We start from the raw sequence: 56,896 nt of genomic DNA on the forward strand, positions 1-56,896 counted from the left end.
GCTATTTGTCTGATTTAAAGGCTTATTCTGTACAGAACACCTGTTGTGTGGCTGATAGTTACGTTTAGAAGTCAGAGACACTAAATCTGTTCAGATTACAGATCATCTACAGTCTGTTAATTAAAATCAGCACCAGATCACATGTAGAGCATGTTGACAGCTACTCTGTCATAACTAAAACAGCTGGAGACGGTGTACAGGCTGATATTTGGGTCTGATAACATGTTATTAAATCAGAATCGGACCACAGTGTTTCTGTGACTTCCTGTTCAGCCTGAAGGCTGCTGGAATCAGCTGGAAACTGTCTGACTTGACAGCTGATTTTTTTCACCGCCCCCGGCTGCTGCCGCCTGCTCTCGTCTACTTTACAGGTGAGGAGCAGTTCATCTCCAGCGAGCCTAATGTCGTCTCCCTGCCCAGCGTACAGTCCCATGAAGAAGGAAATGTAACTGTCATTTAAATAAAAGAAGTTCTCTGCTTCCTACATGGAGTCTAACTCTCCCGTATTTATTCATTGGGACACATTTAAAGCTGTCCAAACTAAATATATTGAATATAAAGTTCTATACCATGGTCTGGGTGAATACTCGATTCTGATTGGCTGCAGGGTGTCCATAAAAAGTGTTGTAGGACACCTAGTAAAGGAGTTCTGGTGAAACTGACTGGCTTTGAAACTGGATGGCTGTTAGTCTAAATCTAACCACTGTATGATAGAGAAAGGTGAGTATGCTTTAGTTCTATAGCCACAGGTTACGTTGGAAGAGGAAGGGGGGGTGAGCTGCGGGGGGGATATATTCTGAAGATCCCCACCCTGGATTCTGCATTTCTGCCAACTAAGGGCAGGATTTCCTGAGGAGGGATTACGAGGATCTGCACACACAAGAATAAAAAAATAAAGACGTTACACTCTTTCCAAGACTCCTTTTTATTTTTATATTCTATATTGTTTTCACACTTCACTGGGAAACTGCTGCAAATGACGTTTTCTTATCAGCAAGGTGAGAGGGCATGAGACGGGAGGCTCCAGGTTGCAGCCTTAGAATGAATGGATTTTTAGTTTGTCTATAGTCTGCATTCATTTTATAGACAAACATATATTTTTAAGTATTTTATTCATTAGCATGATAGTCTGCATTTATCTTATAGTAATCTTAAGTGCTTTTGCTGTCTCCATTGAGGAGGTGGGTCTTAACTTGTGCCTCCTGTCTGCAGGTTACTAATTAGAGTAACTCAGCTCAGCTGGGTCTGGTGTGCTGAGGCCACTTAAGCTGCAGTATCCTCTGTCTCTGGTCTCTGCTCTGGCTGTCCTCACAGGCACACCACGGTTGGGTTATGTTTGGTTATGATGGCCTAGGTTTGCTTTTTGCTGAGTTTACACTTTATAACACCAACACACACACACACACACACACCACTGATTTCAACATCCCATTCTGTATATAGTTAATTTGGTTCAGTTTGGTTTAATAAAGTATTGTTTAAACATTTAACGTGGGGTCTCCCTCTTTGTTATGACCACCTGAGCCAGGTCGTGACAGACGGGAGGCTCCAGGCTGCAGCCATACAGTCTTGGAACCCGGAGTGAGTCAGTAGTCCCAGTGGAGAGCTGCTGGATTTCAGAGACCAGGACCAGAACAAGAGCGGAATGGAGGAGGAGCAGCAGAAGCCGGAGCAGCGGAGCAACAAGGTCCCCAGAAGAGCAGCAGCAGGCTCGGCCTCTGATAGCAGCGGTGTTCAGGTCAGTGTTAGGACACAACAAGCACACTAAAGACACAAGATGGCCGACTCTCATGGAAACATGTGGCTCTGTGTGCATTAGCACACATGCTTCTCTCCGTGTAAAAAGGGGCCATAGGCGTAAAAAGAGGTTTTTAAAAGTCTCGGTGTGTTCAGCTCTCAGTCCGTTTGTAGCTTCTAACTGAATCTCTGTGGTTAGTTTAGTTTCTAGTTGATATCTGCTTTGGTTTACATTTCGGCTCCGTTTATAGGAGTCTTGTTAAGTTACTGCTGATGAAGAGCAACATTTCCTTATGTTTCCTCTTCAAAATAAAAGCATGTAACAAAATAACCAGGGAGCTTTTATTGTGAAGAATGTATAGGAAGTTAAACCGTTGACTAATAAATACCAAAGTAGTCATCATAAGAGCAGGAATGTCTGTAGTAGTGTTGTACATATTGATCGGTAGAAGAGTAGTAATTTCCATTTTTTTTTTAACCTTTTTTTTTCTTTAATCATCCATCATAAACATCATTCATCAAAATGCCTTTAACAAGGATTATAACATTACAAGTAAAAGACTGAGTAAAGTAAAATCTACAATGTAAGAAAAATATTAAAGGGGTGGCGAGATGCATCAATGTATATATTATTATAATAATAATAATAATAATAATAATAATAATCTAAAACGTGTAGTAAATTGTAGCGTAAGTGTGTTTTATCAGATATCATTTTTGGAAGTAGATCCTCCAATCGGTGGGGCAGCACTTTAGTCAGGATCTTAGCATCTACGTTCAAGAGATATTGGACGGTAGGATCCGCAGTTGGTAGGGTCTTTATCTTTCTGGAGAAGAAGTGAGATGGGATGATTGAGAGAAACTGGAGGGGGGTGTGTAAGGGGCCACTGTCTAGTGAGTCAGTAAAAACTTTCAAGAGGAGAGGTGTAATCTGGTCTCTATATAGGGTATCCATCTATGCCTGGAGTTTTGCTGTTTTCCATAATGGCTTCAAGAACCGCTCCTATTTTGTAACGATGGTAAAGCATCAGGGACAAGTTGAATTTTTTTTTTTTTATTTGGAAAATAAATCAAAACATTGTCTTCAGGCTTTGGTGTACACATTTACAGCATGAGATCAAAAGTATACAGCTTCTCTGCTAATTACTCTTTCAGTAATAGAAAATGCATACAAAATTATCTGAATCGTAACTTTAACTTCTCATAGAACGGCATAACTGCAGCCGAAGTGCATGAAGTTACAGTACTTCATTAAAACCTAATTACATTATGGAGCCACATACTGTACCTTTTGGAAAATAAATCAAAACATTGTCTTCAGGCTTTGGTGTACACATGTACAGCATCTGCACAGGCAAAATATAAATGCATTGTGTTACATAGGCTACATGTACTACATCAATATCCCATTGTACACTATCAGTGCTTGATAGCAAGTGAGGAACGCCAGAAAGAATGTTAACGCACATGGAACGACAACTAATTAATGTTCAGGAATACTCAACATACGCTGTGGTCTCATACATATACCAAAACTATACTGAGATTAAACGTGCGCACATGATAGACACAGAGTAATATTACTTCCAACGTCTGGACGTGACTAGCGGCGTTTACGGCTAGCCACGTTAGCCTCAGTATGCCGAAACTCACGGTCAAAAGGAAACCTTAAACTTTCTGTCAAAACATGCAAAATGCAGTACGACCGTTACAGTGCATGGGAATAATATAACACATTAGATACATCGAAGTTATCAACCTAAACATCAATTTACTTTTAGAAAACTGATGTACTGGGTGAAGTACTTTGTACACTGAACCTACCTGATCAAAAGTATACAGCGTCTCGTGTAGGGAGGTAATGCGAGACTACACGCAGCAGATCTGCAGTACAACATATGGCCAAGGGTGGCTCCATTCATAACTATTAAACAAGGATGTTCATGTTTGGTGTAAATAGTATATAACAATATACTACATTTTTAACTCTGTTACAGATGCAACAGTTTTGGTCAAAAGAAGGGGCTTCCATGTTCAAAAAGACAATAATTGAAGAGGTGTCTGTAGGGAGGTGTAAAGTGAAATGGGAGACAAAAATATGAATGTGTTTAGGGTCTGAAATTAAGTTGCCTTGTTCATCTGCTACTTGAGGGATAAGACGGTATTCGGCCTGGTGTTTTAGTTGGTGAGCAAGTAGACTTCTTTGTAGCTGCTGAATAGGGGAATAACTTGCCAGACGCCCTTATTGATCACGGATCCAAATAGATTTATTTACATTTGAAAATGGGGGGGGGGGGAACTAAATCCAGTTGCATGATAAAACCTCATTAAGGAGCATTAGAAAGTGTGAAACAGCGGTCAGCAAAATATGAGACTTCCCCCTTTCACCCCCTCTCTGTCACACAACCAGAACAGGTGGACAGATATTACTTTGCTTCCTCCGCCCCCACCAGGTGCCTTAATTACCGTCAATGACCTTTCAAAATAATAAAACTACACCTGGCTCTTACAACTGGATTCTGAAACGCACACCACAATTATATTAAGCAATATTGACTTCTTTTTCATTAAAAGTTCATCTTAAAGCCGAAGGAATATAAATTAGCAACCTCCTCCTCATAGCTTTGGTCCTCCTCAGTAGCGATAACGTTACTCCAAGCTTCCATCAACCAGCAGGCTGGCTAACGTTAGCTAGCCTAGTTTAACGGCGGTGCTAGCTTGTACCCTCAGCGGGCGGAACTTCATCATAAAGCTAGCAATACCAAACCCCGCCCATTTAGAGTCAAGATTTGATTGGTCCATTTGAAATAACTCCATCTGTAGATGTATAGTTGGACCACCAATCACAGAGCTGAAAGCAGAACATCTTCCTAGCAACAGCTGAGGCAGCAAAAGGTGGACAATTCATTAACCCTTTACATTCCAACACAAACTGACCAGGCAGCTTTGAAGGGTTTATTTCCTCAACACTTTTTTTTTTTTTTTTTTAAGATGTTTGTCAAATAATACACTGACACAATATTATTATAATTGACTTTTTAAATGTTTTTTTTTTTTAGAATATCAACAAGTTGTTGTTGTAAAGGTGCATACGCTTACATATGTTAGCAAGTAAGCATGTGTTAGCATGGAATGGCATGTTAGCATATATAAACATCTTAGCATATGTAAGTATGTTTGCATGTGTATCGCGCCACCATTGCATCCAACTCTGTCTGTTTTTATAGAAACGAAGAGGCGGACTTGGACATCACAGCTGTCAGCACTGTGGCAAGTCCTTCACAACATCTGGAAGTTTAAAGATTCATCAGAGAGTTCACACTGGAGAGAGACCATACAACTGTGGACAATGTGGGGCAGCTTTCACACAGTCAAGTGTGCTCAAACGTCATCAACTCATTCACTCTGGAGAGAAGCCGTACAGCTGTGAACAATGTGGGGCAGCATTCACACAATTGCATAGCTTAAAATCCCACCGACGTGTTCACACTGGAGAGAAGCCGTTCTGGTGTGAGCAATGTGGGAAAACTTTTTCTCAGAGTGCTCACCTTAAATCTCACCAACGCATTCACACTGGAGATAAACTGTACAGCTGTGAACAATGTGGGGCAGCATTCACACAATTGCATAGCTTAAAATCCCACCAACGTGTTCACACTGGAGAGAAGCCGTTCTGGTGTGAACAATGTGGGAAAACTTTTTCTGAGAGTAGTAACCTTAAAAAACACCAACTCATTCACTCTGGAGAGAAACCGTACAGCTGTGAACAATGCAGGGCAGCTTTCTCAGAGTCATCTAACTTAAAATCCCACCAACGTGTTCACACTGGAGAGAAGCCGTTCTGGTGTGAACAATGTGGGAAAATGTTTTCTCACAGTGGTAGCCTTAAAAGACACCAACTCATTCACACTGCCTCCTCTTGAACATTTTCTAAAGCCAAGCTGTTGTTAGAGTGGAGAGAGGGAACAAATAGCGTGAGTCAAGACGCTGTTTACTACCCAGATAACAAAAGAGAGCAGTCAGAGCCCAAAGTAGCCGAGGTCCAGGACCACTGCAGGCACTAACCTGCATGATAAATATGGAAGAACAACAAAGTGTGGAATATGTCAGAGCACATAACATTTGGTAAAAATAAATGTGAAAATCAGTGCAGTTTATATACAACTGTTATTTATATTTGACTTCATGTGTTTTATTGAAGAATATTGTGAGTTGGGTTTATTCTTTTTTCCTCTTATTTTGTTGAAGCTGGTCATGTTGGTTCATACGTGTGTCACTTAAAGTAGTAATGTAGACTCACTGTAATCTGAACACTTGATATTACCCCGCAAACTATGAATAAATACTTTTTCGACATACTATGACTTTTTTTTTTTAGTTCAGGGGAGGCTTGGACCCCATCATAACTGCTGGCAGTTGTAGTTGTTTAAAACACGGTTTGATATGTTCAAGTAATCTATGAAGATGCTATTGTTAATCCCCAAGGGGAAATAACACACTCACTATCATTAAAGCTGTGATACCATGCTTTCATTATATCTAAAGTAATTTATGATTTTTATATTCACTCAGTTAAAGGAGAATTCCGGTCAACTCCAACACGTAGCTGTGTTTGTAAATTTGGAGTGAGAAAAACAAATGATCAGTGTTTCCTACACCTCCTGTATACCTCTGGGGGGGGGAAGCATATGCTTATTATTATTATCCTTTTATTCTTTTCTAAAATATCTTTGTTTTATCTCTTTTTGGTGTTGTAGTTTGTAAACGGTCCCGAAGCACTCATTGCAGTATCAACACCGGAACTAAACACAGCTGAATTTTCACGACGTTGTTGCATTTCTTTCACATCTACTACTGCAGTCAGATTCACTGTTCACGCGAAGGAATCACTTCACATGGGTAGGCACTTGTAATGACATTTTGAACATGTTAAGAGGCTAAAAGCACGTTTAAAACGTGTCCCGTTTCAGCCTCCTGGGTGCTAACGCTAGCAGGAGGATAACACGGTGTAGGCAACACCAATTTTCGTTTTTTCTCCCTACTGACAGCACTCCAAATTTACAAACAGAGCTACGTGTTGAAATTGACCAGAATTCTCCTTTTTTAAAGGTAATATATTTACTCTATTTAATCCAAAAATGACTACAATATGTCGTCAGATATTAAGGAAATATGCTAAGCTGAAATACTATGTTTTCTCTTTTTGAAATGTCCGTTACGTGACGACATTTGTGTTTTGGCCTGTGTTTGTATCGACTGCCCATTCTGACAGCTGGGCCGGGTTGCCAGTTATACCTGTAAAAACACAAACCCAGCACGCTACAGCTGTAACGTTAGTACAGCCATGAAAGCAACAAACGGGATAAAAGGAGAGAGATTCTACCTGACCTAAAAAACCTTGGCATGTTTCTAACAGTTGCATGACCAGAGACGTAACAAAACCCTGAGTAAATATTGGAGATGTATACATCACAAATGGACAACATTCTGACTGGTCCTGGCTAACACCGCCATGCTAACACGCCATAACTGCTAACGTTACCGGAGGACCAGGCAAGCGGGCCATGGCTGTTTATAACGTGTAGCCTGTTCAGCGGCCGTAGCAGACAAATGGTGAGTCATTTTAAGCCGAGATAAGGTGGTTGTCAGTCGGGTACAGAGCTCCGCGTGAGCGCGGTCTTTTATGACTGTCAACATAACCAGCATCCATGCTGTGGAGTAATGTCTGGCTATGTGAGAGAAGCGTCGACGACTCACTCCAATATTTAGAATTTGGACTGCAGGAACTAATTTAAATGCTAGCTGTCAATATAATATATTAGACCTTTAAACTTTTTTGAGTTTTCATAATTTACTAGGAATTTTTCATTCTTATCCTCTTGTGTTGTGTAACTGAATGTTAACATAGGATACATCAAGAGACTGAATAGTTGTTGGATATAGGACTGTTTTCATTTATATTTGACTTTATTACTTAATGTATTCATGTGTTTTGTTGAATATAGTGAGTTGGGTTTCTTTTATTTTTCTCTTATGTTGAAGTTGGTCATGTTGGTTCATACGTGTGTGTGTGTGTGGGATGTATAAATATTTCTGTAATCTAGATGTGATATTCTCAGTAGTAAAAGTTCATATTATATTGTGTTGCTCATTGCTGTGAGTTGTGTGTAGTCATGAGACGTGGGGGAGGACACATTTGTTTAACCTGTACAATGAATAGGCTCAGACGCACAGATGGTTTAGCTTGAGTTTTGATTATAGTTTATCATTTAGGAATATGATTGTATGTTAGAAACTGTTTTGTACCAGTCAGAGAATGTGTGTGTGTGTGTGATAATTTGTCAGAGACTTTGCTGACCTGAGCTCCGTACCCCTCTGTCTGAAGCTAGGGAAACTTATGTCATTTTAGGAACCCACATATGTGTTGTAAGACTTAACTGTTGGACTTAGTAAACTTCACTTGACCTGAATCTATCATCTCTGATCTTTGAGTTCTGGTATTAAAAGTCTCATCAACAGACGCACGGGAATTAGAGTAATTGGAGTCCGATCTTTCCAGCAGTGGTCAGTTGAAGAGCAGTAACAGACTCCCTGAATTTTGATATGAGCCACCTGTTTAAATGATGTTAAGGCTTAAAGCTGCGTACTGTTACCATCTACACAAGATAAGGTAGAAGACCTAAGAGCTCATTGTGGACTTAAGGAAGTCTAAAACTGGCACCCGCACCCCCCCATCCTCATCAACGGGACTGAGGTTGAGCGTGTCACCAGCTTCAAGTTTCTGGGGGTCCACATCTCTGAGGACCTCTCTTGGACCCTCAACACCTCTACGCTGATCAAGAAGGCCCACCAGGGTCTCTTCTTTCTGAGGAGACTCAAGAAGGTCCCCCTGTCTCCTCAGATCCTGGTGAACTTCTACCGCTGCACCATCCAGAGCATCCTCACCAACTGTGTCACAGTTTGGTATGGCAACTGCTCTGCCTATGACCGAAAAGCACTGCAGAGGGTGGTGAAAACTGCCCAACTCCCCCGCTCCGCCCTCCCTGCCTGTGCCAACCCCCTATCCCACCCATAGTGTTCTATTTATTTACAAATGTACATACTGTAACTACACTTATACATAACTATATTATATTAATCTTCATACGATTCATCCTGCACATACACTTATTCTTAATTCACTAACTTGTACTACTCTTATGTTACTGTTTCTGCACTACAATGGTACTGTTACCACACTGCACATACCTGTACATATTTGTCTATATGGTTCATACTGAATGTGCATATTGTTTTTCATATAATATATTCTGCTAATACACTGCATATAGACTTAGACTTCTCTTTATTGATCCTTTTGGGATGACTCCCGCAAGGAAATTAGATTTCCAGCAGCAGATTTTAGCAGCAAACAAACACTCTTTAAATAAAGAGGTATAAAAAAAGAAAGTATAGAAAAAAATACAGTATAAGAATAACTGACAAACTTTTAGCTAAATATTTTTTACAAAAAGTAAACAACAAACTACAGATAAAGATAAATATATAGCTATATAGGACTGTGGTATTTTGTTATTGTACAGTTAAATAAATGACATCTGACATTCTGTCCTCTTTATTCTATTTCCTCCTCCCCCCGAGTGAGGAGTTGTAGAGTATGATGGCATGAGGGACAGAGGAGTTCTTGAGTCTGTTGGTCCTACACTTGGGAAGGAGCTGCCTTCCACTGAACAGGCTCCTCTGGTTGCTGATGACGGTGTGCAGGGGGTGGCTGGCATTGTCAGTAATGTCCAGCAGTTTGTCCAGTGTCGTCCTCTCTGCCACCGTCACCAGTGAGTCCAACTTCATGCCGACCACAGAGCTGGCCCGCCTGATCAGTTTATCCAGTTTGGAGGTGTCCTTGGATATGCTGCCCCCCCAGCACACCACTGTAGAAGAGGACGCTTGTAACCACAGACTGGTAAAACATCAACAGCAGTTTGCTGCAGATGTTGAAAGACCGCAGTCTCCTCAGGAAGTATAACCTGCTGGGTGTCTTTCTGTACAGGTGGCTGGTGTGTGTTGTCCAGTCCAGTTTATTATCCAGCCACAACCTGAGGTATTTGTATGATTGCACAGCCTCCACCTCAGCTCCCTCTAGCAGGACTGGTCGCTGTCTTGGTCTGGACCTCCCAAAGTCAATGACCAGCTCCTTCGTCTTAGAGGTGTTGAGCTGTAGAGAGTTAGTGCGACACCAGAGAGCAAAATCCCCCACCAGACTCCGATACTCCTCCTCTCTGTCACCCCTGATACACCCAACGATGGCTGTGTCATCGGCGTACTTCTGTATGTGACACAGCTCAGAGTTGTAACAGAAGTCCGAGGCGTACAGGGTGAAGAGAAGAGGAGCCAGCACTGTGCCCTGGGGGGCTCCAGTGCTGCTTACCACAGTGTCAGACGTGGTGTCCTTCAGCCTGACGTACTGTGGCCTGTCAGTAAGGTAATCCTTGATCCAGTCTACCAGATAGGGGTCCACTCCCATCCTGTTCAGTTTGTCCTGAAGTATAGGGGGCCGGATGGTATTGAAGGCACTGGAGAAGTCCAAGAAAAGGATCCTCACTGTGCCGCTTCCCTTATCCAGATGGGAGTGGACTCGGTGTAGCATGTAGAGGATGGCATCCTCCACACCAACATTTGGCTGGTATACAAACTGTAGCCGGTCCTGGGTGTGTTGTACCTGAGGTCTGAGGAGGCTGAGGAAGAGCCGCTCCAACGTCTTCATCAGGTGTGAAGTGAGTGCCACCGGTCGGAAGTCGTTCAGCTCGCTGGTCCTGTTCTTCTTGGGAACTGGAACGATGCAGGATGTCTTCCAGAGGGTGGGCACTCTCCCTAGCTGTAGGCTAAGGTTGAAGATCCGTTGTAGTGGTTCCCCCAGTTCTGCAGCGCAGGTCTTTAGTAGTCTCGGACACACTTTATCCGGGCCTGCTGCTTTCCTGGGCCAGAGCTTCCTCAGCTGTCCTCTGACCTGGTCTGTGGTGATGTGAGGCGGGGATTGTGTTGAGGTGGGGGGTAAGGAGGTGTCAGGGGGGAGGTGTGTAGAGGGAAGAAGGAGAGATGGCTGGGGTGGGGGTGGGGGGTTCAAGGACAAGGGCTGGTTAAACCTGTTGAAGAAGTCATTCAGCTCATTCGTCCTCTCCATTGTCCCCCCTGTAGCTGTGGTCTTTGTGTTGTGACCTGTGATGGTCCTCACACCTTCCCAGACCTCCCTCATGTTATTCTCCCTCAGCTTCTGCTCCACCTTTCTCCTGTAGCTGTCCTTAGCTTCCCTCACACAGTGTTTCACCTCCTGCTGTGCTGCTTTCATGGCCTCCCTGTCCCTGCTCCTGAAGGCAGCCTTCTTGTTGAGGACAGCCTTGACTACCCGCGTTACCCATGGCTTGTTATTAGGGTAACAGCGGACAGTCTTGATGGGGGAGACCACGTCTGCGCAGAAGTTCCGGTAGTCCGTCAGATAATGTGTTATCCCCTATGTCCTCACCATGCGGGTTGATCAGCACATCCCAGACTGTGGTGTTATAACAGTCTCTCAGGGCACTTTCCATCTCAGGGAACCATCTCCTGATGGTGCGAGTTGTCACCGGCTGTTGTTGGACCAGGGGAGTGTACAGTGGCTGTAGGTGAACCAGGTTGTAATTAGCCTTCCCCAGTGGGGGGAGGGGAGTCGCTCTGTATGCATCCCTCACATTAGTATACAGGAGATCAATTGTCCTGTTGTTTCTCGTAAGACAGTCTACAACCTGGTGAAAAACAGCCAAAGTAGAATCCAAAGTTGCATGATTAAAGTCCCCAGAGATGATCATAAAAGCCTCCAGGTGCTGTGTCTGCAGCCTTGCTGTGACGGTGTGGATCTTCTCACAGCAAGGCTGCGTCTGCTCTCAGAGGGATGTAAACACAGACAGTAATTACGTGACTGAACTCCCTCGGCAGATAATATGGCCGCAGGCTAACAGCTAACAGCTTGAGGTCCTGGCAACATGAGGCTGTCTTTACGGAGATATGTCCTGAGTTACACCAGCAGTTGTTGACATACATGATGAGTCCCCCACCTTTGCTTTTTCCGCTCGCTTTTGTGTCTCTGTCGGCTGTCATGGCAGTGAATCCCAGCAGGTCAACGTTAGCATCCGGTACAAGGTGGTTTAGCCATGTCTCCGTAAAGATGAACAAGCTGCTCTCACGGTAGAGCCGCTGGTTGTTCAGCTCATTGATCTTGTTCGGCAGCGAGTTCACATTCCCCATGATTACAGATGGAATCGATGGCTTGTAGCGCCTCCGATTCTCTGCTAGCTTGGCCTTTAGCTTAGCCCCAGCCTTGCAGCCCCTGGGTCTCCTCCTCAGCTCCGTCGGGATAGGGTGCCGTATCCCGGCTCGTCCCTTTGTGCGCAGAGCCAGCAATTCCTCTCTAGAGTAAGTGAGAAAGCTTGGTTGCATTTTAAAATAAGAAATATCCATAGGATATATATGAAACACACAATCTCTTCGCAAGAAGAGTAAAAAAAATAGACGATAAAATAGGTTAAAAGAGCTAAAATGTGGAGAGCTACTGGAGAGGCAGCCGTCTCCTACAGTGCCAGATTTTCATGTAGGCTATGATATATAATATATATCTATATTATTCTTACTACTAGTATAATGTTACTGCTACTACATTGCACATATCTGTACATGTTGTTCATACGTTGTTCATATTACATAACCATATTTATTCTGCTCTCATAAGGTAACTGCTAATACACTGCACATATTTATATTTAATTTATATTACTCTAAACCACCTTCTGTAAACCAACTGTGTACTACTAACTACACTGCAATATATTTATTTTCCTGTCTATACTCCACCTGTCTATATTTGTATATCACATTGCACCTTTCTGCTCTTTTTGCACTTCTGGTTGGATCGCAACCTGCATTTCTTTATCTTTGTACTTGTACTCTTCACAATGACAAAGTTGAATCTTATCTAATCTAAATTTTGTTTTGGAGACCTGCAGTTTAAATGTAACCAAGTATCCTGTATCATAGATACATGTCTGGTGTTTGTAACAAAGAAAACCGCTTCAATATTGGTTCAATAGTCAGTGAGAAATGATGATTTTAATAGTGGATAAACCTCCTGTCTCCATAGACACACATGCATTAGGAGGCGGGCTACTCCGTTCCAAAATGGCGGCCGCGAAGACGTATCGCTCCAATCGGCTGCCTTACCAACAGTAACTAAGAGGTGCGGGGGGTAGAGGGTTGAAGGGAGACGCTCCGAGATCGCGAGAACACGAAGGCTCCGCGAGATTTGTAGTGTCCAGAAACCGGAGTGAGTCAGCAGTCCCAGTGGAGAGCTGCTGGATTTCAGAGACCAGAACAAGAGCGGAATGGAGGAGGAGCAGCAGAAGCCGGAGCAGCGGAGCAACAAGGTCCCCAGAAGAGCAGCAGCAGGCTCGGCCTCTGATAGCAGCGGTGTTCAGGTCAGTGTTAGGACACAACAAGCACACTAAAGACACAAGATGGCCGACTCTCATGGAAACATGTGGCTCTGTGTGCATTAGCACACATGCTTCTCTCCGTGTAAAAAGGGGCCATAGGCGTAAAAAGAGGTTTTTAAAAGTCTCGGTGTGTTCAGCTCTCAGTCCGTTTGTAGCTTCTAACTGAATCTCTGTGGTTAGTTTAGTTTCTAGTTGATATCTGCTTTGGTTTACATTTCGGCTCCGTTTATAGGAGTCTTGTTAAGTTACTGCTGATGAAGAGCAACATTTCCTTATGTTTCCTCTTCAAAATAAAAGCATGCATGTAACAAAGTAACCAGGAGCTTTTATTGTGAAGAATGTATAGGAAGTTGAACCGTTTTAACAACCCAGACACTACTCAGTGACTACTCCCCACTTTGGGAAGTTCCAGTTAACGCTATCTCACAATCAGCTTTATTGGCCAGGTTTGTTAAACGAACAAGGAATTAGACTCTCAAAGTATTAGCTTAACATATAAAGAATAAAAACAGGACAGTAAGAAATATAAAAAATACTGTTAAGTATAGAGTATATGTATATAACTATACAATGTAATTAAGAAATTACAAGAAATATATAATAAGAATAGAAGAGAGGGAAGGAATAGTGCAATATCAGTATAGTCTGAGATTTAAGATTTAAATATAAATATATTGCACGGCAGTTCAGTGCAATGGTGAAATATTAACAACAGGGCCGTGCAGAGACCTTTTGAGGGGCAGGGGCTGAAATTCAAAAAAGGGCTCATGGAAATGATGAGAATACTGGCTGGCAGGGGCCAATATTGTTGCATAATTTGACACAAGCCTCATCATACTTTAGATTGAATTTGAGGATATGAGCAGGATCGGTTGGGTGTTGCAGTTCAAGTAAAGTGTGGCCCTCCTCTGGCTTCAACGTCCTCCTGAGCTGCACACTCCTCTTCATCTCCCTCAGTCACTGCATGGGGACGAGATGCTTCCTGCACACTTTCTGCTCCTCATTCACCCCCTCTGTCTCCTCCTCCTCCTCCTCATCTGAATCTGTGCTCTGCCCCTCATTCACCCCCTCTGTCTCCTCCTCATCTGATCAATCACTTACAACACAAGGTTTATTTCAACTGACGGTCATATTGGACTGGTCCAACATGTGTCTACAGAACAGGACATGTTCTACTGGTTGGACAGTATAAATATATAAATAAGGACCGTGTCTATAGAACAGGACATGTTCTACTGGTTGGACAGTATAAATATATAAATAAGGACCGTGTCTACAGAACAGGACATGTTCTACTGGTAGTATGTAACTACAGTATGAATAACGATGCAATATCTGTTGGCTTAAAGCCAAAGTATTTCCAAGCTACCGAGGAGGAGGCATTACTTTTGGCCTCTAAAGTTTCCTTTCAGCCTCTGTTATTTCGTCGTCTCCCAGAGCAACACTCATTTTCTTACTTTTGTGTTGTTTTTGCTCTCTTTAGCTCCTTTCTTTTCTTTTGCTTCCTTTTGTTGTCTCTGTCTATTCCTTCACTGATTTATGGTTCTGAAGAGGCTCCACGTCACGCAGCGTGCGTGCGTGCGTGTGCGTGTGAAGGAGAAGTGAGAGAGTGACGGTGATTATCTTCAGAGTGAGTAGTGACTCTAGAGTCATAGTGAGAGAACCAAAGTGTCTCTCCTGTTCTTTCTGACCACAGTGAGATCTGGAGCAGGAGAAGTTAACCCTCTCCTTGATGTCATGGTTATGGAGAAGGAGAACCAGGACATGAGTCGGGGGGGGGGGGGATACAACGCTACCAAGTGATGTGTATTTTTCGAGAGGTGCATCAAAGAGTATAGACGTAACGAGGCGAAACTCAATAGACCGTTGAGCTGCAGCTTACAATGGAACGTTCTATTGTGTGCAGCTCCGCCATCTTGGACTGAATATAACACAACGTTCTGTTGAGTTTCTCCTCTTGTTACTTCTATACTCTTTGGGTGCATGTCGGGCAGGATGCAACGCTTCACAAATAAAACAAAATATCCCATAATTATCGCGAGACTTTCGGTATAATATCACGCATCGTGATATCGTGATAACGATATTAAGTCGATATGTCTTGCACCCCTACACCCAGCCTGCTGTTCAGCTCATTGTCTGTAACTGATGCAGCATAAAAACATGGCGGAACCAGCAAGCCAGCCAGCCGGTGTTAGTTGGCTAACGTTAGCTTGATAACTCCACCTTAACGTTACCTCCTCGCCACATCGTTGACAGAAAACAAGCCGAATACAGATGTCACTCATGGAGATAGCAGTGCGTGTTGTGTGGATGAAGCATGAAGTTAATCTGACTCATTTGGCGGCTGGCTCTCTGCCTCGTAGCGTTATTACTCTGCTGCTCGTTTGTCCCTCAGTTATTGTAAAACCTCAGCTCCGTGACTCGCCAGATTAAATGTCAGCTAATAATCAACTGTAAAGTAGCTACACCTTTTAAAGGATCCCTGGGTAAATCAGCCTCTGCTGGGTAGAAAGAGAAATTGTAGAAGAAAAAAAAACACCATTTAGTGGCAAAATCCATTGTTATGTCTACAACATTATTTTAGATATAATATAAGTTTAAGTCACTACTACCTCTGGTGATACACTGCGTGCAAAGTATTACTGTATTATGAGTCTGGAGATCCTTTTTTCTTGTTGAAGGGGAAATCTATTGTTGGGATACGATTGTTTCTAATGTTTCAACTGATTTTTATTAATGTTGATAGAGTTTGGATGCTTTTAACAGTTTTCGAATTCTGCATTAGCAAAACACACATTTGTTTTATGAAATGATAAATCTTTACCCGGACAAGTGACTTTTGTGCATGGACAAGTGAAACGTAAATGTACTTGTCCAAAGGACAAGTGCCTCAAAAACGTTAATGTCAAGCCCTGTGCATATGACAATTATTCACCTCAATGATACATTCATTCATTTTAATGAATTTATAAACCCCTGGACTGTAATATTTTAGATGTTTTGAGCAAGATTTCTGCTCAACTTTATGCACATTCAAAATATATCTGTTCTCTGAGATTTGGAGGAGTCGTGATATTTTGCGAAAAATAAAGTGATAATAGGCTATTACAAGAATAAAGTCACAATATTTCAGAAAATAATCCACCTGCACCATAGTCTGCTGTACATTACGTGATAGCTCTGCTGATACGGTAGATCTCAGACCTTCTGACAGACTCAGAGCCCCGTTTGGGTCTCTGGATGAGACAACATTTAGTGATGAGACAACAGTGCTCTACATCGGAGGTGGAAACCCTAAACTACGGCAGAAATACACGGAGCTATATATGACTATTTTAAATAGGTCATAAAAAATATCAATAATTATCGATATTGACCGATATGAAACACTTATATCGTGATACAGTTTTCAGCCATATCAACCAGCCCTACTTCAGAGCTCTGTGTGTTTGAGTCTGAACCGTAGACTGGAAACGTCACAGGAACTTCAAACTAAATCCTTAGTATTGCCCTCCTAAACCTTGTTATCGATGTATTAGATATGGCTTTAATTTCTCTGAAAATTACACCTTTTACAGATTTCCTCACTTAGACAGTTGCTAGGTGAGATCAACAAATACGGCATGATGGTCAGACCCCGCACGTAGCTGCCCGTTCTATTCGCCTCGGAAAAATAACTGGACAAAGTTACAGTTGTACCGTGAGTCAAAGAGTATAGAAGTACCAAGAGGCGAACTCTTGGTACTTCTGTACTCTTTGCATGAGTTCTAGCTAGAGATGGTCCGATACCATTTTTTGCTTACCGATTCCGATACCTGAACTTGTGTATCGACCGATACCGAGTACCGATCCGATACCAGTGTGTCATATATTTTATTATGTTTTAAGAACTGTATACTACTATCCCTGTATGGATGTGATATTATTTCTATCTTTGTTGTCGGTCTGGCTCAGGTTAAACTCTTTGTGAAACATGAATGCCACAGAACGTTCTGTTATTCTGCAGTTTGACAGTCAGTTATAACGAAAAAAGAACATAAATAGTCTTCTTTAACGTATTTTTTCTTTAGGGCTTTATTACGTGGTATCAGATCGGTGCATTAACTCCAGTACTTTCCGATACCAGCGTTTTAGGCAGTATCGGAGCCGATACCGATACTGCCTAAATACTGGTATCGGAACATCTCTAGTTCTAGCTAGAGCTGCACGATTCGGGGAAAAATATGAATCACGATTTTTTTTGCTTAGAATTGATATCACGATTCTCTGCCACAATTTTTTTTCTCATCAAGTGTAATGTTTATTGCACACATGAACCATGACAAAACCAAACAAATTGACAGTACCAAACAGATTTTTTTGGCACCTATAGCACATTGCACATCACCACACGCCTGTAAACACAGAGGCTTCAATGAATAAATAAAATAAAGTACATACTGGCCCTTTTAAGTACAGTAGGCTACCGAAATAGTGGCATATAACACATTGAACTAAATATGGCCCTGATACAGGCTCTATCTGAACTCCTTCAACATGTCTTTACATCATTAAAACATGTCAATCAACATGCTGCAGCTTCGGTCTCTAGAGAATTGACAATTTAGGTACAGTATCAAAAACACTGATTTCCTAGCACACTCTTTAACTGCTTGCCTTTTATAGAATTAACATTCAACTGGCCATTCAAGTAGGTTACCAAAAATAGAAGTTTAACGCACTGCGCTGAATATAGCTCTGAACATGGCTCTAAATAGGCTAATTGAAACGTCATTCAACATTCTGAGGCTACAGTGTCTAAAGAAAAGGGGCATCAATTGGCCATTGAAGTGCAGTTGCAGTATCAAAAATGAATGATTTCTTTTGTACATATAGCAGCACATTGTCTTTAATTGCTGGCCTTTTATAACTAGTTTAATGTTTCTTGGGCCAACTCCACACACCTGTAAATGAAGGATTTAATGAAAAAAGAAAAACAATTGGCCATTCAATTAGGCTCTAAAAATTGTAACATAAATATTAAATAAGCATAAATAAAACACAAATCTGCCAACCTACTAAGACGTCAGTGACAAAAGAAAATTAATATTCATTTGGCCATTACAAAAGAGTACATTAAATGATATTTTCTTTGGGACATAGGCCTCTCACATGACCCTACATGTGACCCTGAATATGGCACTTAAAGATTCCTGGCCAGAAACACAAGTCTGTCAACATGTTCTGGCTTTAGTGATGCACGGTGGCATGTCACAATGTTGCCCCCTGTACTGAACAGCTGCTCAGAAGGTGAGCTGGTAGCTGGAATGCATAGGTATTTCTTCACCAACACAGACAGCCGTGGATATACATTGCTATTTTGCCACCACCAGATTAAGGGGTCATCTTCACTGTCGATGTTGCATGTCAGAAGATATGCCTCCAGATCTGTGGACACTGCTTGCTCTAGAGAAGAGGACTTGTCGTCATTGCCTCGTGCTGCTTTGAAGAAACTTCCCAGGGTCTTTCGGCCCTTCTTCATAGGGGGTGCTGGGGAGGCATTTGGCTGGGGATTTAAAATAAATTAACAGTTCAGGACTAAGACTATTGTATTGAAATGTGGAAATGCCCTTACCATAGCTAGAGTTATGCCAGTCATCTCGTCTGTCAGTCTCGCTCTAACTGTGGCTTTCTTCTCCTCACTGATGTAGTTCATCTTGAACCTAGGATCGAGGGTTGTGGCAATGTCGAGTAGATCCTGAGTTTGGGGATCACTGTACTTCTCTTGCAGATATTTCAGGATGGTTGACTTGACTGATTTTGTGAATATTATGTCATCATCTTGCACAGCCAAAACGGAGGTTTTGAAAAGATGTAGAACCGGCTTCACAGAGGGTATGCTGACATATAGTTCTCCAGAGAGGGCATCTGTGAATTCAGCCAGAGGACTTAAGGTGTTGTTCATTGCCTCAAGGACTTCTATGTCCTGCCATGTGGGCACTAGGTGTCTAACCTTTCGATCATTGAGGACCTGTGAAATGGCTGGAAGCTGTTCCAGGATCCTCTGAATCATCTCTTGGCTTGATCCCCATCTTGTTGGGCACTCTGTTTTCAGTTGATGCTCAGGGAGTTTGAGCTCTTTCTGGACCATGGCAAGGTTTCTCCTCCGTAGCCAGCTGTGACTGAAAGTGCTCACAATCTTTCTGCAAAGGCCTGTGACACGGTCAATTCATGGATCTTTCATGGCATTTTCTAGAAGAAAAATGCAACAAATCTGAATGAGTACAACACAAACTATTAGTCTGTAGTATCACGAATAACTTTATTTATTTGTAGTAGTAGTATGTCCTACAGTTCAAGGGCTAACTTGGTGAAACACACACACACACACACACACACACACACAGTCACACACAGTCTCTCACACACACACGCACATGCCAACTCACCAATTGCCAGATGTAGCCTATAGCCAAAACATTGAAGCCTGGTCCAGTTGTTGATGGAGATTGCCTTCACTATGTTTGATGCATTGTCTGTTGTTATACATGCCATTTTCTCCTTTTCCAAACTCCAAGATGCTAGGGCATCCTTCAGTCCCTGTGCCAAGATTTCACCTTTGTGGTCGTCGGGGAAATAAGCAGTCTGTAGGCACTTGCTCTTCATGGTGAAATCAGTGGCTATGAAGTGGACAGTTAGGCTCATGTACGGTTCCATGGTCTGGCTGGACCATAAATCTGTCGTTGCTGCAAAATAATCCGCTTGCTGCACTTCTGCCTGGACTACAGTCTGCACTTTCTTGTACATAGCTGGCAGTGCAACGTATGAAAAATAGTTGGGGGGGTACTGAGTAGCGTTTGTCCAATGTATGGATCATCTTTCGAAATCTGTCACGTTTTACGGTGTAAATTGGAACCATATCTTTAGCTGTAGCTTTGCGGAGGCTGGCTTATCCCCTTGGTTCAACAGTGACTGCTTTGGGAAAGAAGCTGTCTTTGTGTCGGCTGGTTTTGGTGAGAAAGCAGCCAGATGACCTGAAGTCTCTTTTACATAGGCCTTAGTGGTCCCCTAATACTGTATCTGAAGTCTCTTTTATATAGACCTTAGTGGTCCCCTAATACTGTATCTGAAGTCTCTTTTATATAGACCTTAGTGGTCCCCTAATACTGTATCTGAAGTCTCTTTTATATAGACCTTAGTGGTCCCCTAATACTGTATCTGAAGTCTCTTTTATATAGACCTTAGTGGTCCCCTAATACTGTATCTGAAGTCTCTTTTATATAGACCTTAGTGGTCCCCTAATACTGTATCTGAAGTCTCTTTTACATAGGCCTTAGTGGTCCCCTAATACTGTATCTGAAGTCTCTTTTATATAGGCCTTGACCAACTTCCACTGTGCTTGTTTGAAAGCCATGATGTCTCTCTCTTTCTCATGGGCTGTCCAAATTCTCTGGGCGGGCAAAGCAGAGAAAGGGGAGGTAACCTTTCCCCTTATGACATCATAAAGGGAAGATTCCAGATCGGCCCATCTGAGCTTTCATTTTCTCAAAGGCAGAGCAGGATACCCAGGGCTCGGTTTACACCTACCACCATTTCTAGCCACTGGGGGGCCATCGGCAGGCTGGGGGAACTCATTAATGTTAAAAAACCTCATGAAGTGAAATGTTCATGCCATGGGACCTTTAACAGTTATTCCGTTGTCTTCTGAATGTGTTCTGCTTTGATTTTTATTAACATGCATTACTTGTCACTATTGCTGTCACAAGTTTGATTTAAATCCTACTATTGCAGTTGTTTAGATGGTTAGAAATGGTTGTACTGGCACAGGCGCTTAAGTGGGACAATGGCAGCTATATTCCCAGATGACATTAATAATTAAGTAACAATAGTGTTAGCCACGATGCTAACAGCATTGATAACTAAGCTAAACGGTGCTGTCACTACTATTTTAGTGATTTATAAGCAACCTGTTTCTTGCAGATTGTCACGATACTGAGAATATAGCTGTCAGAAGGTAATACATGAAGTCGAAGCTAGGGCTGGGACGGTTACCGCAATACCGCAGTCACGTGGCGCCTACCGCAGTTCTGAGTTTGTCACCACAAAAACCATTGGCCTGCACCTGTGCACGTTGTGTCTAATGACATGGATTCATTGTTTCTAATGACATGGATTGTGTCTGATGACATTGTGTCTTATATGGATTCAAGGTTTTCTAAAGAAAACTTATCATCAACAGATGGAGCAAATCCGATCTTTCGCGATTTGGGGAGCACAGTGTTCCATACCGTGTATTACGGTAGGAAAGGCAAAGACATTTCTCCGTTCTCAGCTGAGGTAGATACATTAACGTTACAGCTGCAGTGTTTACCATTGCACATTAGCCTAGCAGCTAGCAGAGTTTCCTTCTGTTTCATAGCTTTATCCCGGGCACGTTGAATTTCAACCTGCATGCACGTTTCGTAGCCTAAAACAGAGCTGCTTATATCGGTAGAGAGAGCAACAAGTGAGCAACAACTGCTGAGTGACCGAGTGGCCCTCTGGGCTCTCTGTCTGCTCAGCTGCTAGACGGGCTGCAACATGTTGTAAGGTTTAAGCCAATGTTTTTCGGGGGTAACTCCATTCACTTTACCGGCAGTGTTGACAATAGATAAAGCGACCGTGTCTTGAGAAGCTCTAGCTTGTTGTTTTCTTGTTTACTTTATGTTTTGCTATCTTTTTTTCCTCTTTTCCTCACAGCGGCACTTTACTCTCCGTTACCGCTCGCTCTCCTTGCGCTACCACACGGGCACTGACGTCACTCACTTAAGGCACCCTGCCATTCTCACTCTAACTTACGCTACTCTCTTAAGGGGGTTACAGTATATATTTCTTGCTTTTCAAACGCAGTACAAAAAAATCCATACCGTCCCAGCCCTAGTCGAAGCTAACTCTGACATCTGTAGGGCAGCTAACATTAAATTCCTATAACTCCTATAACTCGTGACGCAGTTAGGAAACAAGAACAAGCTAACTAATGTTAACATAAGCACTTTGGCTCGGTGGATGTCTATTTTAAAGTCATGTTAAAACTATTTCCCCTCCTTCCGATTTCCAGCCGCAGCCTGTCACTCCCCCCTGTACTAACGTTCCTCGGTACGTAACGTTAGCTCTGTGATGTTCTGCCCGACTCTGGCTGGATCAGCTGGTTGTAGGGTATGTGGCCTTCAAAACACAAGTGTAAAGAGCCCTCTGGTGAACAAACTATGCAACGCCAACACTCATAACATGGTTGAAGGGTGTTTCGTCCGTTTTTAATTTATTTTTTAAATATTCATTATCGGCCGATGCAGAGGCAGCAAAAGGTGGACAATTCATTTAACACTTTACATTCCAACACAAACTGACCAGGCAGCTTTGAAGGGTTTATTTCCTCTAAAATGCTTTTTTAGATGTTTTGTCTAATAATACACTGACAAAATATAATTATAACTAATGACTTTTTAAATGTGATTTTTTTTTTTTAGACTATCAACACGTTGTTGTAAAGGTGCATATGGTTACACACAGTATGTTATGGATTGGCATGTTAGCATATGTAAACATCTTAGCATATGTAAGTATGTTTGCATGTTTATCGCTACTGTGGCAAGACCTTCACAGCATCTGGACATTTAAAGATTCATCAGAGAGTTCACACCGGAGAGAGACCATACAGCTGTGACATATGCGGGGCAGCTTTCACACAGTTGGGTGCCCTCAAAAGACACCAACTCATTCACACTGGAGAGAAACCGTACAGCTGTGAACAATGTGGGGCAGCTTTCAAACAGTTGGGTGCCCTCAAAAGACACCAACTCATTCACACTGGAGAGAAACCGTACAGCTGTGAACAATGCGGAGCAGTTTTCACAACGTTGGGTAAACTTAAAGCCCACCGACGCATTCACACTGGAGAGAAACCGTACAGCTGTGAACAATGCGGGGCAGCATTCACACACTTAGAAAGCTTAAAATCCCACCGACGTGTTCACACTGGAGAGAAACCGTTCTGGTGTGAACAATGTGGGAAAACGTTTTCTCAGAGAGGTGGCCTTAAAAGACACCAACTCATTCACACTGGAGAGAAACCGTACAGCTGTGAACAATTGTGGGGCAGGTTTCTCACAGTTATCTAACCTAAAGGCCCACCGACGTGTTCACACTGGAGAGAAACCGTACAGCTGTGAACAATGTGGGAAAACCTTTTTCTCGGGGTAGTCAACTTAAAAAACACCAACTCATTCACACTGCCTCCTCTTGAACATTTTCTAAAGCCAAGCTGTTGTTAGAGTGGAGAGAGGGAACAAATAGCATGAGTCAAGAACCTGTTTACTACCCAGATAACAAAAGAGAGCAGTCAGAGCCCAAAGTAGCCGAGGTCCAGGACCACTGCAGGCACTAACCTGCATGATAAATATGGAAGAAGAACAAAGTGTGGAATATGTCAGAGCACATAACATTGGGTAAGAAAGAGCATGTAAAGATGACAAGTGAAAATCAGTGCAGTGAAAAACACGATGAGTGTAAAATAACCGTTTTCCAAGGAATCAGATTATGAGATATTCATGGTTGAAGCTTGTAGAAGAAAATAATTTACCAGTTTTAGTCTCATTTTATCCTAATATCTTCTTTCTGGTCACTGATTACGTTGATCATATTTTAAAACATGTTTATCTTGTGTCGTGTATCTGAGTGTTATTAACAATATACGTCAAGAGATGGAATTGTTTTAGGATATATGACTGTTACATTTATATTTTACTTTATTCATGTGTACATGTTTTTTGTTGAATATTGTGAGTTGGGTTCATATTTTTTATTTTTTCCTCTTATTTAGTTGAAGCTGGTCATGTTGGTTCGTGTGGTCACTTGAAGAGTAGTAATATAGACTCACTGTAATCTGAACACTTGATATTACCCCGCAAACTATGAATAAATACTGTTTTGACAAACTATACAATGACTTCATACACATTTTATCGACATACTATACTCTGACTTTTTTGACATACTATACTTTGACTTTTTGTTTTTACCTTTTTCTACTTACTGTACTAGGAGTTTTTTGGACATACTATACTATGAGCGGAGGCTTGGACTCCGTCATAACTGCTGGTAGTTGTAGTTCTTTTAAACACGTTTTGATACGTTCAAGTGATCTAAGTAAGAAGAATATGAAGATGATTTTATTTATTTATGTTGAAAAATAAATATTGATAGGGAAAATGTCGGACATGTGGACCGAAATGTGGACATGTGGACAGAAATGTGGACAGAAAAATGTCTTAAAAACAATGTTAACTGGAAAAATGTCTTAAAAGAATGTTGACAGGAAAAATGTCGGACATGTGGACCAAAATGTGGACAGAAAAATGTCGTAAAAAAAAAATCTTGAAAAAAAAATCTGGACAGGAAAAATTTTGAAAAAAAGATTTTGACAGGAAAAATGACTTAAAAAAATGTTGACAGGAAAAATGTTAAAACAAAAATGTTGATAAGAAAAATTTCGGACATTTGGACCGAAATGTGGACATTTGGACAGAAATGTTGACAGAAAAATGTCTTAAAAAAAATGTTGACTGAAAAAATATTGCAAAAAAGATTTTGACAGGAAAACATTTAGTAAAACACAATGTTGACTGGAAAAATTGAAAAAAATGTTGACAGGAAAAATGTCGTAAAAAAGAAAGTGGACGGAAAAATATTGCAAAAAAGATTTTGACAGGAAAAATGACTTAAAAAAATGTTGAAAGGAGAAATGTTGAAAAATAAATGTTGATAGGAAAAATGTCGGACATGTGGACCGAAATGTTGAAATGTGGACAGAAATGTGGACAGAAAAATGTCGTTAAAAAAAAAATGTTGACAGGAAAAATGTTGGACATGTGGATAGAAATGTTGACAGGAAAATGTTGAAAAATAAATGTTGACAGGAAAATGTCGTTAAAAAAAAATGTTGACAGGAAAAATGTTGAAAAATAAATGTTGACAGGAAAAATGTCGGACAGGAAAAATGTCGGACATATGGACCGAAATGTGGACAGAAAAATGTTGCAAAAAAGATTTTGACAGGAAAAATGTCTTAAAAAAAATGTTGAAAGGAAAAATGTCGTAAAAAACAAATGTTGACAGGAAAAATATTGTAAAAACAAATGTTGATAGGAAAAATGTCGGATATGTGGACCGAAATGTGGACAGAAAAATGTCGTAAAAAAAAATTTGACAGGAGAAATGTTGAAAAAAAAATGTTGACAGGAAAAATGTCGAAAAATAAATGTTGATAAGAAAAATTTCGGACATGTGGACCGAAATGTGGACATGTGGACAGAAATGTTGACAGGAAAATGTCGTTAAAAAAAAATGTTGACAGGAAAAATTTTGAAAAATAAATGTGGACAGAAAAATGTCGTAAAAAAAAATCTTGACAGGAAAAATGTTGAAAAAAAACTGGACAGGAAAAATGTTGAAAAATAAATGTTGATAGGAAAAATGTTGACAGGGACATGTGGACAGAAATGTTGACAGGAAAAATTTCGTAAAACACAATGTTGACTGGAAAAATGTTGAAAAAAATGTTGACAGGAAAAATGTCGTAAAAAAGAAAGTGGACGGAAAAATGTTGAAAAAAAGATTTTGACAGGAAAAATGACTTAAAAAAAATGTTGAAAGGAAAAATGTCGAAAAAAAAATCTGGACAGGAAAAATGTTGAAAAATAAATGTTGATAAGAAAAATTTCGGACATGTGGACCGAAATGTGGACAGAAAAATGTCGTAAAAAAAAATGTTGACAGGAGAAATGTTGAAAAAAAAATGTTGACAGGAAAAATGTTGAAAAATAAATGTTGATAAGAAAAATTTCGGACATGTGGAGCGAAATGTGGACATGTGGACAGAAATGTTGACAGGAAAATGTCGTTAAAAAAAAATGTTGACAGGAAAAATGTTGAAAAATAAATGTTGACAGGAAAAATGTGGACAGAAAAATGTCGTAAAAAAAATGTTGACAGGAGAAATGTTGAAAAAAAACTCTGGACAGGAAAAATGTTGAAAAATAAATGTTGATAAGAAAAATTTCGGACATGTGGACAGAAATGTTGACAGGAGAAATGTTGAAAAATAAATGTTGACAGGAAAAATGTCGAAAAATAAATGTTGACAGGAAAAATGTCGGACGTGTGGACCGAAATGTGGACAGAAATATTTCGTAAAAAAAAATGTTGACAGTAAAAATGTCTTAAAAAAAATAATGAAAGGAAAAATGTCTTAAAAACAAATCTTGACAGGAAAACAATTGTAAAAACGATTTTGACAGGAAAAATTTCGTAAAAAACAATCTTGACAGGAAAAATGTCGTAAAAAACATTTTTTAAAGGAAAAATGTTGTAAAAAAAAATGTTGACAGGAAAAATGTCGGACATGTGGACCGAAATGTGGACAGAAAAATGTCGTAAAAAAAAATGTTGACAGGAAAAATGTCGTAAAAAAGAAAGTGGACGGAAAAATGTTGCAAAAAAGATTTTGACAGGAACAATGACTTAAAAAAAAATGTTGAAAGGAGAAATGTTGAAAAATAAATGTTGACAGGAAAGATGTCAGACGTGTGGACCTAAATGTTGACATGTGGACAGAAATGTGGACAGAAAAATGTTGAAAAAAAAATTTTGACAGGAAAAATGTTGAAAAATAAATGTTGACAGGAAAAATGTCGGACATATGGACCGAAATGTGAACAGAACAATTTCGTAAATGTCGTAAAAAAAAATCTTGACAGGAAAAATGTCGTAAAAAAGAAAGTGGACGGAAAAATGTTGAAAAAAAGATTTTGACAGGAAAAATGACTTAAAAAAAATGTTGAAAGGAGAAATGTTGAAAAATAAATGTTGACAGGAAAAATGTCTTAAAAAAAAAATGTTGACAGGAAAAATGTCGGACATGTGAACCAAAATGTGGACATGTGGACCGAAATGTGGACAGAAATATTTCGTAAAAAAAAATGTTGACAGTAAAAATGTCTTAAAAAAAATGTTGAAAGAGAAAATGTCGTAAAAACAAATCTTGACAGGAAAACAATTGTACAAAAGATTTTCCATCCATCTTCATCCGCTTATCCGGGGTCGGGTCGCGGGGGTAGCAGCTCCAGCAGGGGACCCCAAACTTCCCTTTCCCGGGCCACATTAACCAGCTCTGACTGGGGGATCCCGAGGCGTTCCCAGGCCAGGTTAGAGATATAATCCCTCCACCTAGTCCTGGGTCTCCCCCGAGGCCTCCTCCCAGCTGGACGTGCCTGGAACACCTCCCTAGGGAGGCGCCCAGGGGGCATCCTTACCAGATGCCCGAACCACCTCAACTGGCTCCTTTCGACGCAAAGGAGCAGCGGCTCTACTCCGAGCTCCTCACGGATAACTGAGCTTCTCACCCTATCTCTAAGGGAGACGCCAGCTACCCTCCTGAGGAAACCCATTTCGGCCGCTTGTACCCTGGATCTTGTTCTTTCGGTCATGACCCAGCCTTCATGACCATAGGTGAGGGTAGGAACAAAAACTGACCGGTAGATTGAGAGCTTTGCCTTCTGGCTCAGCTCTCTTTTCTTCACAACGGTGCGATAAATTGAATGTAATACCGCACCTGCTGTGCCGATTCTCCGACCAATCTCCCGCTCCATTGTCCCCTCACTCGCGAACAAGACCCCAAGGTACTTGAACTCCTTCACTTGGGGTAAGGACTCATTCCCTACCTGGAGAAGGCACTCCATCGGTTTCCTGCTGAGAACCATGGCCTCCGATTTAGAGGTGCTTATCCTCATCCCAGCCGCTTCACACTCGGCTGCGAACCCATCCAGTGAGTGCTGAAGGTCACAAGCCGATGATGCCATCAGGACCACATCATCTGCAAAAAGCAGCGATGAGATCCCCAGCCCACCGAACTGCAACCCCTCTCCACCCCGACTACGCCTCGATATCCTGTCCATAAATACTACAAACAGGATTGGTGACAAAGCGCAGCCCTGGCGGAGGCCAACTCTCACCTGAAACGAGTCCGACTTACTGCCGAGAACCCGGACACAGCTCTCGCTTTGGTCGTACAGAGATTGGATGGCCCTGAGAAGGGACCCCCTCACCCCGTACTCCCGCAGCACCTCCCACAGTATCTCCCGGGGCACCCGGTCATACGCCTTCTCCAGATCCACAAAACACATGTAGACTGGTTGGGCATACTCCCAGGCTGCCCTCCAGGATCCTTGCGAGAGTAAAGATCTGGTCCGTTGTTCCACGACCAGGACGGAATCCGCATTGTTCCTCTTCAACCTGAGATTCGACTATTGACCGAACCCTCCTTTCCAGCACCTTGGAGTAGACTTTACCGGGAGGCTGAGAAGTGTGATACCCCTGTAATTGGCACACACCCTCTGGTCCCCCCTTTTTTAAAAGGGGAACCACCACCCCGGTTTGCCACTCCTTAGGCACCGTCCCAGACTTCCACGCAATGTTGAAGAGGCGTGTCAACCAAGACAACCCCTCCACACCCAGAGCTTTAAGCATTTCTGGACGGATCTCATCAATTCCTGGGGCTTTGCCACTGTGGAGTTGTTTAACTACCTCAGCAACCTCCACCAGGGAAATTGATGCCAATCCCCCCTCATCCTCCAGCTCTGCCTCTACCATAGAGGGCGTATTAGTCGGATTTAGGAGTTCCTCAAAGTGCTCCTTCCACCGCCCTATTACCTCCTCAGTTGAGGTCAACAGCATCCCATCCTTACTGTACACAGCTTGGATGGTTCCCCGCTTCCCCCTCCTGAGGTGGCGAACGGTTTTCCAGAAGTACCTTGGTGCCGACCGAAAGTCCTTCTCCATGTCTTCTCCAAACTTCTCCCACACACGCTGCTTTGCCTCTTTCACGGCAGAGGCTGCAGCCCTTCGGGCCCTTCGGTACCTTGCAACTGCCTCCGGAGTCGTCTGGGATAACATATCCCGGAAAGACTCATCCTTCAGTCGGACGGCTTCCCTGACCACCGGTGTCCACCACGGTGTTCGTGGGTTACCGCCCCTTGAGGCACCTAAGACCCTAAGACCACAGCTGCTCACCGCAGCTTCAGCAATGGAAACTTTGAACATTGTCCACTCGGGTTCAATGCCCCCAGCCTCCACAGGGATGCACGAAAAGCTCCGCCGGAGGTGTGAGTTGAAAGTCTGTCGGACAGGGGCCTCCTCCAGACGTTCCCAATTTACCCGCACTACCCGTTTGGGCTTACCAGGTCTGTCCAGAGTCTTCCCCCACCCCCTGACCCAACTCACCACCAGATGGTGATCGGTTGACAGCTCCGCCCCTCTCTTCACCCGAGTGTCCAAAACATACGGCCTCAGATCAGATGAAACGATTATAAAATCGATCATTGACCTTTGGCCTAGGGTGCTCTGGTACCAAGTACACTTATGAGCATCCCTATGTTCGAACATGGTGTTCGTTATAGACAATCCATGACTAGCACAGAAGTCCAACAACAAACAACCACTCTGGTTTAGATCAGGGAGGCCGTTCCTCCCAATCACGCCTCTCCATGTGTCTCCATCATTACCCACGTGCGCGTTGAAGTCCCCCAGCAGAACTATGGAGTCCCCGACTGGAGCCCCATGCAGGACTCCACTCAAGGTCTCCAAGAAGGCCGAATACTCCGAACTCTTGTTCGGTGCATATGCACAAACAACAGTCAGAGTTTTCCCCCCCACAACCCGCAGGCATAGGGAGGCGACCCTCTCGTCCACCGGGTTAAACTCCAACGCAGCGGCGCTCAGCCGGGGGCTTGTGAGTATCCCCACACCCGCCCGGCGCCTCACACCCTGGGCAACTCCGGAGAAGAAAAGAGTCCAACCCCTATCCAAGAGTATGGTTCCAGAACCAAGACTGTGCGTAGAGGTAAGCCCCACCAGATCTAACCGGTAGCGCTCCACCTCCCGCACAAGTTCCGGCTCCTTCCCCCACAGAGAGGTGACATTCCACGTCCCCAGAGCCAGCCTCTGCTGCCCGGGTCTGGTCCGTCGAGGCCCCTGACCTTCCCTGCCACCCATGTGGCAGCGCACCCGACCCCAGCGGTTCCTCCCACAGGTGGTGGGCCCCATGGGATGGAGAGATGTCCGCCACGTAGCTTTTTCGGGCTGTGCCCGGCCGGGCTCCGTGGCAAACCCGGCCACCAGAGGCTCGCTGACGAGCCCTCCATCTGGGCCTGGCTCCAGACGGGGGCCCCGGGCTTCCTCCGGGCAGGGTCACTTCATCCCTTCCTCGATGTTTCATAGGATTTTTGAACCATTCTTTGTCTGGCACCTCACCTGAGACCACTTTGCCTTGGGAGACCCTACCAGGAGCACAAAGCTCCAGACAACACAGCCCTCAGGTTCATAGGGACACACAAACCTCTCCACCACGATAAGGTGATGGTTCCCGGAGAAGTAAAAAAGATTTTGACAGGAACAATGTCGTAAAAAAGAAATTGGACGGAAAAATTTTGCAAAAAAGATTTTGACAGGAAAAATTTCGTAAAAACATTTTTTTAAAGGAAAAATGTTGCAAAATAAATGTTGATAGGAAAAATGTCGGACATGTGGACCGAAATGTGGACAGAAAAATGTCGTAAGAAAAAATGTTGACAGGAAAAATGTTGAAAAATAAATGTTGATAAGAAAAATTTTGGACATGTGGACCGAAATGTGGAGAGAAAAATTTCGTAAAAGAAACGGTGACAGGAAAAATGTCGTAAAAACAAATGTTGAAAGGAAAAATGTCGCAAAAAAAATGTTGAAAGGAAAAATTTTGAAAAATAAATGTTGATAGGAAAAACGTCGCATTTGTGGACCGAAATGTGGACAGAAAAATTTTGTAAATGTTGACAGGAATAATGTCTTAAAAAAAAATGTTGACAGGAAAAATGTCGTTAAAAAAATTGTTGACAGGAAAAATGTTGTAAAAACAATAAATCTGGATGGAAGAATGTTGCAAAAATAATCTTTGGTGACGATTTGCGGTACCTGAGTGCCGCGCAAATGCACAGTCGCAAGCAGTGGCGTCTGCCAGAAACCCATACGCGCAAGTGCCCATCCAACGTTGCTTGCAGCTTTATTTTTTTTTTTATTAATTAACTTTTACTTACAGCAGGTGGAACTTCATCATAAAGCTAGCAATACCAAACCCCTCCCATTTATAGTTAAGATTTGATTGTCATTTGAAAGAACGCCCTCTGTAGATGTATAGCTTATTCCCTCCAGGATTTCGCGATGTCGCGATCGTGCCAGTTTGCGCGAATTCAACCAATCACATCGAATTTGGTGCGACTCGCAATTTTGACCAATCACCGCAACTTTTCCGCGCATTTGACCAATAACCTGAAGTTTCCCGCGACTTCAACCAATCACAGCAGTCCCACGTGCACTCTGAGAGCCAATGACCAATCGGGAGTGAGAACGGGTTGATGATTTCCTTGTTTTTTATATGAAGACGAGACGTGTGTGTCACTCATTTACCAACAAAACGTACAACGAAAGACCGTGCAAAACATTTCAGACCGTCCGATACATTTTAACATCAATGTAGACTTTAATGATTTAAAAGTCGCTGAAGTTGCTGCCGTTTCAATCCTGGCTATCAGCTCTCTGCAGCGGGTGGGGCTACTGCTCCGTTCCCCCTGCTACTGACGCTTGCACACACACAAACACACACACAGACACACACAAACAACACACACGGTGGATGCAGGAGAAAAAGGAGATGAGATGACACGATGACCTAAATTGAGGACAGCTACGCTCGTTATTATAAGTGCAATGATAATTTAAAGTCCAATAAGTACTTTATCGAACCGTATGAATGTGTGTCCCAGGCCAGGTTAGTGTGTGTGTGTGTCTGTCCCAGGCCAGGTTAGGAAATTATCTAACAATGTAAAGATCAACAAGCCACTGACAGATATGTTCAAATTTGATTCATTCAATAAATTGTTTTTTGTCTTAAATCCACCAGCCATTTTCATATTATACAAACATTTGCAGCATCTTGAGTCTTTTTGGTTTATAGGAAAACTCAGCCCAGAGTAATTTTATTCTCCCCAAAACAAAAAAAACATTAAAAAAAAAATCGCAACTTTTTTGTAACTTTCACTGAATAGAATATCAACAAGGTGCATATGCTTAAATATGCTAACATGCGTATGTATGTGTTAGCATGGCTTGGCATGGCTAGCATATGTAAACATCTTAGCATATGTAAGTATGTTTGCATGTGTATCACTCCAACATTGCATCTAACTCTCTGTCTGTTTCTATAGAAACGGATAGGAAGAGGCAGACTCGCACATCACAGCTGTCAGCACTGTGGAAGTTTAAAGATTCATCAGAGAGTTCACACTGGAGAGAAACCATACAGCTGTGAACAATGTGGGGCAGCTTTCAGACTGTTAGGTGCACTCAAAGGTCATCAACTCATTCACACCGGAGAGAAGCCGTTCTCATGTGAACAATGTGGGAAAACTTTTTCTCAGAGTGGTAACCTTAAAGTTCACCAACGCATTCACATTGGAGAGAAACCGTACAGCTGTGAAAAATGGGTGGCAGCTTTCACAACGTCAAGTAGTCTTAAAGTCCATCAACTCATTCACACTGGAGAGAAGCCGTACAGCTGTAAACAATTGGGAAAACTTTTTCTGTGAGTGGTACCCTTAAAAGACATGAACACATTCACACTGGAGAGAAACCGTACAGCTGTGAACAATGCGGGGCAGGTTTCACACAGCTATCGAACCTAAAGGTCCACCGACGTGTTCACACTGGAGAGAAAACGTTCTGGTGTCAACAATGTGGGAAAACTTTTTCTCAAAGTGCTCACCTTAAAAAACACCAACTCATTCACACTGCCTCCTCTTGAACATTTTCTAAAGCCAAGCTGTTGTTAGAGTGGCGAGAGGGAACAAATAGCGTGAGTCAAGACGCTGATTACTACCCAGATAACAAAAGAGAGCAGTCAGAGCCCAAAGTAGCCGAGGTCCAGGACCACTTGATAACCTAACCTAACGAACTAACTAACCTGCTTGATAAATATGGAAGAAAAACAAAGTGTTGAATTTGTCAGAGCACATAACATTGGTTGAAAGTTGTCCACACAAAGAAGAGCATGTAAAGATGACAAGTGAAAATCAGTGCAGTGAAAAACACGATGAGTGTGACATAACAGTTGTTTTCCAATGAGTCAGATTATGAGATATTCATGGTTGAAGCTTGTTGGAGAAAATAATTTACCAGTTTTAGTCTCATTTTATCCTAATATCCTCTTTCTGTTCACTGATTAATTTGATCATATTTTACCATTATTAAAAAAAACATGTTTATCTTGTATTGTGTAACTGAATGTTATTAACAATATATGTGAAGAGATGGAATTGTTTTAGGATTTATGACTGTTATCAATTATTTTACTTTATTACTTCATGTATTCATGTGTTTTGAAGAATATTGTGAGTTGGGTTTATAGTTTTATTTTTTTTCATCCTATTTTGTTGAAGCTGGTCATGTTGGTTCATACGTGTGTGTGTGTGTGTGTGTGTGTGGTCACTTGAAGAGTAGTAATGTAGACTCACTATAATCTGAACACTTGATATTACCCCGCAAACTATGAATAAATACTGTTTTGACAAACAAAAATGGACATACTATACTGACTTTTTGTGATTTTTAGAGATTTCATTGACTTTTTATGGATCTTTATGACTTACTACACTTCGACCTTCATGCCTTTTTCCGTTAGCATGTGTTAGCATATAGGGCTGAACGATTAATTGCATTTGCATTAATATCGCAATATGTTAAAACGCAATTTCCTAATCGCAAAGGCTATGATTTGGTCACATGACTCACAAGAGCAAATCAGCACTGCGCTCTGCAGAGAAAGCATCAACTTAGCACGCTAATGGCACACCATACCTTGAGCAGATTTCTGTCTTCAAACAACTAAGTTGTAGTTTAAAACTTTTACAGCCATTTTAATAAAATGAAGGGTTTTATTCGGGCTTGAGTCCATACATGCAGTTAATGGATACAGGCACGCAGAACTGAAGGCTCGGTTAGCAACCATTAGCTCTGATTAGTGGTTAGCTTCAGTTAGCTAGCTCCATTATAAGGATATGGAGCGGAGGAGACTGCTGGGAAGCATCCATCCATCCATCCATCTTCATCCGCTTATCCGGGGTCGGGTCGCGGGGGTAGCAGCTCCAGCAGGGGACCCCAAACTTCCCTTTCCCGGGCCACATTAACCAGCTCCGACTGGGGGATCCCGAGGCGTTCCCAGGCCAGGTTAGAGATATAATCCCTCCACCTAGTCCTGGGTCTCCCCCAAGGCCTCCTCCCAGCTGGACGTGCCTGGAACACCTCCCTAGGGAGGCGCCCAGACAACCAGACTCTGATAAATGACATTCAGGGAGCTTTCACAGCAGCGTGGCTGCGTTGTTTCAACAGTTATATTAGTACAGTTAATCCCACGGCAAGACCAGCAGCAGCATGCTACTGCTAACGTAACGATAGCCTCTCTGTCTCTGAGTGTGAGTGCAATGTTGACGCTGTCATGCACACGGCATGCAACTTCATGAGGAGAGGGAGAGGCTGGAGGCAGCTCCTCTGTGTGCTCTGTAAAAAACATTACACTGATGTATATACTGTATATACTAGATTTTTACTTATTTAACTGAAGACTTGGGCTATTTCTCAATCTCAAGAATGAATAGAAAGGACTTGTGTTATTGGGGATAATGTTCTTGCTGGTTGTTCTTGGAAGAATGAACTCACAAGTTCACAAGCACAGAAGACGCTGTTAACATTTTGAGATGATGCATTCTTGCTGGTATTGTGCAACCCCCCCCAGCACAGAGGCTACCTGCAGGGCTCCAAAACAACAGCTAGAAATAAAAACCACAACAATATAACCACTTTAAACTAACTCTGGAAAAGTAAACCACATAACGTTCCAACTATTGCAATAATATTGAAAAATCAAACGTATTGAGCTTTAATATTTTTGTTCATGGTTTAGCTCAAACACCTCTTACTTATTCAAAAGAGTGGAACGGGATCCCAACTATTATTAGTGCATTAGTTTTAGTCAGTGTAAATAAAATACAATAAGCATGCCTCTCTGAATGGGTAGGTCTATGCACTGGCGTGTAAAACGTTCTCAGAAGTCATTTGGTGATGAATAGGAAATGCGTACTTGTGTTTTGGGACAGTATTTGGCCACAGAAGATGCCTTTTCACAGGGACACAGTGCTTCTTTAACGTTGTTGTTCCTGTGTCTCTGTTGACATGGAAGATAGATGTACATGTTGGTGATGACCTGATCAAACAGCTGAAGTTGATTTCCTTTCTCCAGCCGTCAGAAAACAAACTGTGGTCTCCCTGCCCAGCGTAGAGTCCCATGAAGAAGGAAATGTAACCGTCATTTAAATAAAAGAAGTTCTCTGCTTCCTACATGGAGTCTAACTCTCCCGTATTTATTCATTGGGACACATTTAAAGCTGTCCAAACTAAATATATTGAATATAAAGTTATAAACAACAACGTTTGAGCTCTAAAAGTTGTGCAGCATGTTGCTATGGTTACCGTGTTGAAGGACATGTTTCCTCTGAACGGTGTGAAACAGTTTATTTCGGTGTGATCTGCCTTTTTATGAATCAGCATTAATCAACAGATATATTAAACAGGGGAAATCACTTCATGTGTTGTTTGTGTCTGTGTTCATTGTTTGATTATTACATATTATTGTTTAAAGTGGCCATATTATGCTCATTTTTCACTTCTGTAACATCTCTGCTGTCAGTCGCACATGCTCAGTAGCTAGGTAAGGACTACATGCTCAGTAGCTAGGTAAGGACTACATGAGCTAGCTAGCTGTTTCTCCAACTTCAGTAGTACAAGGCAGGATTAGCTGGGAGACTTCTTCTAAACGAGAGCACACTTCCACCTTTGTGTGGAATACCTGCAGAACCGGTACATGGAAGTAGTTCTATACAATTTATTTTGTAGATTTGGGTGAATTTGTGTGTGTTGTAGCAGTGTTTTGCCATTGAGAACGAGCTAGCATGCTCACGGTTAGCCCCCTAGCCCCCTCGTCTCGGCTAGTGATGTAGAAAGCCGTGCAGAGTTTGAACAGCTCGCCCGGAGACTGAAGGCAGGACACATTCAGAAACCGTATCTCACTCAAAACAGCATGGATGGTTGGTTTTCAAAGTTTGTATGCATGTGGAAGTACCCAAGACACAAAATAACCCAATATCCAAGAAAAAGTGATTTTTTTTATAATATGGGCACTTTAAATATGTTTTCTGCACCATCAGCAGTAAGAGATGCTTACCTGGTAATATCTTACTTCGTCCAGCAGAGGTCTCTCTAAAACCAGACAGGAACTAGAGCTCTTATTCTGAAAGGGGAAGTCAGAGAGAGCGAGAGAGAGACAGAGAGAGAGAGAAAAAGAGAGAGAGAGAGAGAGAGAGAGAGAGAGAGAGAGAAAGAGAGAGAAAGAGGGAGACAGAGAGAGACTGAGAGAGACAGAGAGAGAGAGAGACAGAGAAAGACTGAGAGAGAGACAGACCGAGAGAGAGACAGAGAGAGAGAGAATCTTTTGCTGATTGTGGTTATCGGTATGAACAGAAGTGAGGTAACAGTTAATGAGAATAGGAGGAGGAAGTGATGTTTAGGAAGTTCCTTTTTCCCATGGCTTCATAGAGGGAGCATCTGAGGGTCCCATAGCACTTAAATTGCCTCATCACCTCCTCCACTTGCATCTCTTCCTTGTATCTTGGTCCCTCCCCCCGAGGAGCCACGCGAGGAAATCACGGGTGGAGAGAGGAAATGTGTTTTAGAGAGATGAGATGTCCTTTCCTCTGAAGCGTCACATGAATCCGTCAGCTGTTTGGTCAGAGTTAGCAACTCCTTCAGCTACACTTCCTGGAAGGCTGCTCTCTGGATCCTCGCCTAGAGCTCCTCCATGATCCCTAATAAATATTCAGTGCTAGAAATTCCAGAGAGAAGCCCTATTGGTGCAAGATCTGTAAGAAGACGTTTTCCTGGGAATACGTCTTGGAAGGTAACCTGCACGGTCACACCAGAGAGAAACCCTATGTGTGTGAGGAGTGTGGGAAAGTGAAGTGACATTTTTTGAATTTTACATGAAAACTAATTTTAAAAAAAACTGTTGGAAAAAATGAGACATTTTGAACAAATTTAAACAAAATCTTGGAAGCAGAAAAACAGTCAGCTAAATGCTGCTGTCTTAAAAAAGTCAAAGAAAAAACGTAAAAGAAGCATCAGGAAGAAAAACACTTAAAAAAATACTCGGTTACAGTAAAAGTCCTGCAGTGGAAATGTTACTTCAGTAAAAGTGTGTAAGTATCATAAGGAACATGTAGTTACAGTATTAAAAGTAGAGACTGTAAAGGATCCATTCAAAGTGTTTTCTGTACCTCAACTTATCCCATGTTTAGACCAAAGTTGTTTAAAATCTGTGTGTTTTTAACATTTAAACATTTTAGATAAAATTGTGATTGCAAAATAACATAAAAGTAAGCGCCATAAAAACATGGTCAAAAGTGCCAAAGTCTTCAAAAAAAGCTAGAAAAAGTCAGTTAAAAGATACAAAAAAACATTTAAAAAAAATGTTCGAAAAAACTGGCAAAAACTAGGTGAGCCAAAATCTACTGTGAACCTAGTCTATGTCCACGATGTTCCACTTCAGGGATTGCTCCGGTGCTGCCGGATGTCCGTCCCCTTCCTCTGTCTCCGTGTTGGCGTTCTAACCTCTGGTGGATTTGTGAGGACTATGGTTAACTGCTCCTCAGATCTCTGCAGGGTAAATCCAGACAGCTAGCTAAACTACCATAATTCCTCAAATAAAAATGGGTAGACAATTAAAAGCCGGGCCTCTGATTAAGGCCGGGGAAAACTTAGTGTGGATAATCTCCTAAATGCCTTTCATATAATGTGCACTCAAATTCATTGTAATGTACATTTCTACCAATTTCATATCAAATATATCAAGGGTTAAAGGACTTATGTCTCAGCAGGATTTGGAAAAACTTGTCCATGCTTTCATCTTCAGTAGACTTGACTACTGTAACGGTCAGTTTGAAATGCCCTGTTGCTGAAATGTGCAACACAAATAAAGCTGCCTTGCCTTGCCTTGCATTGCGAGGGAAAGTCACCGGACGCCACAATCTTCTGAACATAGTCATACGGAGAAATCCAGAGAGAGTTGTGTGGAGCTGATAGTCTTAATTAGCTTTGTAGCAACTAATTTAGTAATGGCTTGAATATAACGGATGTTCATTAATATGAAAATGTTAAGCACTAAAGCTTTATGATTGGGGGCTGGTACAGTCCGTTGTCTCTGTAGGGATTCACCCTGCGTTGCCATTTTGATGCCGTTGTTATGATTTTGGGCAACGGCCTGGCGGGTCATGCTGGGGGGGCTGGTACTTTGCCTCCATGGACACCTGTGGTTGTGTCCAGGCAGCTAGCGTTTCTTGAGCAGGAGGAGAGTGACCTGGGATTTTTCGATGTTTTTTCAGTCTGTCCCATCGTGCTTCTGCCTCTTTAGAGCTTCTCCAGTCACAGGGGTTGCTGGGCTTCACGGTGGAGATTGGCTGACTGGCTGACTTTACCTAATCATTTTATTTGTTTATCATATAAAAACAATGTTTTAAAGGCCACTGGTTCTTGCTGACTGTCCTTGTGTCAGTGTCACCGGTCAGTCCAGTTTGTTGTAGACATAAGAGTCATCGAGCCCAATCACAGCCTCAGAATTGTTCTTGTCCTGTAACCTGTTGATGCTTTTAAAAATATACATGGAAGTGGTGTCACAATCACCCAGAGCCCAATGGGACACCTTCACAATTTAATACACGTAACGAAGCAAAAAGTAAAGAGTATTTCCCTCTGAGTAGACATAGAAAGTGGCATGAAAAGAACATTTGTACATAACATTAATTGAGTACTTGTCAACACATTGTGATCTCTTACAGGCTGTCTGGGTTTTTTTCCAGGAAGCTTTCTGTTGTGATTTCTTGATGCGTGAGAACTGCAAAGCTACTGAGAATAGTGATTGAAACAGAGTAAGTGATTTGTTTAGGGGGAACAAAAAACCGACCAACAGAACCAATGTCACAGTCCGAGTAACTCAGTTTAGACTCCACATAAGGTACTTCATTTGGAACCAGGTTTTACTCAGTGTGAAGTGAGTCAAACATGAACTAATCTTTTAAATATCTGTCCAGTGCAACAGTCAGGCCCTGAACAGGTTGTATAACCATAACCCCAAACACAGTTTGAGCTCTTAACTAGATGTTGGTCAGTGAGCAGCAGCTGCACCATAAACTCCCCCTCTCTCGCTCTCATAAATGCTGCTTATCTTTTTCCTGTGTGTGTAGGCAGCTGTTCTTTCCCGTCCTTTGTGTGTGGACAACTGTTCTGTCCCGTCCTGTGTGTGTCTCTACCCTTTTTCCCCCACTGTGTCTGTGTGTCTGTATGTATGCATGGCTGTGTGTGTATGTGTCTGTGTGTAATGAATGTTTTTGTGTCCCCCATGTCAGTCATTTTTATTTTATTTTTTAACCTTTATTTATCCAAGTAAGTCGATTTATGAACAAATTCTCATCTGCAACAATGACCTGTCACATTCACACAGTTCCACATTCATACCTGGAAGCTGCCCAGTACAACCACAGTCTGATCTGATCACATTCATACCTGGAAGCTGCCCAGTACTACCACAGTCTTTTTATAAGAATCAAGTATAATATAATTTTTTATTTTAATCTTTGATATATTTGAATGTGTGTGATATATGCTCTGTGTACTAAAAAGCTTACTGTGGCTTTAAGAAAGATTTGTTACAGTTGAACGTGTTGGAGTGAGAGACAGGAATTGGGGGAGGGTTGTGCGAGAGACTAGAGGGGGACATGAGGCTATCGGGGCTCAGAGAGAGAGAGAGAGAGAGAGAGAGACCCAGTGCAGAGCTGCTGGATTTCAGAGACCAGGATTAGGACAGGGACCAGAACAAGAGCGGAATGGAGGAGGAGCAGCAGAAGCTGGAGCAGCGGAGCAACAAGGTCCCCAGAAGAGCAGCAGCAGGCTCGACCTCTGATAGCAGCGGTGTTCAGGTCATTGTTAGGACACAACAAGTACACTAAAGACACAAGATGGCCGACTCTCATGGAAACAACATGGGGCTCTGTGTGCATTAGCACACATGCTTCTCTCCGTGTGAAAAGGGGCCATAGGCGTAAAAAGAGGTTTTTAAAAGTCTCGGTGTGTCCAGCTCTCAGTCCGTTACTTAAACCTTAAATTTCTTTTATCTTGAGTGTGCAAATCAAATCCATTATTTTTCAGATGGAAGATTGAGACAACATATGATGAAGACGGGAACAATGTGTGCATCTTCGCCGCGGCCCTTGAGCCGAGATTCCGAAAACTCAAGTTCCTGTCCACAGACGACATCCTGAAGGTGAAAATGAAACTTCAGACCCTTGCACTTGAAGCCAGACGAGTGCAAGTGAAGGAAGAGCCTGAAGAAGATGACTCCCCCAGTGGTCAGCCAGATCATTCCTTATAATGTGTGGTCTACATTTGATACTGAGCAGCCCTCTATACTGTAACCACGCCCACGTATTCAGGCCCACGCCCCTTTTATAACAATTAAACCGTTTGAAGGTAGACCCTTGTTTGAGGTATCATTGAACTCAGCAGAGACTTCCTCCTTCATTGGTCATGGTTTAGCCCGCCCCCTATGCTTAAACCACACCCCCTTTCACAGCTAATGAACTGTACGACTTAGGGTCTTGTGTAAGGTATCTTTGAACTCAGCAGGGAGTTCCCTTTTCATTGGTGACGATTTGCGGTGTCTGAGTGCTGCGCAAATACACGGTCGCAAGGAGCGGTGTCTGCCAGTTACCCCGACGCGCGCAGAGGTGCGAGGGCCCGTCCAACGCTGCTTGCAGCTTTAATAAAGTCTGTGATTGTCTCTGTGTTAATCTGCAGGGCTGTGCCCCCTGGAAGTCGTACTTCCTGTTCCACTACAATCCGTTCACATCCGTCTTCAAAAACATCAAAGGCATTTGCACCGACTTTGAGAAGGACACCAAACCGGTAAGAATGGACTAAACCCTTACTTCTCTACTTCTTTCTTTTGTTGTCCCTGTTCTTTTGTCTCCTCTCCACCTCCAGATCACGATCTTTCAAAGAAGAGTATTTTCTGAGTAATTACAATCAAATGCTGGTAAACTCATTGCAAAGTGAAGTCATTTTGTGTGATGCCACCGTGGAGGCATTATTCTAAAGATCCACTAAAACGGATCTGCTTGTACACACCTTTTTAAAGCTGGGGTTGGCAGTTTTCAGGAAAAGGCAAAATAAATGACAGGATTGTAAAACTCTTCCTTCCTCCTGCAGCTCTCCCCTCTCTGTCGTCAGCCCCTCTCTTTATACAGTAACCTGTATGAGTACTAGTCATTCATTTCAATCATCCCCATTGTCACTGTTATCCCGATGCTGTTATATAAGTTGTATTCTTTGTAAAGCTTTTTTGAGATGACGTACTGTGATTTGAGACGCTAACTCGCTACAGAACAAGAGCTTCAATTAGCCCCAGCTGTGAGCTACAGTTGGCAGAAGGCTTAACTATTAGCAACATTTTCCCTCCATCTCCTGATATTTATGGCCCGAGGGCCGACAGCGGCGAACGCCCTATTGAAACTTAAGGAATTATTATTATTATGGCAAATGAATTGCCTTTTTTGATGGGCTTAACATATTCAAAAACTCACCAAAATTGGCGTTCCACATCAAGTCGGGTGAAAATTTACGTATTTTAAGGTTTTCGGGAATATGTTCACAGAAATGGCTCGCTAGCGCCCCCTACAAACTTAAAAAAATTGAGCCCCTGCAGTACGTTTAACGTAGATGCGATTTTGGCCATTTCCACATGTCGTAAAAAAATGTTGACAGGAAAAACATCGGACATGTGGACCTAAATGTGGATAGAAAAATTTCGTAAATGTTGACAGGAAAAATGTCTTAAAAAAAAATTTTGAAAAATAAATGTTGACAGGAAAATGTTAAAAAATTTGTTGACAGGAAAAATGTTGAAAAATAAATGTTGATAGGAAAAATGTCGGATGTGTGGACCGAAATGTGGACATGTGGACCGAAATGTGGACAGAAAAATGTTGCAAAAAAATATCTTGACAGGAAAAATGTCATAACAAAGAAAGTGGATGGAAAAATGTTGCAAAAAAATCTGGACCGGAAAAATGTTGCAAAAAAAATTTTGACAGGAAAAATGTTGAAAAATAAATGTTGATAGGAAAAATGTCGGACATGTGGACAGAAATGTTGACAGGAAAATGTAAAAAAAAAATGTTGACAGGAAAAATGTCATAAAAATGAAAGTGGACGGAAAAATGTCGTAAAAAAATGTGGACCGGAAAAATGTTGCAAAAAAGATTTTGACTGGAAAAATGTCATAAAACAGAAAGTGGACGGAAAAATGTTGCAAAAAATATCTGGACCGGAAAAATGTTGCAAAAAAGATTTTGACAGGAAGAATGTCGCAAAAAAAATCTGAACTGGAAAAATGTTGAAAAATTTATGTTGATAAGAAAAATTTCGGACATGTGGACCGAAATGTGGACATGTGGACTGAAATGTGGACAGAAAAATTTCTTATAAAAAAAATTGCAAATAAGATTTTGACAGGAAAAATGTCATAAAAAAAAATCTTGACAGGAAAAATGTGCAAAAAAGATTATGACAGGAAAAATGTTGAAAAATAAATGTTGATTGGAAAAATTTCGGACATGTGGAACGAAATGTGGCCATGTGGACAGAAATGTTGACAGGAAAAATGTTGAAAAATAAATGTTGACAGGAAAAATGTCAGACGTGTGGACTGAAAAATGTCGTAAAAAAAAATGTTGATAGGAAAAATGTGGAAAAAAAAATCTGGACAGAAAAATAAATGTTGATAGGAAAAATGTCGGACATGTGGACCAAAATGTGGACAGAAAAATGTCTTTAAAAAAATATTGCAAAAAAGATTTTGACAGGAAAAATGTCATAAAAAAAAATCTTGACAGGAAAAATGTCGGACATGTGGACCGAAATGTGGACAGAAAAATGTCGTAAAAAAGAAAGTGGACTGAAAAATGTTTCAGAAAAATCTGGACCGGAAAAATGTTGCAAAAAAGATTTTGATAGGAAAAATTTCGTAAAAAAACAATGTTGACAGGAAAAATGTCGGACATGTGGACCGAAATGTGGACAGAAAAATGTCGTAAAAAAGAAAGTGGACTGAAAAATGTTTCAGAAAAATCTGGACCGGAAAAATGTTGCAAAAAAGATTTTGACAGGAAAAATGTCGTAAAAACAAATCTTGGAGAAATGTTGGAGAAATGTTGAAAAATAAATGTTCACAGGAAAAATGTCTTAAAAAAATTGTTGAAAGGAAAAATGTCGTAAAAACAAATCTTGACAAGAAAAATATTGCAAAAAAGATTTTGACAGGAAAAATGTCGTAAAAACAAATCTTGGAGAAATGTTGGAGAAATGTTGAAAAATAAATGTTGACAGTAAAAATGTCGTAAAAAAAAATGTTGACAGGAAAAATGTCGTAAAAACAAATCTTGACAAGAAAAATATTGCAAAAAAGATTTTGACAGGAAAAATCTCAAAAAAAAAATGTTGACAGGAAAAATGTCGGACATGTTGACCAAAATGTGGACAGAAAAATGTCGTAAAAAAGAATCTTGACAGGAAAAATGTCTAAAAAAAGAAAGTCGACGGAAAAATGTTTCAAAAAAATCTGGACCGGAAAAATGTTGCAAAAAAGATTTTGAAAGGAAAAATGACATTAAAAAAAATGTTTAAAGGAAAAATGTCGTTAAAACAAATGTTGACAGGAAAAATATCGGAAAAAAATCTGGACAGTAAAAATGTTGAAAAATAAATTTTGTGGACCGAAATGTGGACAGAAAAATTTCGTAAAAAAAATGGTGACAGGAAAAATGTCGTAAAAAAAATGTTGAAAGGAAAAATATCACAAAAAAAATGTTGACAGGAAAAATATCGAAAAAAATCTGGACTGCAAAAATGTTGAAAAAAAAATGTTGACAGGAAAAATGTCGTAAAAAAATCTGGACAGGAATAATGTTGCAAAAAAGATTTTGAAAGGAAAAATGTCATAAAAAAAAATGTTGACAGGAAAAATGTCGTTAAAAAAAATTGTTGACAGAAAAAATGTCGTTAAAAAAATTGTTGACAGGAAAAATGTTGTAAAAACAATAAATCTGGAAGGAAAAATTTTGCAAAAAAAATCTTGACAGTAAAAATGTTGTAAAAACAATAAATCTGGGCAGGAAAAATGTTGCAAAAAAAATCTGGACGGAAAAATGTTGCAAAAATAATCTTTGGTGACGATTTGCGGTGCCTGAGTGCCGCGCAAATGCACAGTCGCAAGCAGCGGCGTCCGCCAGAAACCCGGATGCGCAAGGGCCCGTCCAACGTTGCTTGCAGCTTTATTTATTATTTATTATTTTATTAATTAGCTTTTACTTACAGCGGGTGGAACTTCATCATAAAGCTAGCAATACCAAACCCCGCCCATTTAGAGTGAAGATTTTGATTGTCATTTGAAAGAACGCCCTCTGTAGATGTATAGCTTATTCCCTCCAGGATTTCGCGATGTCGCAATTTTGACCAATCACCGCAACTTTTCCGCACATTTGACCAATAACCTGAAGTTTCCCGCGACTTCAACCAATCACAGCAGTCCCACGTGCACTCTGAGAGCCAATGACCAATCGGGAGTGAGAACGGGTTGATGATTTCCTTGTTTTTTATATGAAGACGAAACGTGTGTGTGACTCATTTACCAACAAAACCTACAACGAAAGACCGTGCAAAACATTTCAGACTGTCCGATACATTTTAACATCAATGTAGACTTTAATGATTTAAAAGTCGCTGAAGTTGCTGCCGTTTCAATCCTGGCTATCGGCTCTCTGCAGCGGGTGGGGCTACTGCTCCGTTCCCCCTGCTACTGACGCTTGCACACACACAAACACACACACAAACAACACACACGGTGGATGCAGGAGAAAAAGGAGATGAGATGACACGATGACCTAAATTGACGAGAGCTACGCTCGTTATTATAAGTGCAATGATAAGTTAAAGTTCAATAAGTACTTTATCGAACCGTATGAATGTGTGTCCCAGGCCAGGTTAGTGTGTGTGTGTGTGTGTGTCTGTGTGTCTGTCCCAGGCCAGGTTAGGAAATGATCTAACAATGTAAAGATCAACAAGCCACTGACAGATATGTTCAAATTTGATTCATTCAATAAATTATTGTTTTTTGTCTTAAATCCACCAGCCATTTTCATATTACTCCAACATTTGCAGCATCCTGAGCCTTTTTGGTTACTAGGAAAACTCAGCCCAGAGTAATTTTATTCTCCCCAAAACAAAAAAAAACATTAAAAAAAAAATCGCAACTTTTTTGCAACTTTCACTGTCTCCCGCAACTTCACTGCAACAAACATACAAAAGACATCGCAACTTTTATCACAATTCTCACAAAAGCTCCCACGAAATCAACGTCAGCAACAAGCTCAAAAAAGGTTGCGAAATCCTGGATGGACTGATAGCTGGACCACCAATCACAGAGCTGAAAGCAGAAAACTTTTTCTTCTTAGCAACAGCAGAGGCAGCAAAAGGTGGAAAATTAATTTAACCCTTTACTTTCCAACACAAAATGACCAGGCAGCTTTGAAGGGTTTATTTCCTCTAAAACACTTTTTTAGATGTTTGTCAAATGATACATTGACAAAATATAATTACAACTGATGGCTTTTTAAATATGAATTTTCAGAATATCAACAAGGTGCATATGCTTAAATATGCTAACATGCGTATGTATGTGTTAGCATGGCTTGGCATGGCTAGCATATGTAAACATCTTAGCATATGTAAGTATGTTTGCATGTGTATCGCTCCAACATTGCATCTAACTCTCTGTTTCTATAGAAACAGATAGGAAGAGGCAGACTCGTCCATCACAGCTGTCAGCACTGTGGTAAGACGTTCACAACATCTGGAAGTTTAAAGATTCATCAGAGAGTTCACACGGGAGAGAAACCATACAGCTGTGAACTATGTGGGGCAGCTTTCAGACTGTTAGGTGCACTCAAAGGTCATCAACTCATTCACACCGGAGAGAAGCCGTTCTCATTTGAACAATGTGGGAAAACTTTTTCTCAGAGTGGTAACCTTAAAGTCCACCAACGCATTCACACTGGAGAAAAACCGTACAGCTGTGAACAATGGGTGGCAGCTTTCACAACGTCAAGTAGTCTTAAAGTCCATCAACTTATTCACACTGGAGAGAAGCCGTTCTGGTGTGAACAATGTGGGAAAACTTTTTCTCGGAGAGCTGTCCTTAAAAGACACCAACTCATTCACACTGGAGAGAAACCGTACAGCTGTGAACAATGCGGGGCAGGTTTCACACAGCTATCGAACCTAAAGGTCCACCGACGTGTTCACAATGGAGAGAAGCCGTTCTGGTGTGAACAATGTGGGAAAACTTTTTCTCAGAGTGATCACCTTAAAGTCCACCAACGTATTCACTCTGGAGTTAAGCCGTACAGCTGTGTTTGTGTCTGTCACAGACACAGACATGTGGACCGAAATGTGGACAGAAAAATGTCGTAAAAAAAGTCTTGACAGGACAAATGTTGAAAAAAAAATCTGGACAGGAAAAATGTTGAAAAATAAATGTTGACAGGAAAAATGTCGGACATGTGGACCGAAATGTGGACAGAAAAATGTCGTAAAAAAAAATGTCTTAAAAAAAATGTTGAAAGGAAAAACGTCGTAAAAACAAACCTTGACAGGAAAAAAAATTGCAAAAAAGATTTTGAAAGGAAAAATTTCGTAAAAAAACATTTTGACAGGAAAAATGTCTTACAAAAAATGTTGAAATGAGAAATGTTGAAAAATAAATGTTGATAGGAAAAATGTCGGACATGTGGACTGAAATGTTGACATGTGGACAGAAAAATGTTTAAACAAAATGTTGACTGGAAAAATATTGCAAAAAAGATTTTGATAGGAAAAATTTCGTAAAACACAATGTTGACTGTTGAAAAAAATGTTGACAGGAAAAATGTCGGACATTTGGACCGAAATGTGGACAGAAAAATGTCGTAAAAAAAAATGTTGACAGGAAAAATGTCATAAAAAAAATGTTGAAAGGAAAAATGTTGAAAAATAAATGTTGATAAGAAAAATTTCGGACATGTGGACATGTGGACAGAAATGTTGACAGGAAAATGTCTTAAAAAAAATGTTGACTGGAAAAATATTGCAAAAAAGATTTTGACAGGAAAAATTTCGTAAAACACAATGTTGACTGGAAAAAATGTTGACAGGAAAAATGTCGGACATGTGGACCAAAATGTGGACAGAAAAATGTCGTAAAAAAGAATGTTGACAGGAAAAATGTCGTAAAAAAAGATTTTGACACGAAAAATTTTGTAAAAAAAATGTTGATAGGAAAAATGTCGGACATGTGGACAGAAATGTTGACAAAATGTGACAGAAAATGTTGACAGGAAAAATGTCGTAAAAAAAAATGTTGACAGGAAAAATGTTGAAAAAAAAATGTTGACAGGAAAAAATGTCGGACATGTGGACCGAAATGTGGACAGAAAAATGTCGTGAAAAAAAATTTTGACAGGAAAAATGTCGTAAAAAAGATTTTGACAGGAAAATTTTGTAAAAAAATGTTGACAGGAAAAATGTCATAAAAAAAAATGTTGAAAGGAAAAATGTTGAAAAATAAATGTTGACAGGAAAAATGTCGGACATGTGGAACTAAATGTGGACAGAAAAAATTCGTAAAAAAAATGTTGACAGGAAAAATGTTGAAAAAAATGTTGACAGGAAAAATGTCGTAAAAAAAAATGTTGACAGGAAAAAATGTCGAAAAAAGATTTTGACAGGAAAAATTTCGTAAAAAAACATTTTGACAGGAAAAATGTCTTACAAAAAATGTTGAAAGGAAAAATGTTGAAAAATAAATGTTGATAGGAAAAATGTCGGACATGTGGACCGAAATGTTGACATGTGGACAGAAATGTGGACAGAAAAATGTCTTAAAAAAAATGTTGACTGGAAAAATATTGCAAAAAAGATTTTGATAGGAAAAATTTCGTAAAACACAATGTTGACTGTTGAAAAAAATGTTGACAGGAAAAATGTCGGACATTTGGACCAAAATGTGGACAGAAAAATGTCGTAAAAAAAATGTTGACAGGAAAAATGTCATAAAAAAAATGTTGACAGGAAAAATGTTGAAAAATAAATGTTGATAAGAAAAATTTCGGACATGTGGACAGAAATGTTGACAGAAAAATTTCGTAAAAAAAAATGTTGACAGGAAAAATATTGCAAAAAAGATCTGGACAGGAAAAATGTCTCAAAAAAAATGTTGACAGGAAAAATATTGCAAAAAAGATTTTGACAGGAAAAATGTCGGAAATGTGGACCGAAATGTGAACAGAAAAATGTCGTAAAAAAGAAAGTGAACGAAAAAATGTTGCAAAAAAGTCTTGACAGGAAAAATGTCATAAAAAAGAAAGTGGATGAAAAATGTTGCAAAAAAATCTGGACCGGAAAAATGTTGCAAAAAAGATTTCGACAGGAAAAATGTCGCAAAAAACATTTCGACAGGAAAAATGTCGCAAAAAAAATCTGGACAGGAAAAATGTTGAAAAATAAATGTTGATAAGAAAAATTTCGGACATGTGGACCGAAATGTGGACATGTGGACAGAAATGTTGACAGGAAAATGTCTTAAAAAAAAATGTTGACAGGAAAAATGTCAGACGTGTGGACCGAAATGTGGACAGAAATATTTCGTAAAAAAAAATGTTGACAGTAAAAATGTCTTAAAAAAAATGTTGAAAGAGAAAATGTCGTAAAAACAAATCTTGACAGGAAAAAAATTGTAAAAAAGATTTTGACAGATAGAATTTCGTAAAAAACAATCTAGATAGGAAAAATGTCGTAAAAAAGAAATTGGACGGAAAAATTTTGCAAAAAAGATTTTGATAGGAAAAATTTCGTAAAAACATTTTTTAACGGAAAAATGTTGTAAAAAAAAATGTTGACAGGAAAACTGTCTTACAAAAAATGTTGAAAGGAAAAATGTTGAAAAGTAAATGTTAATAGGAAAAATGTCGGACATTTGGACAGAAATGTGGACAGAAAAATGTCTTAAAAAAATGTTGACTGGAAAAATGAAAAATATTGCAAAAGATTTTGACAGGAAAAAATTAGTAAAACAATGTTGACTGTTGAAAAAAATGTTGACAGGAAAAATGTCGGACATTTGGACCGAAATGTGGACAGAAAAATGTCGTAAAAAAAATGTTGACAGGAAAAATGTCATAAAAAAAATGTTGAAAGGAAAAATGTTGAAAAATAAATGTTGATAGGAAAAATGTTGGACATGTGGACCGAAATGTTGACATGTGGACAGAAATGTGGACAGAAAAATGTCGTTTAAAAAAACAATGTTGACTGGAAGAATGTTGAAAAAAATGTTGACAGGAAAAATGTCGGACATTTGGACCGAAATGTGGACAGAAAAATGTCGTAAAAAAAAATCTTGACAGGAAAAATGTCGTAAAAAAGAAAGTGGACGGAAAAATGTTGCAAAAAAGATTTTGACAGGAAAAATGACTTAAAAAAAAATGTTGACAGGAAAAATGTTGAAAAAAAAATGTTGACAGGAAAAATATTGCAAAAAAGATTTTGACAGGAAAAATGTCGGAAATGTGGACCGAAATGTGGACAGAAAAATGTCGTAAAAAAGAAAGTGGACGGATAAATGTTGCCAAAAAAATCTTGACAGGAAAAATGTTGAAAAATAAATGTTGATAAGAAAAATTTCGGACATGTGGAGCGAAATGTGGACATGTGGACAGAAATGTTGACAAGAAAATGTCGTTAAAAATAAATGTTGACAGGAAAAATGTCAGACGTGTGGACCGAAATGTGGACAGAAATATTTCGTAAAAAAAAATGTTGACAGTAAAAATGTCTTAAAAAAATGTTGAAAGGAAAAATGTTGTAAAAAAAAATGTTGACAGTAAAACAATTGTAAAAAAGATTTTGACAGATAGAATTTCGTAAAAAACAATCTTGATAGGAAAAATGTCGTAAAAAAGAAATTGGACGGAAAAATTTTGCAAAAAAGATTTTGACAGGAAAAATGTCGTAAAAACATTTTTTAAAGGAAAAATGTCGTAAAAAAAAATGTTGACAGGAAAAACTGTCGCAAAAAAATCTGGACAGCAAAAATGTTGAAAAATAAATGTTGACAGGAAAAATGTCGGACATGTGGACCGAAATGTGGACAGAAAAATGTCGTAAAAAAAAATCTTGACAGGAAAAATGTCATAAAAAAGAAAGTGGACGAAAAATGTTGCAAAATATCTGGACCGGAAAAATGTTGCAAAAAAGATTTCGACAGGAAAAATGTCGCAAAAAAAATCTGGACAGGAAAAATGTTGAAAAATAAATGTTGATAAGAAAGATTTCGGACATGGGGAGCGAAATGTGGAGAGAAAAATTTCATAAAAAAAATGGTGACAGGAAAAATGTCGTAAAAACAAATGTTGAAAAGAAAAATGTTGAAAAATAAATGTGGATAGGAAAAACGTCGCATTTGTGGACCGAAATGTGGACAGAAAATTTTTGAAAATGTTGACAGTAAAAATGTCGATAAAAAAAATTGTTGACAGGAAAAATGTCGTTAAAAAAATTCATGACAGGAAAAATGTTGTTAAAACAATAAATCTGGACGGAAACATTTTGCAAAAATAATCTTTGGTGACGATTTGCGGTGCCTGAGTGCCGCACAAATGCACAGTCACAAGCAGCGGCGTCCGCCAGAAACCCAGACGCGCAAGGGCCCATCCAACGTTGCTTGCAGCTTTATTTATTATTTCTATTTTATTAATTAGCTTTTACTTACAGCGGGTGGAACTTCATCATAAAACTAGCAATACCAAACCCCGCCCATTTAGAGTGAAGATTTCAACAAGCCACTGACAGATATGTTCAAATTTGAATCATTCAATAAATTATTGTTTTTTGTCTTAAATCCACCAGCCATTTTCATATTATACCAACATTTGCAGCATCCTGAGCCTTTTTGGTTACTAGGAAAACTCAGCCCAGAGTAATTTTATTCTCCCCAAAACAAGAAAAAACATTAAAAAAAAATCTCAACTTTTTTGTAACTTTCACTGAATAGAATATCAGCAAGGTGCATATGCTTAAATATGCTAACATGCGTATGTATGTGTTAGCATGGCTTGGCATGGCTAGCATATGTAAACATCTTAGCATATGTAAGTATGTTTGCATGTGTATCACTCCAACATTGCATCTAACTCTCTGTCTGTTTCTATAAAAACGGATAGGAAGAGGCAGACTCGCACATCACAGCTGTCAGCACTGTGGCAAGACCTTCACAACATCTGGAAGTTTAAAGATTCATCAGAGAGTTCACACTGGAGAGAAACCATACAGCTGTGAACTATGTGAGGCAGCTTTCACACAGTTAGGTAAACTCAAAGGTCATCAACTCATTCACACCGGAGAGAAGCCGTTCTCATGTGAACAATGTGGGAAAACTTTTTCTCAGAGTGGTAACCTTAAAGTCCACCAACGCATTCACACTGGAGAGAAACCGTACAGCTGTGAACAATGGGTGGCAGCTTTCGCAACGTCAAGTAGTCTTAAAGTACATCAACTCATTCACACTGGAGAGAAGCCGTACAGCTGTAAACAATTGGGAAAACCTTTTCTGTGAGTGGTACCCTTAAAAGACACGAACACATTCACACTAGAGAGAAACCGCACAGCTGTGAACAATGCGGGGCAGGTTTCACACAGCTATCGAACCTAAAGGTCCACCGACGTGTTCACAATGGAGAGAAGCCGTTCTGGTGTGAACAATGTGGGGAAACTTTTTCTCAGAGTGATCACCTTAAAGTCCACCAACACATTCACTCTGGAGTTAAGCCGTACAGCTGTGACCAATGCGCCACAGCAATTACAACGTTATATAACTTAATATCCCACCAATGTGTTCACACTGGAGAGAAGCAGTTCTGGTGTGAACAATGTGGGAAAACCTTTTCTCAGAGTCCTCACCTTAAAAGACACCAACTCATTCACACCGCCTCCTCTTGAACATTTTCTAAAGCCAAGCTGTTGTTAGAGTGGCGAGAGGGAACAAATAGCGTGAGTCAAGACGCTGATTACTACCCAGATAACAAAAGAGAGCAGTCAGAGCCCAAAGTAGCCGAGGTCCAGGACCACTTGATAACCTAACCTAACGAACTAACTAACCTGCTTGATAAATATGGAAGAAAAACAAAGTGTGGAATTTGTCAGAGCACATAACATTGGGTGAAAGTTGTCCACACAAAGAAGAGCATGTAAAGATGACAAGTGAAAATCAGTGCAGTGAAAAACACGATGAGTGTGACATAACAGTTGTTTTCCAATGAGTCAGATTATGAGATATTCATGGTTGAAGCTTGTTGGAGAAAATAATTTACCAGTTTTAGTCTCATTTTATCCTAATATCCTCTTTCTGTTCACTGATTAAGTTGATCATATTTTACCATTTTTAAAAAAAACATGTTTATCTTGTATTGTGTAACTGAATGTTATTAACAATATATGTCAAGAGATGGAATTGTTTTAGGATGTATGACTGTTATCATTTATTTTACTTTATTACTTCATGTATTCACTTCTCCGGGAACCATCACCTTATCGTGGTGGAGAGGTTTGTGTGTCCCTATGAACCTGAGGGCTGTGTTGTCTGGAGCTGTGTGCTCCTGGTAGGGTCTCCCAAGGCAAAGTGGTCTCAGGTGAGGGGCCAGACAAAGAATGGTTCAAAAATCCTGTGAAAAATCGAGGAAGGGATGAAGTGACCCTGCCCGGAGGAAGCCCGGGCCCCCCGCCTGGAGCCAGGCCCAGATGGAGGGCTCGTCAGCGAGCGTCTGGTGGCCGGGTTTGCCACGGAGCCCGGTCGGGCACAGCCCGAAAAAGCTACGTGGCGGACATCCCTCCATCCCATGGGCCCACCACCTGTGGGAGGAACCGCTGTCGGGTGCGCTGCCACATGGGTGGCAGTGAAGGTCAGGGGCCTCGACGGACCAGACCCGGGCAGCAGAGGCTGGCTCTGGGGACGTGGAATGTCACCTCTCTGTGGGGGGAAGGAGCCGGAACTTGTGCGGGAGGTGGAGCGCTACCGGTTAGATCTGGTGGGGCTTACCTCTACGCACAGTCTTGGTTCTGGAACCATACTCCTGGATAGGGGTTGGACTCTTTTCTTCTCCGGAGTTGCCCAGGGTGTGAGGCGCCGGGCGGGTGTGGGGATACTCACAAGCCCCCGGCTGAGCGCCGCTACGTTGGAGTTTAACCCGGTGGACGAGAGGGTCGCTCCCCTACGCCTGCGGGTTGTGGGGGGGGAAAACTCTGACTGTTGTTTGTGCATATGCACCAAACAAGAGTTCAGAGTATTCGGCCTTCTTGGAGACCTTGAGTGGAGTCCTGCATGGGGCTCCAGTCGGGGACTCCATAGTTCTGCTGGGGGGACTTCAACGCGCACGTGGGTAATGATGGAGACACATGGAGAGGCGTGATTGGGAGGAACGGCCTCCCTGATCTAAACCAGAGTGGTTGTTTGTTGTTGGACTTCTGTGCTAGTCATGGATTGTCTATAACGAACACCATGTTCGAACATAGGGATGCTCATAAGTGTACTTGGTACCAGAGCACCCTAGGCCAAAGGTCAATGATCGATTTTATAATCGTTTCATCTGATCTGAGGCCATATGTTTTGGACACTCGGGTGAAGAGAGGGGCGGAGCTGTCAACCGATCACCATCTGGTGGTGAGTTGGGTCAGGGGGTGGGGGAAGACTCTGGACAGACCTGGTAAGCCCAAACGGGTAGTGCGGGTAAATTGGGAACGTCTGGAGGAGGCCCCTGTCCGACAGACTTTCAACTCACACCTCCCGGGCGGAGCTTTTCGTGCATCCCTGTGGAGGCTGGGGGCATTGAACCCGAGTGGACAATGTTCAAAGTTTCCATTGCTGAAGCTGCGGTGAGGAGCTGTGGTCTTAGGGTCTTAGGTGCCTCAAGGGGCGGTAACCCACGAACACCGTGGTGGACACCGGTGGTCAGGGAAGCCGTCCGACTGAAGAAGGAGTCTTTCCGGGATATGTTATCCCAGACGACTCCGGAGGCAGTTGCAAGGTACCGAAGGGGCTCGAAGGGCTGCAGCCTCTGCCGTGAAAGAGGCAAAGCAGCGTGTGTGGGAGAAGTTCGGAGAAGACATGGAGAAGGACTTTCGGTCGGCACCAAGGTGCTTCTGGAAAACCGCTCGCCACCTCAGGAGGGGGGAAGGGGGAACCATCCAAGCTGTGTACAGTAAGGATGGGACGCTGTTGACCTCAACTGAGGAGGTAATAGGGCGGTGGAAGGAGCACTTTGAGGAACTCCTAACCGACTAATACGCCTCTATGGTAGAGGCAGAGCTGGAGGATGAGGGGGGGGATTGGCATCAATTTCCCTGGTGGAGGTTGCTGAGGTAGTTAAACAACTCCACAGTGGCAAAGCCCCAGGAATTGATGAGATCCGTCCCAGAAATGCTTAAAGCTCTGGGTGTGGAGGGGTTGTCTTGGTTGACACGCCTTCAACATTGCGTGGAAGTCTGGGACGGTGCCTAAGGAGTGGCAGACCGGGGTGGTGGTTCCCTTTTAAAAAAGGGGGGACCAGAGGGTGTGTGCCACTACAGGGGTATCACACTTCTCAGCCTCCCGGTAAAGTCTACTCCAAGGTGCTGGAAAGGAGGGTTCGGTCGATAGTCGAATCTCAGGTTGAAGAGGAACAATGCGGATTCCGTCCCTGGTCGTGGGAACAACGGACCAGATCTTTACTCTTGCAAGGATCCTGGAGGGAGCCTGGGAGTATGCCCAACCAGTCTACATGTGTTTTGTGGATCTGGAGAAGGCGTATGACCGGGTGCCCCGGGAGATACTGTGGGAGGTGCTGCGGGAGTACGGGGTGAGGGGGTCCCTTCTCAGGGCCATCCACCTCTGTACGACCAAAGCGAGAGCTGTGTCCGGGTTCTCGGCAGTAAGTCGGACTCGCTTTCAGGTGAGAGTTGGCCTCCGCCAGGGCTGCGCTTTGTCACCAATCCTGTTTGTAGTATTTATGGACAGGATATCGAGGCGTAGTCGGGGTGGAGAGGGGTTGCAGTTCGGTGGGCTGGGGATCTCATCGCTGCTTTTTTGCAGATGATGTGGTCCTGATGGCATCATCGGCCTGTGACCTTCAGCACTCACTGGATCGGTTCGCAGCCGAGTGTGAAGCGGCTGGGATGAGGATCAGCACCTCTAAATCGGAGGCCATGGTTCTCAGCAGGAAACCGATGGAGTGCCTTCTCCAGGTAGGGAATGAGTCCTTACCCCAAGTGAAGGAGTTCAAGTACCTTGGGGTCTTGTTCGCGAGTGAGGGGACAATGGAGCGGGAGATTGGTCGGAGAATCGGCACAGCAGGTGCGGTATTACATTCAATTTATCGCACCGTTAGACGAAAAGAGAGCTGAGCCAGAAGGCAAAGCTCTCAATCTACCGGTCAGTTTTTTGTTCCTACCCTCACCTATGGTCATGAAGGCTGGGTCATGACCGAAAGAACAAGATCCAGGGTACAAGCGGCCGAAATGGGTTTCCTCAGGAGGGTAGCTGGCGTCTCCCTTAGAGATAGGGTGAGAAGCTCAGTTATCCGTGAGGAGCTCGGAGTAGAGCCGCTGCTCCATTGCGTCGAAAGGAGCCAGTTGAGATGGTTCGGGCATCTGGTAAGGATGCCCCCTGGGCGCCTCCCTAGGGAGGTGTTCCAGGCACGTCCAGCTGGGAGGAGGCCTCGGGGGAGACCCAGGACTAGGTGGAGGGATTATATCTCTAACCTGGCCTGGGAACGCCTCGGGATCCCCCAGTCGGAGCTGGTTAATGTGGCCCGGGAAAGGGAAGTTTGGGGTCCCCTGCTGGAGCTGCTACCCCCGCGACCCGACCCCGGATAAGCGGATGAAGATGGATGGATGGATGGACTTCATGTATTCATGTGTTTTGAAGAATATTGTGAGTTGGGTTCATAGTTTTATTTTTTTTCATCCTATTTTGTTGAAGCTGGTTATGTTGGTTCATACGTGTGTGTGGTCACTTGAAGAGTAGTAATGTAGACTCACTATAATCTGAACACTTGATATTACCCCGCAAACTATGAATAAATACTGTTTTGACAAACTGTACTATGACTTTTTATATGGACATACTATACTGAATTTTTGTGAATTTTAGAGATTTCATTAAATTTTTATGGATCTTTATGACATACTACACTTCGACCTTCATGCCTTTTTCCGTTAGCATGTGTAAGCATATAGGGCTGAACGATTAATTGCATTTGCAATAA

The 56,896-nt window shown here is 41.5% G+C and overlaps 2 protein-coding genes, 1 long non-coding RNA gene and 1 pseudogene across 3 annotated transcripts in view; all 4 read left to right on the plus strand.

The window, feature by feature from the left end:
* Positions 1 to 6,095, plus strand: part of LOC144513635 (uncharacterized) — a 7,264-nt gene extending 1,169 nt beyond the window's left edge. The window contains exons 1-2 of the mRNA XM_078244797.1: positions 1 to 1,738; positions 4,965 to 6,095. The exon at positions 1 to 1,738 is cut by the window's left edge and continues 1,169 nt beyond it. Of these exons, the coding sequence (XP_078100923.1) occupies positions 1,646 to 1,738; positions 4,965 to 5,660 (789 nt within the window). The 5' untranslated portion in view covers positions 1 to 1,645 and the 3' untranslated portion in view covers positions 5,661 to 6,095. The remainder of the gene's footprint in view (positions 1,739 to 4,964) is intronic.
* A 5,484-nt stretch (positions 6,096 to 11,579) lies between these two features.
* LOC144513636 (uncharacterized) lies at positions 11,580 to 13,327 on the plus strand. The gene is made up of 2 exons (XR_013501154.1): positions 11,580 to 12,180; positions 12,902 to 13,327. It is a non-coding gene; the product is annotated as an uncharacterized LOC144513636 (long non-coding RNA).
* Positions 13,328 to 22,432: 9,105 nt separating this feature from the next.
* LOC144513632 (uncharacterized) lies at positions 22,433 to 24,208 on the plus strand (annotated as a pseudogene).
* Positions 24,209 to 40,339: 16,131 nt separating this feature from the next.
* Positions 40,340 to 52,351, plus strand: LOC144513633 (uncharacterized; the record flags this gene model as incomplete). Its single annotated transcript, XM_078244795.1, has 7 exons — positions 40,340 to 40,453; positions 40,669 to 40,861; positions 41,086 to 41,114; positions 41,310 to 41,417; positions 46,353 to 47,018; positions 51,856 to 51,944; positions 52,196 to 52,351. Coding segments are annotated over exons 1-7 (1,355 nt in total), but the record flags the coding sequence as incomplete, so codon positions are not given.
* Positions 52,352 to 56,896: the final 4,545 nt, after the last annotated feature.

Source organism: Sander vitreus, unplaced genomic scaffold (genome assembly GCF_031162955.1).
Source record: "Sander vitreus isolate 19-12246 unplaced genomic scaffold, sanVit1 ctg304_0, whole genome shotgun sequence".
Lineage (NCBI taxonomy): Eukaryota > Metazoa > Chordata > Actinopteri > Perciformes > Percidae > Sander > Sander vitreus.